General features: G+C 37.4%; 2 long non-coding RNA genes across 2 annotated transcripts; both read right to left on the minus strand.

Annotated features, from left to right (window-relative positions):
- Positions 1 to 21,704: 21,704 nt before the first annotated feature.
- Positions 21,705 to 24,600, minus strand: LOC119157911. The gene is made up of 3 exons (XR_005107697.1): positions 23,062 to 24,600; positions 22,455 to 22,678; positions 21,705 to 21,909 (listed from the first exon to the last, which is right to left on the minus strand). It is a non-coding gene; the product is annotated as an uncharacterized LOC119157911 (long non-coding RNA).
- Positions 24,601 to 24,770: 170 nt separating this feature from the next.
- Positions 24,771 to 48,652, minus strand: LOC119157615. The gene is made up of 5 exons (XR_005107601.1): positions 48,496 to 48,652; positions 43,461 to 43,575; positions 34,574 to 34,713; positions 33,860 to 33,977; positions 24,771 to 27,399 (listed from the first exon to the last, which is right to left on the minus strand). It is a non-coding gene; the product is annotated as an uncharacterized LOC119157615 (long non-coding RNA).
- Positions 48,653 to 72,089: the final 23,437 nt, after the last annotated feature.

Genomic DNA, 72,089 nt, shown 5'->3' on the forward strand with positions numbered 1-72,089 from the left:
CACCTCACACACTGACACCACCACAGCTGGGATAGCAGATTTAGGACCCATTGGATAACTGACCACCAGCTACCAGGAGAGCACAGTGAACTTGATGCTACAAGAACTAAATTTCAAGTGCTATCCAAAGTGAATAGCTGAAGTTAGCTGGATGACACCTATAGTAGTTATGATCACCCTTCTATTTTTCTGGAAAATAGAGCCTGAGCAGCACTTAAACCTGCTCTATCTTTAAAGTCTTGACCCAAGGAAAACACAGAATATCAGGGCATACAAATAATATCTAGAAGTACTCTGGATACAAACCTAGGTGCACAACGGGGTGTAGTTACCAACTCCCTAGGAAGATGCTCAATGAAGACAATTGCAGTTATCTCAATTGTATGTAGGCATTGAATGATTTTGTATACAAGAACTCTATACCTTACTGATAAAAAGGAAAAAAATACATCAAAACACAAAATTACAATACTCCTAGTTAGAGAACATACTGAACAATAACAAAAAACCCCCAAACAACTAAAAAAAAAAAACCCAACACAACCCTCAGAATGACATATGTGTACAGCAACTACTTACACAAACAAAAGTGTCTTGCACCAGCGAAGTCAGTCACACAAGCCCAGTTGTCTAGTCTGGCAACTTTTGCAGGACAGCCTTGATTATCATTATCTGTGTCAGCATGTCAATGGAAAGAACTTTCTATTTTCCAACCACTTTTTGAGATTAGCCTTTTTTCTTAGAGTGTTCCACTAATTGTTTTTTCTTCACTTGCATCAGCAGGAGACCCAATTATAGCTCTATCTTCAATTTGCAATAACCTCCTTTTTAAATAGCGTAAGTCACCTTTTCACCTTTTATTACAGAGATAGCATAAAGGTCTGATAGAGAAATAGTGCAAATCCTAAATTCCATTTTTCAGAAATAGGATTTTATAATTGTTGGTCACTTTCCTTGATTTAATTTAAATCACATTTACATCCTAATATGACCTAGAAGAAACTATTTCACAGTCACAGTTTTCTGTATGCAGTTTTAGATTTTAACATTGTAAAAACTCCCTACTATTTTTTCCAATTATTTTTTTTTTTTTCTCCAGAAGTCCCACGATCAGTGAATCTATTGCCACTCACTGAAATTTGTGGTGGTTTTGTTTTTTTTTAAATAAATAAGTAGGCCATTTATCCTTGGGCATGCAGACTGTTAACCTTGAAAGCTGCTGTATGAGTTTGACTGATACGTATTGGATGCACAGAGATGAAGAAACTGGGGCAGTATTTAGCTGGAGCAAACTCCCAAGACACTATTAGTTGTGATTTCAAAAAGACAGCTCTCACTTCCACCTGGCAAATGCAATTATGCAACAGAAGTGTAGTTCAACAAAATAAACAACAGTTCAGACCTACAATTTACAGAATGACGTGCACTATCTACTTTAAATGTACTTGAGAAACAATGACAATAAATCAAAGTGCTCATTCATTTTGGGAACCTGAATCACCAGAAAACCATTCAGTTTTCACTTTAAAAACAATCTTATAAGCAGTCAGTACCATAACAAACATTTTAAAATAGCTCATATAAGTTGACACTTTGAGAAACCTGCTAACAATAATTAATATTATTGAAAAAGAATTTTGTAAGCTTTGAAGAAAAATAAGCCTTACTGAACTCCACTCAGCAGAAACTCTTTCAACTCAAGATAAAAAATGCACTGTACTCACTAGAGGAAAGGAAGGTTAAAAAGGGATAGGACTAAGATCTTAAGATGCCAGAGGAACTACCAAGATAGTGCTGCTCTTGCTTTTCAGAGGGCAAATGCTTTGAAATAATGGTAAACACTAGAAGATGACTAGTAAGGTGGGCACTTCATTGAAGTAAACGAGTTTACACCTACAGATAATTTGCCTCTAAAATAGACTCATTTCTAAAAGTACTGTATTTTTTAAACTAGTGATGAAAAGTAGCATGACATTTCACAGCTAGGATTTAGATTTTCTTACAAAAGGTGAAAGTAGCCCTAATGCTTCTCCTTTCCTCCTTTGAGATTTTTGAGTCTGGCACTGAATAGTCTTGACTCTTTTGCTAGCAAGTCAAAGTCCAAGATCAAAGAACCGGCCAGAGACTGTTCATAGACCCAGAACTGTCATCCCAAGCTCTGCACACCCAGCTCTGATGGGTTAGGACCCTTTCTGCAATTCAGTCTTCTTGCCCTTCAGAAGTACAGAGCACTTTTGGCTGCCTCCCCTTCCTTTGGGCCGTCAGACAGCTAACCCTGTCTCTACCTGCTGCAGATCTTAGCAGCCTCTTTCGCAGAAAATTACAACACCTTCAAATTGTCACATGTTTATAGCGACTAGGAAGAGAAAGATAACAAGAAGAAGAAAAAAAAGTCTTAAAACACAGATTCTAGTATTTATCTTGATCTACTAGGAATCACAACTTAATTTCAGCATTAAAACAGTAGCTATGAATAAGTATTTAAATGCACTTTAGAAGAGGAAAGGTAGTAATTTAAACAAAAAAAACCCACAACAAACAAACAAAAAAAACCCAAACCAAAAGCTAAAATCCACAGTAGGAGCACAATGCACACTATCCAAGCCAAGGACTAAAGAACCCGCATGTTTCCTGGTTTACCTGGAAAGAAATTAAGCATCTGTCCTGCCACACCTTCTATTGCAGCCTTACACTCAAAACAGAGTGACAGATCTGTAGGTGGGAAAATAATCCTGGAGACTTTACCATCAAACTTCATCATCAGAGCTGCACTGGGAGTATAACCTATATACACTGAGACTGCTCTAAAAAAAATCAGTTTCACTCTAACTAGTTTAACATTCCATAAACAACTTAAAATATTTCAATTTTGTGAATTGTACCTGTAAGGGGGGGGGGGGGGGGGGGCGGGCGGGGAGATGTGTGTGTTTTCTAAGGCATCCTACTCTGTAACAATTACCTGGATTTCTTCTGTTCCAGGACAAATTAATACAAAATTCACCAAGGCAAGGTCTATAAACCACAGACTTCCCTGATCACTAGTGTGCAGCAGTCACCAGCAGTTTTAATGCAACTCAGGTTCATGGAAAAAAATGTTTCAGACTCCCTGCTGACTCAGGCAAGCACCAGGGCTCTGGGAACAACCCCTTCATTTTCCTCAGGGGCAGCCAGGGTACAGAAGAAGCTTTTTATTCAACTTTTGCATTGCACCTGTTTTCGTCTCTTTGAAGAGCTTTATTTGTGTATGTTACAAGAAGATAAGTTAAATATTATTGGAAATGCACTAACAGGAGTGTATATTTCTTGCAGCTGAACGGCCCGTACTGGCTATGGGATCTGAAAGCACTAAACAAGATCTGAGAGCACGGTATACGCACAATAAACTAAGGATAGATGTCATACTCCAACCTGACAAAGAAAAAAATCATTTTCACTGTCAGTATAATTAATAAGTAACACTTACCACATGGTGACATGAAGGCAGAGGGGGTCAGCGTGGGGAAAGCAGCGTGAGTGGCAGCAGCATGACAGAGTCTGCCCTCCTGCCCAGCGCGCACACGCCACCACCAAGCAGTGGAGAGCGGGAAAAGCCAGCTCCTGGGCTACGGTGCCAGGCTGATTGACTAGCACAGCACACGTGCAAGGAACCACGATAAACATTATAAACCAGACACAAATCCTGGCCTGCTCCATGCCCTCGGCTGTCCTCAAAGAACGATGGCTTCGCAGGCATCGCCCACCTGCCAGGGCTATTCCTGTGGCTCATCTACACGAACCCCTGAGTGGAGCAGGCCCGCAGCTACTGCTGACTGGAAGGCTTTGCTTCACAGGTTTCCACACCAGCTTCAGGCAAAAACAAAAACTGTTTTCACCGCCTCCGGGACACCAAAGTGCCGGCCAGCAGCCGTGTGCCAAGGGCCACCTCAGGGCAGCGGGCGGGCGCTCCCCAGGGCCTGTGCAGGGGCCCACCCCGCTCTCCTCAGGGGCGGGCAGCGGCTCTGCCACCCCCAGGCGACAGGCATTAGGCTCCCCGGCCCTTGGGAGGGCCCAGCCTGGCACAGGTGCAATCAGTGCTGAATTGGGTCTGGCCAAGCCCCACAGCAGCCCTCACAGCGCGGCGCTTGTACTGGTGGCCGGGAAGGGGGTGATAACACACCAGCGTTTTGGCTGCTGCTGAGCAGCACCCGCACGGCACCAAGGCCGTCTCGCCAGCCCCCCCTCACCTGCAGGCTGGGGGTGGGCACGATCTCAGGAGGGGACGCAGCCAGAGTGACCAAAGGCATATTCCATACCATATGATGTCTGCTCAGATATAAAAGGCAAGAGAAAGGAGGAGGAAGAAGGGGCATTTGTTATTTACGACGTTGGTCTTCCAGAGCAACCGCTACGCGTGCTGAAGCGCTGCTTCCCAGGAAGTGGCCGAACATCGCCGGCTGATGGGAACTGAAGAAAAACATTTTTTGTTTTCCTTCATTTCCCCATGCACGACTTTTGCTATTGCTCCATTAAACTGCCTTTAGCTTGACCCACAAGTTTGGGGTCTTCTTCCTCACTGTGCTGAGGAGCTGGGTGGGCACCTGGCGCCAAGCCTGGATCAGCCCCTGCAAGCGCACATGATTGCAACTGGAAATCAGGTGGGTGGGTGCGTGGGGTAAAGGGGATGTCAGAGCCCAGCTTTCCCACCACAGGGAACAAAAGCCAGAGGCATTCTAGGCGGCACAAAACAAGGTGTTTAATATGAAAAGCAACAGGTTTGGCATGACTGTCACACCCACACCAGCTGCGGCCCACAGTCCAACTGGGGTTGCATGGCAGCCTGGCACCCGCAATGGGGGGGGCCCACCATGCCCACAGACCCCAACACCCCTCCTCAGGTTCTGCCACCTGATGTCTCAGCTGTGACAAGCCGTAACAAGAAAAACATGTCCACAAGACGAGCTCCCAGGTTAAGCAGGTAACACAGCAAACCACCCCGATACCATGCAAATTACACCAGCCTATTCCTCTGCTCTTATTAAAAATGCAAACAAAACTAAAGCATTTGGGAAACCGCAAAATTTGGAGTATTTTGCCTTTTATTTTGTCGAAATTACCAGCCAAATCTGATAGAAATTGACAAATAACTTCTACCTTTAACCTGTAGTCTTTCAGTGAAATAATTGTGAGTTTCTAGTCAGTGAGATATGCTCCAGCTAACACGTTCTCCTCTCTTCAGCACGCTAGTCAAATAATAACCTAATAATAAGCTAGTGTATATGCATTTGGTTACTTACAGGAAGCACATTCCAAACAGCACACATGCATAAAATAGAAATCACGTTGCTGGTAGCCAGTAAAGACTCCCTCTTTGTCCAGAAGCCTATATTTATTTTATAGAGAAGACACATCCTCAGGCCATCCCTTTTGCCATAGTGTTGCAGTAAGGACAACAGTGAAATCCCAATGGCAACTTGTTCACAAAAGCTGTGACACAAGCTGTTCCAGACTAATGCTCAGTGCATCTAAAGCAAATAAACTTGGCCATTATGTAATCATAAATTACTGGTGACTTTCCTACGTTAGTGACAGCATTGCAGTATATGTAATAAATACATTAAAAGAGGTGGAAAATCTGCTGAGCCTAAGCAAAGTACTGCAATATGCTGTGGAATCACTGATAGCTGTAGATGAGCTATGGAGCCAGGTAAGCTTATGGGGTTTTAATGTGTGATTAACTTCTGACTTATATCAAAAGGAAATTTCTGTCCAAGGAATTTCATCCATGAATTTTCCACAGAACTGCCTCAGAACCAATGTATCTGTGTTGCATTATATTTCCAAAGCTCCCTGCACTGCTCCTGTAATTTCAGCTTCCCCTCAGGGGGGCATTTTCTCAGGAGATCTCCCCAGGAGATTTTGGGTTGCATAGCACTCCCATTTTTCCACTTGAGAAATCTGGAAAGAAATGTTTGAGCAAACGCGCAGTTTACCATGCACCATGAATAGCACCCTGGGATAGACTGCGTGACAGATTTAATTCACGTGGCTCAGTTCTTTAGCACACAGAGGTATGCTGCTATCCCTGCATCGCACAACACTGCACGTGCACACACAGCACTTGCTGAGGATGTCTGAAAAGCAGCATTCCAGAAAAAGGGACATGCTGAAAATCCAGAAACTACCAGCAGGCCAAGTTCTTCGCAATTTTTTCACTTCCTGGGTCAGTGGTGCTCCATTATGTGCCCAGGCCTTATTTATGAGTCTTCAAAACCCCTTTTCCAGGATGTCTGTGTCTTCCTTTAAACGGCCAGCACATCAGAAATGCCAGCAGGCAGTAGCTACAGAATGCTGCCAAACAATGTCTAAACAAAAAAACCAGGCCCATAAGGTGAAATCCTAACCATGATGCTGTCATTCTTGTATTCTTTATCTGAGATTTAGCAGGTGTGCAATCTTCTGTTGTTTTTTTTAACAGGTGGAAAATGTCATCTTGTCATGGGAGATTCAATGTAAAACACTCTAATGCTCTGTTGCAGTGGTTTATATATCTCAATGTTCATCACGTAACGATGACATAGAATAACTTTTTCTATTCTCTGAGCCATAATTTAGTTTGTCAGTTACTGGCAAATATATGTCAGTGTTGCACCCCACAAACATGTAAAAATATCACATGTATTGTATTGTTAATAATATGGTTGTAAGTCATTCATGGCAATTAAACTTGCATTACAATTAAATCTCTTCTGACCATGATGTTCCTGTTACGCCGTTTTATTATTGCACAGCGAAAAGTACAAATAAATGTATACCCTACAAGAAAATGTAATGAGATATACTCACTTGTTTTAACTGGTTTTAAACATTGTCCTTTGGAAAGACAAACTGGCATAAAAATACATGATACAAAGATTTCACACCAAAAAGAATTTGGGGGTTTTTGTTTGTTTGTTTATATTCCTCAACAAATATGCCCACTGAATTCCAGTTATATTCCAGTACTAGATATTTTATCTAATAGATATTTTGAGCTTTGGCAGGATATTTTTAACTGTCATTTCCCAGTTGAGAGAATCAATGAAATTATAGTACTATCAGAATAGCATATCTGAATTCACACCCTCAACTAGCATACCGCTTTCCAAGTATTATTTAATATTGTTAGTTTTGTCTTCTTAATTTACTTCTCATAATATATTATGTTGCCTACACTAGCAAAAAGCAGGAAATAATTAAATAACTTACCCAACAAGATTTTCAGACCAAAACTCCTTTTCAAGGGATAGAATAAAGAAAACTCTTCATTGCAATGGACCTAATAACAAACCTTTCCTTCCCATAGCTGTGGTACTATATGTGTAGAAATTTCTGGCTAACTTCCATTTGAGGAGGTGGAAAATATTCCTATTTTGAGGACCTAAAACTTTTTTTTTTTTTTTTTTTTTTTTTGGTACTGGAGTTCTAATATACTTTAACCCCACGTTCTGGGAAGATGAATTCAAACTACAATAAGCAAAGACAAGGAGCACTGGAATGATGGAGGAGCTATTGTAGAAAATAAAAGCTTTGTCATGCTTAGTCTCAGCAAATCAAAGGCTAGGAGTGTTATTTAGAGAGGGCAGTCATATCCTACCAGAAAAGTGAAACCAAACCCTCCAAATACTGTACTTGAAAGGTGGAGCTGGAGTCAGTTATGACAGGAGCTAAGATGTTGTGGCTGTTAGTTACTGAGAGCAAATAGATCTATTGCCCCACAAGGCTTCTTGCAGTTCAGTGTTTGTCCCTTGCCATGATAGTGGAGGGCTTGAGTTATGAAGTGGTCACAGTGGGTAACAGAGGGGACTGAGCCAGGGTGCCGTTTCAAGGTGAGCTACCTCTGCAGGACAACAGCCAGATGATGTCTTACCATTCAGGTGTAGACTTCAAACAAAATGTTCTTCTTTTTTTTTTCCTAAATTGCATTAATTACCCAGTCTTGCCTTGCAGGGAACATTAGTTAGTCATTAAAGCACAGTGGTAGGAATCATAAGGTTGGATTCTCTCTTAACTCTTTCAAAGCTTTATTGTGGCTTTTTTCCTAACCTTCTTCTGTACCACTGGAATCAGTATTTTGCTGTCGCTCACAAGGGAGCTAGCAAATAACTGACAGATTATTGAAATCACTTTCTGAAAGCTCTCCAGGCACCTATCTGCATCTGTAGATGTCTAAATGCATTTAAAATCTGGCCTTAAAGTCCTCCAGATTGGTAAAGCATGGCTAGATAAGTGCTACAGAAGTGTAAAATATTATCTCAGTTATTAAGCATACACGTTTCCTTGGTTACAAGTCAGGCTAAATAATGCCTTTTTTTTTTTTTTTTTTTGGTGCTACATGCTAATAGGCTTTTGCAAATTAATTAATGTAGAAATTTGGCGTACTAAGAGAATTACTTGAATGATTCCTGAAGGATTACTATTTTTTTAACTTCATTTGCTTGAAACATTGAAAGTAGGCAGGAAATGTCAGGTTGTGTGTCTGAGTCTTTATACTGTACAAAAAAATAAAGTAGAAAAAAAGCTTTTTTTGTTGTACAGAAACAAGGAGAGTCACCAGAGAGCATTTCAGTATTCCATGTTATTCCTGTTGCTAAGGAAACTTTCCTTCATCTGTGCTCAGTAAGAAGACATCCTCGATAATTCCTCCACGGAAGGATGGCATTACAGATCAGTGTCAGAAAAATCAGCTGACAATTAACCAGAAAACTAGCCACTATAAAGTTTTACCAGGAGAGTTCCCCATTTCTTTTACAAAGTCCAGAATGATCTGTAGCAGGGAAGAGCCTGGAGGAACTATAAAAGGTCTGCATGATTACTCTTATCCCAATAGAATTTCCTTCAAGAGGCAAACCAGAAAGAAACAGAATAAAACTAATCATATGGCCTGGGTTTTTTTGGCATTGTCCCATTAGCTAATATCCTGTAGACTCTCAACTGTACTTTCTAAAAGAAAGTAAAAACCTCCCTCACAAATAGACTAGTAAATGTTTACTATCACTACTTAAGCCACCCTAAAGAGAGCAGGAAGTAAAGAAATCATAACAATCTCAGTAGTCTGTAGTAGATTTCACTCTGTTTCATGTGTCCATTTTCAACCCATTACACATGCACCACCATGGCTTTCAGTACCATTGCTCACAAAAAAGGTATCACTTACCGTGAGAAAAAGAGCAGAGTTGTCTCTTATAGAAATAATAGGTGAGGAGTGTGCCATCTAATGTATGTTGCAAGATTTCTTATTCTTATCCAGCAAAGATTTACCTGCTTTCATTACATAAGTTTTGAAATGCAAGCTAGCAGCTAGCTTTATTATGCCCTTTAATACAAATCAAATACTCTAAAAATACTACATTTCCTGGGGGAGTTTGGAATCATCATTCTGCCACACTGCACAACACAGTAAGAAGGGGGGACTTTGCTGTATCTCTCTTCTTACATGCAAAAGGTCTGCTGCTCCAGGACTGCCTAGCTGACCTCCTTTCTCCAGCAGCATTTCACCACAGACACATCGAGAAAGAGTGCAAGAAATGCATTCCAGCATGACTCTGTTCTGACATACTTCCCAGAGAAGGCAGCTTCCAGCAATCACTAGGTTAGAGAGGATTAAACCTATTGCTTTACCCTGTCTGTTTTGTTTAATAGTCACTAATGACCTTATGCTTTGTGCTTTTGTCTAATTGCGTTTTAAAGCCATTTGCACCTTTGCCTAGTGTTAAAATATGCATATCATTGGTCCCAGTAGTGTTGCTCTCATAGCAAATGTGATACACAAGACAGTAGACCAAATTTTCATTTGGTATATGCTTATGCATGGTAAAAATGAGAAAAAGGAAAGAAAGACTATGATACCCTTTCTCTTTCCTGAAGGGAAGCAGTGACTGGCTTATGCTATGCCACTTGTAATATCCACTCAGAAAATATTACGCCTTCTGAAAAGGAGATTAACCTTGCAGGCTTTACCCTCCTTTTCCTACTCCATGTCATGACTCTGCTTTATCAGAATTTCAGATCACGATTCCACCACCTTTGGTAGAAAGTCTATTTCCAGAACAAATTTTTGTTTTCCTCTTTGAAGCCATTTGTTTTGGCATACAATTCCCACCTGTTCCAGAACTGAGATAAATGCAAGTTTCAGCAAAGATACAGTTCACTTCCCCCCTCTATAACCAAATGTAACTCTACAGTATCAATCCTAGGAGATACACAGGTCTAATGCATGCAGAACTAGTCTTTCATCTTTAGGTCTAGATGTGGACTCACCTGACACAACTTAGGAAAAAGCCATACCTTCCCAGCAGCATACTTCCTGAAGAGATTTTTCTCCCTTGATATAAGGGATTTCAATATTATTTTCCTGTTCAAACTCCTTTGTCTTCCAGGATCACAAGGTTTTCTATTGTATGATGTAGAGCTGCTGAGAATAGCTTCTCTTTTTTGTTAGGTATTAATGCATATTAGCCATTTGTAAATAAGGTGCTATTGAAATACGTGCATCTGGATAACGTATTAACATCAACATTTATACCTTGGCTTACAGTTACATCATGGACACAGATAACCAAATCCAGTCCATTCACAGGCCAGTTCCCTCTTCTGATTATTAAGTCTTCTCTGTTTTTCCTTAACAATGTGCATAGCCTTCAGTAGGAAGTCTGTGTATGCAATTTCAAGCCATGAAATGTTCTTTCTTGTTCCTTCTTCATCTCCTGGATGACAGCCCACAAAACAAGCTGAACACATCCAGCACCACTGCATGACCTTCTATACTGGCCTGTTGAACGTGACGACAGCGTTACTTCTCTGGAACCTGCCAAAACAAGTCTTACGCTGTGATGTATAAAACTGTAAGCAATTCCCTCTTTCCAACAAATTGAGAACCTCAAAGGGATACCATTTCTTTTCCGATGGCTTAGGTTTTGCTCATAAGACCCTAGCTTTCATCTTGGTTAGCAGTGAATCTGAAGGAATGGAAAACACTGAAGTATTGTGGTATGTCTGGAATATGAAAGATACATTCTGTTGCTTCTTTGATGTCTCATGAAAGAAAACTGAAAGAATACAAATGCAATATCATTAAAACACATTACTAATCCAGCAGGAATGGAGAGGCTTGCACATTACAAATTTTTGCTCAATGCTACTTCAAACTATGATTTGTAATCTATTGAGGAAACTGTCAGGAATAATGGCTTTCAATATGACAATTAATTTTAAACTTTATTGAGCGAAATATGGATCACAATTTTTTACCACCATTTTGAGATACCTTGAAGTGGCAGTTGCTGGTTAGAGAACAAAAAGCCAAATGGCATGGTTTAGATATACAGAAAATGGAAGATAATGATGCATGAAATAAACAGAGAAGAATTGAGGAAAATACTGGAAAGTGGAAGTGCAGAAAACAGTTTGACCCACCAGTGAGCCTAGTCCTATTTCTATGGAAATGAGCTCATTACTGCTAATTTTTTTTTTTTAAGCTCCTAGTTGATTCGTGAAGTGCTTTTTGAATTCTGATAAGGGCTTCATGAATCACTGAAAAAAAACATTTGAACAAAATATCTAGAGTCAAATGATTACCAACTCCCATAGATTAATCAGCTGTCTGAGTACTTTATATAACAGATCATGCACTAGGAGAGCCAGCTTTTTTCCCCTGGTATCATAAGTCTATAATGTTTCATTCTGCAAAGAAAAGGAATCATGCTTCTGAAACCTAATTCTGGATGGTTACTCCATCCAAAAGCCTATATTAAATAGGAAAGACATCTTTGATTTTTCTCCCCTGCTGTTTCCATGTTTGATCTGTTTTAAAAATCAGCATCACGAGAATTGGCCATAGAATTGCTCTCAGAAATAAGAGCATCTGTGGTATCCATACAAACAGTGCTTTCACATTTGTAACCAAGTCAGTATTGGCTGTAGGCACCCCTAAGCAGGCAAGGGAAATGCCCCAGGGCCCAACACTGGTTCTTCTTAAACCTTCAGGATGCTGAAATACAAATCAAATAAAGCAATGGATTTAAATAGCAAGTAAACTTTATTTCTTTTATAAATCCAGCAATTTTTTAAGACTGCCTATAGACAAGAGCAGAGTACATGTCTGCGACAGCCAGATTTTTAACTGAATGGTGAATGACTTTACATGTTATACATACAGCATCTACACTGAACATCTTTTATTAATTCTCTTAACACTTTAAAAAAAATGTCTGTGGCAAATTCTGTGACTGTCTGCTAATTCGCCTTGTACTAATTTTCAAGGTGTGTGTAGGTCACTAGCATTCTCCAGCATACATCTTGTAACAATGCACTTGTTAGTAATCACACAAAATAAATCTAACCCTGTTGCATGTAAGTGCGTTGTCTCTCTTTTCCAAAACACCTCACAATTAAAAACGACTGTATATCATACTTCAAAGGTGACAAATAGAACAGAAATAATCAGTCCTCATCAGAGATGCACAGGTCATGGTGTCCTGTGATGTGCATTCATTAAACAGTTATAGGACTCTGCACTGTTCATTTCAAACAATGGGTTAAGTGACATTTGAAGTGTGAGTAATTGGATTGTCTTTTAAAAACTTTAGAGATGGGTGGACATGCACACACACACATACACACACACACACCCGCCATTCTGCAGTTATGGCAGACCTTAGATGATTTTCATTTTAAGACCAACAGGAGGCTGAGAGATAAAGCTCATGATAATTTACATGAGGTATTACACTGGTGTAAATAAGAAATAATTCGTCATATATGACTCCACTGAACTGGCAGAGACTTAGACTGATTTAATTTTTATAGAATGCAGAATTAATTTTGGAAGAAGGTTATAAAATTATAAAGCATTATGCTATTCAGTTGATAGCATTATTAATAATGCAAAGACAGTACTTTCATTGTATATGCTCCTATACATTTGGGCAGGAGTTGTGAGACACCAAAGCTGCTTTGTTAAAGTACTTCCAAGGTTTTCTTTTTGCATCTCACATTTCTACACTTCTCAGGGCACCAGAAGCCTAAAGAAATCAGCATTTGAAGAAAAAACAGACAGAGGATTGATGTGGAAAAGGAAAATATCAAAAAGCTATTTCTCTTAGCCGTGAACTCTTATGACAAACTTGTAGAGGTGACTACAAGTCTGGAGTGAAAGTTTGTGTGCTCTGCTTATGAAGTGCAAACTGAAGGTCCAAAAGCACTCTGGTATTTCTGAGACCTTACACTCCCAGGCTTTTTAATTGCATCTTGATTTTTGACATTCTTGATATCTCATTTCCTAGTTCCCTAAGGGAAGACTATGTTGTAGGATGGAAGAACAATTCATTATTTTGGGTTATTGAGAAAAAGATAAACAATAACAAAGAGATTATTTTGTCTTTATTTATTTCCACTTATAGTTGGGAGTAATGATACTTTTTTTTCTATTCAGTTCTGAATTCAAGATGATGACACTCATTCAAACTAAATCAAAATACAATAATATAATTACAAATTAACAAAGAGCAGTATTCCCTTACGCGAGGTGCAATGCAGACATACACCATGTAGTTACCATTCCAAAATTTAAAGGACAGGTGAAGCAGAGGAAAATGGTAAAAACAGAAGTATCTTGTTTAGTGCTGCCAATCAGATATTGGGGAAGAAACCCCTTACTTTCTTCTGTATTTTAATTATTTCTATGGGGTTGTTATAACAGAGACAAAGATTTCAAAAAGTGAAAACTGAAATCACTGGGAAGAGAGAAGTGATCCTGGGAAGGAGATTAAGTTTGAGGTAGAAATACGCTAAGGAAGGCTGCTGGAAACAGTAGTGAGTCAGCACAAGGTAGAATGTTCAGAAGAAAAAAAAAAAAGTATTGCTCTTACATCTCAAATCATGCTATGCCCCCCCTGCTCTCTCTCACAGTTTTGGTTAGGCGAAACTACCCCCTTTCACAGCTGTACTTCCTAGCTCGAGACAGAAAACTCCACTTCAAGTCAGAGTCATCATGGAAGCCCACATTTTTTTTTAAAAAAAGTAGATGCAATACTGAATATTTACAGAGTTTGCAATTGTATTTAAGTATTAAAAAAAACTCTTGAGCAGATTGTGGCATATTCATACTGTAAAGATAAGGTACAATGTGCAAAGTTGAGTTAGAATTTGGATTTACAGACTTCATAAATGCTATTTGAATCACAAAGATTACCTGTCAAAACAATTTATAGTTCCTTTCCTCACTGAAGTCCTTTAAGTTCTTTTGCCTAATTTTGTTTTAAGGGTAAGAATTACATAATGCAGAAAATTACAGTTATGCAGCTTTGTATTACATACAAGGCTCAACTGATACTACAGAAAGCAAAATAGTCCACTTCTGCTGAAGAAATTTCACCAGCAGAAATCTACTTTGTGGAATTCCACCTGGCTTAATACAGTAACTGGAAGAACAGTATCCAAGCACTCTTTGCACAGCTATAGTCCTTTTTTCTCCAGATATTTAAGTAGCTGGACTTTATTCTTCTATTTGCCTGCACTTTTCTACTAGTATTTCATATTAGTTTGCCTTTTTCAACAGCCATTTGATTGGGTAGGCATCATACTTTTCCCATTTTGGTTTCAGTGTTTTAAGAATACTAAATCATAAAAAGTTATATTAAAAAGAAAATGCTTCTGTTTTCTCCTAGTTAAAAAAAAAAATAAATCATACAGAAATGTGAATGGGTCATAATTCTTTGTCCCTTTTTCTCTCCAGGTTAGAATATGGACAGGAGACAAGCTCATATGGGAACCCAAGTTTTGGCCAAACAAACCGTAAGGCTGGCTGTGCCACGGGCTGAGACTGACATTCTTGTTTAGCTCCCAACAGCAGCACTTAATTTCCTTAAAGGGGGAACACCGTTGCCATAACGCAGGTGTCCCAACCCACCATTTCTTGAGGGCTACAAGTATTCTCTAGCATAATGGTTTTTCAATAAACATTTAGCTAACCACACAGCACAGGTTTTGCTTATTTAGAGCTACTAGGTGACGTTAAGAGACTTGATGCACAAGAATAAATAGCTTCCCAATACCCCTTTTGCAGGTAAGCAAGTGCTTCATGGACACTCATGATTACAGTGCATACTGAGAGACGTGATGCCTGGATAAGGCAATCTTTGTGTTACAGCGTGGTTTGCTCTGTAACGTATTTGATAGTTCTGTCATTAAAGGTTTCAGTAAAGAAGCTTTGGTGGCTTCAAAGAGTCATTTAAAAACTTGTCCATGCTACATTAACATGCCACAAAAATAAAACAACAGAGCTACTTATTCCGAGTTTTAGCCAAGATAACACTACTTATGTGTCCACAAAGAGCAGCTGTAATGCTTCGCCCACCCAAAATATTCAGGTCTACTCGTGCTATACAATAAGCTAGAAACTCTTTATTAAAAAAATATTTACAGAGATGCCTCAGTTGTGTTTCCTTGCTGTGTGCACAGAACATATTATTCTTTCAGATTCCCTTTTTTCCCCCCAGGATAGACACATGCATGTTTACATTTTAAAAAATCCCCAACATATAACAATCCATGGTCAGTCAATATAAACCCACCAGAAAGATAATATCATTGATCCAAATACACAGTCCTGTTAAAGTTAGTGCCCTGAATGACTACATAAGACTAAGCAAGCCAGTACTCAAGCGTTTTTTTCCTTTTAATTGTATTGTGCCTTCTCTATCCTCCTTAGGAACATAATAAAATACTGCATTGTCAGTCTCTATGCCCTTTGCCTTTGCTCTGCTGTAGTATATTTACACCTCTTAAACAAGTAAGCTGAATTAAAAGCATTTACTCAAAACCTTTTTTTCTGTAATACTGATTACCAGTGTTTTCATCTAGAAAATTTTGAGTATGTTTCAGTTTTCATCATATTAATGTTGACAGACCTCCTTTATCATTACTTTAATTAACAGCAGGTAAGGGAGGCAAAGTGAGTATGATGCTATTCTACTTGATTTAAAGTCTGCTTGTGAGACTCTCTCTCAACTCGTAGTTGAAATTGTCTTATCTCATACATTCCCAGGATTACTGTTTCATGTAAATGTCATTTTTGCTGTCCAAAACATTAAAAAAAAACAACCCACACCAGTGTGATACAAGTACTGTCTCTTTCCGAGAGACATGAGGGAAGCTGTATGTAGGCTTTTGATCAAAGACAAGATCCTGACTTCAAAGTAACACCTCATCTGTAAATATATTACTCAGTACTCTTAGTAAAGAAAGGGAGACTCCTTGATTTCAAATAACCTAAGGCTAATACGGTGGGATTTGCCCGCATTCGCAGAGTTTAATCTTACTTCTCTGAATACTTATAGATAATTAGACACAAAGATTTTAAAGACTTTGGGTCGTAATCTCCTCTTATTTATGTAAGTCTGACAGACCGTAGTCCAGTATTTCACTGGAAGAACACCTGGCTTATTGTGGACTGAGAGAAGAATGTGGAAAATTTACAAATTTCAGAAGCATCTGAGAATTATTTTAAACCTAGGTCTTCCACATATAGCCACAGAAAGCAGTGGCTAGACACCTGCAGATGCTCTACCACTAATTTGGTTGGGGTCTTCTAATATTTTTTGTATCACTAATAGAGATGTCTTCATTATTTCTTTCATTGCTGCAGTCTAGAAAAGCACAACAAAATTCCAGATTATCTTCAATGGCTTTGAAGACACTGGCAAAGGACATTAAGTTATTTCATAGTATGCTAATCAGCATGGACCATGGTGGTAACAGATCATATAAACAATACTATTTAAGAGCCAGCTACAAGGCTGCTAATTGCACATGCAAAGAAGCAGTTTTGAGTGGGCACAGAGGGGGCAATTTTACCATCAACTGACAGTATAATCAATAGTGTGAGTGTGCAGATGCCACTCTCATCTGTATGTAGCCAACAGGAAACAGCCTAAGGCACTGAAATCAATGACACTTTTCTGCACAAAACCTTTTTTTCTCCAGAGGAAAAAAAAAAACAAACGTAATTCAGCGATCTAGGTATTGTTTATAAATCATATTAATTTCATTAAATTAAAAAAATAATAATCCAGCTATTGGAAAGAACCAAATTTTGGTTTTCAGGATTCTAAATGTTGAGGTTATTCTAAAACATCCTGTTGTTTTACTACAACTTCTTATGTCTCTCAAAAGTAGAAACAAAATTTTCCATGTACCTGAAGTGAATGTTCAATATGCTATAAAAAATGTAAAAGCTGTTACTTCTAATTAGGGATTAAAACCTCTTGAACATTCAAGACTGTTAATAAGATGAAACCAGCCTTTGTTTCTGCCATATTTACTCTCAAGGTGTGCTGCTTCTCATTTTCACTAAGTGTATTTGCTACAGTAAATGCATAGCAAAAATAGCTCAGAGTTCCTTGTCTGGATTTGAAAAAGATCATTTCCTCCTAGGTTTCTACACAATATTTTCACTATCAAAAAGTCAGAAATTTAGTATTTCACCCCATCTTCTCCTTCCTTCCCACACAGCTTACAAGTGTTATTATCATGACAGGCAAGAGCAAAGCTCTGTATGTTCTCCACGGTGTGCTACACTGCATGCATCCATAATGCAGTGCTCAGCTGTCTCTGCCTCCCATCACACCCTGCAGTGCCTCACAACCTGCTCTTTAGGAGAGACGGGAGCAACTTGCTTTCACTGTGTCAGCTACAGTAATATAATTGCCTTATGGACATCTGGGCCATACAGCAGAAGGTGTAGGCAGGAATGTACAGCCCCAGCATTTCCTAGCTCCTTCACATGACAAGAAAATGCCTGTTTGTGTTCTAAGTGTATCTGAGACTTGCGTCCAAACAACAGGCTTGTCCAAGGCAAGAGACTTATGGCAAATGTGACCCAAAGAAGGTGGTTCCCATCCTTTCTGTACCAGAAATCTAAAGTAAAACATTTCTCAATGTGAAAATGCAGATCGTGTGGCAGCTTTCTTGTTAGAGGTCTGCTCGAGACTTACAGCCATGGAACAAAACAAAACACGAGCCACTAAGTCCTACAACATTTATATAAAATTTGACCCTACAGAGATGTCCCCAATTTCCACAAAACCAGATCAGACACTTTCTGGACTTGTGCCGTAAAGACCTGACAGTCGCTGTTTGTGCCATTCGCACGGAGTACATATCCTTTAATATGCTTGGTTGCATTTTGCCATCTTTATACTACTGTCTTGCAGTGAAACTCCCACAACTTCTTGACGGGTGAAAAATTAAACGGTATAGCAGGCACAGAGGGAATTTGCAGTTTGTATAAGATTAGACTTAGCTGAAAAGCTAAAGGCATACCTGGAAACACTTTTAAAACATATAAAATTCATGAATACTTTTCAGTTTGCAGCTCAGACATAAATATGTGTAATGGGCATGTAACAGACATCTTACCTCTCCAGCATGGATATGTATCTGCTGCTTCAATCTCCCTTGGAAGCAAAGTGATTTAATGTGCTTTGCCTGGTAAGTCACCCTCCAGCAAAATAAATTTGATTTCTGCTGCAATCAAAAGGATTTAAACAAAATCACCTATCAGTTCTCCCTAGGTTTATTTATCCAAACGTCCATTTCAGTCTTTCTTTTCAATATAGAGAAATTATACAAGGTTTGTTTGAGGCAATCTTTACGATTCTTTAAGGATAGGTGTGAACTAGTCTTAGATGACTACATCATTCACATGCATCATATTTCCCGAGTCTGTGGTTACATGCAGCTCTCTGTAAGTCACTTACCCTGTTACGCTCATTTGCATCTCTCTGTCTCCTAAAAGCAAAGGTCTGGCAAGGAAAGGAGAGGGGACTCTGTGTTTCCTACCACTCTCCCACCATGCCCTGCACATACCATAGTCAGAAATTTCCAAGTGCATTAGTCTCCAAGTAAACAAGTAGAAAAAGCAGCCATGTGCTATGAAGCAATATCAGCTTTTAAAAGATATATTTCTAATTCTAAGCCTGTAGGTAAAGTTTTACATAATTGCTCCAGCAAATTTGTAGGCCCAGTCTTGGTGATCATTCAGTATCAGTGTGGAATTGCAGAGGTGCCAGACATACCTAATTTCTCTTTCCTTGTGTTATGACTAACTGCTTCAGGCATCACATATAGTGCATGAAAATCATTGCAAAACACCCTTTTGCTCAACAAAATACATTTTTAACCTTCCTGCTCTTTAACAATATTCAAACCATCAAAAGTAACCTCCTGCTAATTAGTTTTGACATATGATTTATTAAACAATGGAATCAGAGTATTTCCCATAAAAGAGAAACTGGCAGTAATATTTCTTAATTCAGACACGCAGGGTCTGCACGATTAATAAACCAGTGTAATAGTGTCCTGTGACCATGATTTTTTCACCTGTCGTTACTGAAGAAAATTGTCTAGCAACCACTGAATGCTCACACAGAATAGGTCATGATTATATTTTTCCATTAATTCTCCATGTCATAATGTTAAAATGCTCAAATCAAGGACATCTCAATGGATATTTAGACAAAGAGCAAGCTTCTTTTTTCTTCTACAGTATTAAACAAATTATTTATTCCACTCGATTCACACAGATAATTTTAAACAGTATTTCTAATAAACTTTAGGCTAATACGTTGAAAATCGTGTTTCCCATTTAAAACTGTACAATTTTCAAAACCGCCTAAACCTAGCAGCTCTTATTGTTATACTTGCTCACAAATCTTCATAAAAACTCACAAGGCGCTTCAGAAAATACTGATTCAGCAAATATTTCACAGCACTATCTTAATTTCAGCAAATTTACAACTTCAGGATGTACTATCACATATTTTAGCCCAGAATGAGGGAGGACTTACCTGTCCACAGAGATCACGTTGTGCAGGCAGCTGCAGGAGGTCAGAGCCCAGCTCTAAAGCAAGGAATTTGAACCTGAAATCTTGCACTGGGATTCTCAGGATCTGATGTCTGACAATTAATTTTTTTTAAAAAAGGTATAATCAAGTTCATCAAGGAAATGGGAGCTAAGGCTCTCAGACTTCCAGGATCCTCTATCCCACAGAACAAAATACTTACTGAAATCTGAGGAACTGTGTAGGATCTGCAGATACTGGAGGCTGAGAAGAAGTCTGTGAAAGCTGAAGTCAGTGAACTCTGTTTCAACTCAGAAAACTAAAGCTGAAGTGGGTAGTTTTGTTTCTATGATTGTTTGATTTGTTGGTTTAATACCTACGATTTGAAAAGTTCCTCCACAAAATTCTTAACAATTCCAGGTAACATTGTGAATCATAAAAAAAAAAAAAAACAACCAACTTTTCCTAAATTAATTTTCCCCAGAATATATCTACCAAAGTTTGGGATCTGTCCTTCAAAGTAGGACGCTGTACTGGAAAAATTAGGTCACTGACTTGTTTCCTCATTGAACATTTGAGAATCAGGCTTCCATTTGCCTAGGAATTCAATACCAGTCAAGTAACTTTCCCTACCGCTCAAGCATCTCATATTCCATCTCACTGGAATAAGAATGAAATAAGAATGTACCTGATATTTTCCACAAGTATTCTGCATCTGTTTTCATATAATATTTTACGCCCAATTTGGGTTACAATCGAGCTTAATTGTGCCAAATTATCAGCAGGCCATCTTTTGCTTGAAATCTTTTTCTTCTCTCTACTGTCATTTTTACAGGCAGCTCAGCAGATAATTTTATGCTACTGCAGTCACACAAGGCAGATTCTAATATTGATCTGAATTTTCCCCTTGAATATGATTTGCATTCTTAGCCTGATCTATTTTTTTTTCTTCCCATAGAACATGATTTACATTCTTATGTCTGGCTGCTTCATTCTAAAGCCATCTTGAAAAAGTCTCTTTCTAATCATCCTTCTATATTCATATGGGAATAACTCTTCCTACCGATGCTTAGGAGAGGAAAATCTCAAATAAATTGACGCTATTCTTGCAGACTATAATGACTGGAAACTGTATTTGTTGATGGAAATTAGAAACTTTTTTATAGCTTACTAATAATCTAGCTTTGGGACAGCTAATTACTAGGGATTGTTAGGTCTGAATACCGAGGAAGTGCATTCAATCTTCCGGCTGGTCTAAACAGGAAAAAAACAGCAAGATCAGCCAAAGACCATCCTTGTAGCACAGTAGTCTCCAGTACAAAAACCTTGTTTTACATGAAGCAGGAGAGATACATTTTCCTTGGATTAAACATAAGTAGGTTGGGGAAAAATTAATTTCCCTGTAACCATGGCCTATTTCTGCCTGCGCTCCCTACCCATTGCACATGTGTTAGAGGGGGCATCTTCATTCAGATCTATGAGCATGGCCTCGCTCCTTTTGGCCTGTTGGACACCCTGCAGAGGACACCCTCCTTCCTTCCAAGGCTAGCTCCTCTTTCCTGAGACACAGAATTGCACCCTTCAGGGACACAATCCATTATATCTGACTATCAAAATGAAGGGGGAACTAATAAAATCAAAATGTTTAAGTCTCATGAATTTTGCCCGAATTTAAAAGAACACCTGGGACAATGATCAGCGATGCTTCTCAGCTGATCTTCCTAAGTTCATTTCCTTTGTGATCTCAGTTTCTAAAAGCACCTAATTTTTAATTTATTTTTCTTTTAATATGAAAAGAAAGATGCCTTCTCAAAATTCTTTCTGTGAGGTCTGAATGACAAAACCTAATTTAACTTTCTACTTCATTGCAATCCCCTTACCATTCTTACATTCATCTTTTTCCACTTAATCGTTATTCACTAGCAGTAGTAAATATTATACTTACAGTTCTTGAACACAGCTGACATATGACAGTTGTTCAAAAACACTGGAAGAGGAGGAATAGGAAGCCACGTTTCCCTAGCATTCTTTGTAGTAGAAGTATTGTATCACACTAGAAAGACAATAAAGAGGTTTTGTACTTCACTAGTCTAGTTGGTTTTGAGTTTATTATTGCAGTGCATCGTATGGAAAAAGGAAATGGTCAGATTTTAGGAAACTCCAGAGAGGACTGACTCGGGCATACAAGCATGTTGAGTGCCTCACCCAACATAAACATCTGACTGGAACTTGATTACTTAAAATTTCCCCTAAGATGCCAGCATAAGAGTTTTAAATATATACTAAAACATTGCATTTTGCACCATATGCAACAGTTTCCCGCAGCTTAAAGCAAAATACAGTACTAAGGACAAAGGTTCATGTAGCTTAGAGTATTACTTGCCAATACACATTTAAGTGACAGGTAAAAACAGGAAAATCTGTGGTGGATTTCCTGCTTATATTAACTGAGTACTACTTTTTTTCAATTTATTTGAAGTTCAATTCATCTTTAAATAACCAAACAAAAGATATTAGTAAATTTTAGTAAGCTCCGCAACTGATTTGAATCATGAACACCCACAGATGCTCGCACCGAGTTCAATTCCCCATTCATACCTGCCTTTACCCACCAGCAGAAAAGACGGGTGAGCCAGAGAGGAGCTGTGACTCTATACTTTGCAAAGGGAGGGAAATCTGCCCTGGCATAGTGATTTTGTGGGACTGGCAGAATATCTTTCACATCATCAGAAACTGCATCTCAGTGGTGCTCCTTTCAGTTGTAACCCCTGTCAGGCCTCTCATCCATCAGCATGTTGAGTGGTACCATTTGGCAGAGGGACCTGCAAATCCAGAGTGTTTACCTAAATAAGCCACTTTCACTGCAGAACATGCCCTTAACCAGACCACAAGATCGCAGCACATGCATTTTTATACAGTGCAAAGTATTCAGAATTCAGTCCATCACTGGAATTAATGAGGTGATCTTACACAGCATTGCAATCTACAAATTACACATTTAACTAAATCACATTCGCCTGTGCTATAATTTATCAGGCTTTGTAACTTCCTAGGTCTTGTATTTGCCCAAACAGAGCTGAAGCCTGAAGTTAATAGCTTAGTGACCTTACACTCCATATACAGTAAGTTAAGAGATGTAGAAAACATTAGAGGTTGATTCGGATCTATGATGAGGCAAATCACTCTCCAGAGAGGCCTAAATTACCTTCTGGAAATGTCTGTCTCTTCGTTGATTATATAGCGAGTGGAGGATGATTAGGCTCCTAACCTGTGCAGTTAGAAGGAACGAATCTCTCCTGAGCATCCTTGGTCCTTTCTCAAACTGGGCCTTTTAGTCTGTAACATATTTTACGTCACCACTTTATTAATGATCATGTCAATACGCTCAGAGTTTTACTGAGATGAGAAACCAATGCACAATGTCAGACTATGTTCAATGGAGTTTAGCTTTTTCTTTTTAAAAGCACAAAAAAGAAACATGCAAGTATGTGGCTACAACTACAATACATAGCATTTCTGACTGTTTCATGCACGGAACTTCTTATTGCTGTTTTTCTGATTATTAATTTATTTCTTTGTTGCTGTTATCTTTTTGACCTGTATTCTCGATTCTGTTCTTCCAGAGCAGTTTCTTGGTGTTCTTCAAGCTGTGGTAGGCCATTAGTCTGTGCTTTTCTTTCCTGGTTCTATACTACCTCTTAGAGAATAGAGGTCATATAGATTTTTTAATATTATTTTATATTTGGAGATGCTTGCTTTCCTCATTATTTTAAGGTGTTAAGTAATTGCTCTCGACTTCTACCTATCATAACACAGTTAATGGGCTGGTTTCTTACAAAGGTCAGCCCTTTGAACGGCGTAGTACAGTCAGTCACGGGAATAGAAATGCAGCAAGTTAGTTACCCTGATTTCTCAGCCTAAAGATACTACATATTTCTAAAACAGCCTCTGACCTGTTAATCAGATTAGTGGAAAGACCTAATCCTCTGAAATACTGATTGCTCCTCAATAGTTTTTTTGTACTCCATACTGCCTGTAGTGTCTTTTACATTCAGCATCCTCTTTTGACCAGTAACACCCTCAAGTAATTGATTCTTTCCTATGTCCTGTATTCTATCAATGAAAATATTACAAACAACGCACAAAAGGAACCTAAATATGCACTATTAAAACAGAAATCCTATAATGAACAGATAACTTTTGGAATGAATTTGTTATGAATATAAATTTAATATCACCCAAGCTGCATTTTTATTTATGCCTGTATCTTGTAAGTATTTCTTACTTGGCACTGGTGTAAAGACTAATTTATTAACAAGTTTTAGCAGCTATTTCAGTTCCTTTAAGCAGCTTTGGAAGGTGCCTGTGCTTTCTACAGCCAAGTGTTTTTGTTCATGACTAAATTCATGTGTCATTTCATACATTATTTTTATGTATTTTATATATCTATATATAAAGATAAATAGAAAATACTAAAAGTCCAGCAGCTACTTACTTTAACCTGGCAACGTAAAGTTGCCATCTGTATTGTGTGCACCAGTTTGTTAGGAAATCCAGGGACTCTGGAAGAGTTTTAATCCATGCAGTTGGTACTCTCAAGTGTCAAAACATCTCCATTAGTGGCACACCAACACTTTGCCAAGAAATAAAATGTCAAAAGCCTTACGGCACTTCTGAAACCATCACCAACACCAAAGCAACAAATCTGACACTTGAGATTATCATTGTAGAGGGGAAAAAAACATAACCCTTTTCAAGACCAGCACAACACATGAATCATTTCAGAAACAACTCAATGTTATATGATGCATGCATGATATGCTTATGGATGGAAGACAGGAAGACAGGCTCCAGTAACTAAATATTCATTTTCAAGATCTTGAAAATGCTTTCAAGTGCTCAGAAGCCTGCTGCCGTTCACCTTGTAGGCTGTATGTGTCTATGTATTATACAACATGACTATATTAGCAGCCCAAGGGCAGACTTGAAACTGTCAGTTGAAGGAGTGAATTCCCATCTTAAGGCAAATACACAACTGCTGCTAATATCAGGATTCTCACAAATACACCACAAGAAAAAGGGGTCAACTGGAGAAGTGAGGTGTGAGAGACAAGGCATAGAGTTATCTGAATAAGATATGCAGTGATAGTTTTGCTCTTGCAAAAAGAGAGAAGAGAGAAGAGTTAGGAATAACCTTCAAAGTAGGAAAGAAGAGAGTATGTAGAGGATGCCTTCAGTATGAAAAATAAATTAGGTTTGACAAATGGAGCGGTTAAGACACTGAAAGATAAGCTATCTTAATTTGGAAAAAGTTACGAATACTGGGTATATTCTCTAAAAATCATTTCACTCTGCTCCATTAGTAGCAAACATACTTCTGGAAGGTACAGTTAGATTTGTCACAGCTTCAAAGAGTTACACTCTAGCTTGGGCTCCTCCTTTTTTTACCTTCTCAATGCAGAACTTTCTTGTTTGCATACATCACCGTGCAACTTGTTCTGGTTTTGTTCCTAAATTTCATCCATATGAACACAGCCTAAGAATGAGAGGATATTTATTAAGCAAGAATATCAGCTCAACTGATAGTCTAGCACATGAGGTCAAGCAAGGACTCCATATGGGCTTCTATGGCCAGAGAAGGAGAAAGGAAAAGAAACACCTGGTTTCTGATCTGAAGGAGACTTTCTAAATTCTCAGAGTTGAGAGGAGGTTGGGGGAGCTTATAGCTGAACCACAACACTGTACTAATGAATGCCTTAAAAAATACACAACACAAGGCAGAGGCAGGCACAGACAGTCTGCAATGAAATGTTAAAATGTTCTCTAAACAAGCCCCATAATCATGAATACAGAGCAACAGAGAATTTCATATTTAGACTTATTCAAGTTTTCTGAGTCACAAATTAGCACTTTTAACAGCTTATCTTTTTCCCAATTGACTTTAATCAAGTGTTTCAGAAGCTGGAAAATGTTTTAAGTGAATAGAGCTCTTAAGCAGAGAGCCCAGGGAACAGAACAGCAGCTATTTTGTACTCTTTCAATGTTTTTGATATGCTTTTTTTTTCTTTGGTGTTGCATTTTTATGGTTTTCAATATAAGTGAAGCACCACAGCTGTAGGTTTCACAAATAAAGAAAGAGGTACAGGCAGAAAGAGACCCTTGTGGTGACAAGTTCAAGCAAAAATTTAAAATAATTTTCTTGACAGTGTCAAGTTCATGATCTTTGAAGTGTTCACTTTGCTATGATCTCTAATGCAGTTCACGTAGACAAGAGACTGATATTCTTCAAATGACAGAATCCCTTTGTTTTCCAATATACTGTATGAAAATACAGTGACTTTTACTTTTTAAATAATACCTCAGGACAAAAAAAATCAACACACTTCATAATACATGTCTTTAAAGTGTTTTAGCCAAATGGACTCAGGCAACCCTAGTTACGTTTTAAGGCAGACGGTCTTGGAAAATTTTATTAAAGCCTGCCATGAAACAAACATACGCTGTCTATAATCTGCATGACAATGACAGAAGCAAATCGTGGAGAACATTGCATCATAGCAGGCTCATGAAGTATTTGTTCTTATTACCAAATATATTCAGTTCTATCTAAATACGATCTCCTTGACATACTGTCATTAGATCTTTCCCACTGCCTTACAGTGCCTATTTATCATCTCGCACATCCATCTACTGTCCATGCATCACCCACTGTAAAACACTGCTGCCCTCCTCTCCTTCGTTCTGAGCCATAGGCTATATGAAGCCAAAGCCATACGAACCGTCTTTCCCACTTTTGCCTCTAAATGTCTGTACTTCTAACATAAAGTTTCAACAAATGTAATTAATATCAGCAAATAATGGGAAATCAGTGCTTGCTACTGACACATAATGTGAGAGCTCTCAGCCTACTGTTTGCTCGGTATGATGCTATGTAAAGATCCCTCAAACTGAACTAAGCTGATGGGAGCTCTCAGCCTAGGTGCCAATGGGCTGGATCCAAGAAATTGCTCACAGGCTTCTCCATGCACGTTGCTGGCAGTGTCATGACGGCCTGTGCCCTCACTCTCTTTCAAACATGATTCCTCAGAACAGCTGCAAGTGGCAGCACTGGCTGTGCAGGTGGGTGCAGCCAGCTCAGCTGCTGAATGGAGACCTGGGTCTTGCTGCTGTGCTGCTGCTCGCTCTTCCTCCAGCTGCCTCGTGTCAGAAAGAGCAATGCCCATGGGCATCCCGCTCCGACAGCAGAGCTACAGGAAGCCAGTTTACCCAGAGATGCAGGGTTCATCAATGGTGCTCCACATTTTTTTTTCAGAGGCTCTCAGAAGTGGAGTCTGCCACTCAACCTAATACAGATCATCAAAATTTAGGATGAGATGTGACAGTTTTCCAGGTGTGTCTGCATGCTCCTCTGAGTGTGCAATCTCTTTCAGTATTTAACAGGGCAGATCAAGCTCTCCTTGATCCAACGCACCAGCCAAACTCCGTTTGCTCAGATGGTATTTTCCCCAACCAAATTATTCAGGGTTTGGCCTCAGTCTGTCTCCTACAAAAGTAAGAAAATTTAGAAGTCAGGTGACACCACGTTTCCACTCACTTGTTATGCTGCTTGAGCATTACCAGAAAACAACTCCTAAAACTAAGGAACTAATACTGAAAAATCATTATTATTACAAAATAACTGTGTCTTCTAAAACCTTACCTATAAAACTACTTTTGAAAAGGTTACTTTCTCAAAAAATACAATGTCTTTCATTAACTTCTGGGAATAAAAGTAGCTACAGAGCTGACAAGACTAATGACAAGGCAGTTCAATGGAGTGCCCAATGGAGATTAGGTTATCAGAGCTCCAACACTGACTTGAGAAATCCTTTTGAAGTCATTATGATTTAACAATTAATAGAAAGATTTGTTTGATAGCTAGATGCAGTCAGATGAAAAAGACATTCAGTTCCAATTACCCATTATTTTGACTGTAACAGATTAACAGCATACTTTGAAGCATTTTTATATCCAAACCAGTATAATTGAAAGTGAAAAAATTCAATTCACCAACTTCACTACGTTTAAAAAAGAATACTGAGTTCTCTTTTAATAACAAATGTGCAAATAATCCTGACTTTGAACTGAAAGGATGAAAGATACAAGTCAAAACCTCCAAATCAGTGATGATCATTTTCTATTTTATCAATTTTAATGCTTACACAATATTACTGTGATGGTTTTCAAATATTTTGTATTACCTGCACTGGTATATATTGAACTAGATAGTAAATGTTCATCCTACTGAAGTCAATGGCAAAAATCTCTTTTCTTTTTGAGGGTTATTCTTTATTAATTGGGTCTCTTGATCCTGACCCTGTTAATTGTTAACAGCAAAGGGATCGAGAGACCCGGGACTGTGCCTGATCTGAGTTACAGCTATTGAATGTGCTCTGAATATTTCATTATAAGACTTAATTTTGCACCAAGAGACAACTTGAAATAGCTATTATTTTTTCTTACCTGTACTTCGTATTGAATGTTTAATGCTTCTCTCACTCCTCCAAAAATGCTTCAAATACACTCCAACTTGTTTTTGAAACTTTTCTTATTTCAGAAAATTTAGAATGGACTGGATATTTCTGTTGCACTTTTCTCTTAAAGTGCCACATTATTAGCTGAGTATTGAACTATGGAGCTTTTAATATTACAATAATTGATGCATTTGAGTCTTCTGCTACGTGCTTTGTATATTTCATTATATTTATTTTTTGGTTTACTGATTTAATTTTCCAAGTGCTTCCCTAGTAAGACTTTTTTTTTTATTAAAAAAGTAGTTTTGTTGATATGTACTTTGATTGGCTGATTATCAAGCAAGTCTTAATTAACTTTTATCCGAGTTCAACTACTAAAAGCTAATTTTCCATGGCCTTCAACAGAAGCTGCAACTTCATTTTTTCCCCATACAGACCTTGAGAATTACTTTGGTGAATGAGTATGTGCTTTCAAGGAGAAAGAATATGATCTGTATATTTGTAGTGGACAGTTTTTCAGAAACATCATAAGTATCTGGTAATACAAAGCTGTATAAAAATCAGTGTAGGCTGAAAATAATGTCCTATTTGGCAAGATGTAGAAGATGTGGAGTTAAAACCACAAATTTTCAGATTTTGGAATTGGTTTCCATTAATTGAAATACATTTTTGATTACTTTGTTATTTGTCAACTTAATTATTTTTATATTTTTCTGAGTCAGTCACAACAGCTAACCAATTCCCTTGAAAGGTAAAAGTTGGTCTTTTTTCATAAATTTGTTTGCCTCAGCTTTCAAATCTTATAGAAACATTAAATATTTCAACACACGACAATAAAATCAGAAGTGGCAGTTTGAAATATTTATTCTAAAATAATCAAAAGAATTCTTTGATGCATACCTCAATAATTATTTAGTACATTTTACTCTTATAAATACATTTCTTTGCCTTACAGATGCAATGAAAAGCTCTTAAAAGATATTTCAAATGAATAATTCAAACAATGACTGACAATATAATTGTTTATATTTTTTCATGTTGGCACATTCACTTTATTCCTTCAGTTTATAAACCAAGTTATCACTCTCTGTGATATTTATAAAAATTGAATAAATAAAAGAAACTTTGTAAAGATGTCTTGTCAGTTTTTTTACAATGTATTTGCTAATCTGCTCCCATTATTTTTAGTTCTTTAGTTGAGAGTTTCTGGTACCACTTGTATACCGCCTTTGGTGGGATTTTAGCTATACTAAGAAAATGCATAAGCACTGGCAATTAAATTCCTTATCAATTTTCTGCAGCTTATTAAGTTGTTTTATTGTAAAGGAAGATTAGTGTCTTCAGTAGAAGCAGGAAAATACCTAAGCAGGAGTCCATGGATTAAAGCTGTGATATCTTGTACAAACCCATCTTCTGAATGAATTCTTAAAGAGATAGAATCAAATTGAAGTGGGAATGTAAGGAAATTAAATAAAAGTATATATAAAAAAACCACAATCTGAACAAGAATTAAAATACTAACAGGGAATTGGAAAATTTTTCATATGCATGGAAGAATCTCTTAAGGAATGAACTAGGTATCTTGTGAAGGAAAACCATCTTGTAAAAAAAATCTTAATAAATCCATAAAAAGCAGGACAGTGATAAAGCTCCAAAGAGAGGTTACAAACTCACTAAGAATAATAATCTGCTTGGGGCAAACCAAAAAGATATAGGCAGATATAAGAACAAAACAAACAGCAATAGCAAAGGAGCAGCTAGGAAATGGAGACCAAGACACAGAATTATGGCTCTAGAAGGACAGAAAGGACTTTGAAGTTACGAGCTTGGCAGCAGCAGCACCAGCTCATATAAAAAAGGAAATATGGGTGGAGGTGCTTTCATGTGAGCAAAAGTAGCCTCTCCTTTTATCCTTATTTCCCTGTATTGTATTAATGGCTACGGACCGCATTCCGTTCAGACTGAAGCGTGTTTCCCAAGCTGGGGATGCAGCACACAGCTCCCTTAATGTACTTCTCACAAAGCTCAGCCTACCAGTGCTATTCCTGACATTATATCTGAAATTACATTTTTACTTTCTAAGTACTCGAGCTTCCCACAGCTATCCCACAGCACAACATCGGATTTGAGAAAAATGAAGGCTAGCTTAGCTAGTATGTGTGTGAAGCAGTGCAGGCATCCAACACAAAAGATGTGAAGTTATGTACTCATGTTACTCAGAACCTAAAATTAAGATTCAGATTTGACCACTGTAATCACTAAGTGGAAGTTTGAATTAGATAATATCTGAGAGAGGATATTGAGAGAGGCATTTAACAGTTATTGAGTCAACTGTCAGAACGTTGCCACTTGCCTAAAAAAATTCAACAAGTATTTCTGAGGGTACATTTTGTAAACAAAAGCATCAACTTGGAAAAACAGAGCCTAAGAAATGCTTAACTCATTAACTATTGGGAGACAATGTCATACATTATGGCTGTGAGGAAGCTGAACGAACAGTTGAATTTCAGAAAATCAATTATGATTAAAGCAGGATGAAGTTTTAAAGCGCGGGGGAAAAAAAACAACCAAAAATATTCTCCTGGGATCAATGCCACCTTCTCAATTTTCTGCCAGACAGTTATGTTTAAAAATATTTTGTTCAGAATTCAGACATCTGCTTTACTATGTGTTTGTTTTCCGGTTTTGTGGTAGAGGGGCTGGCAAGGGAAGAGGTCTGCTGTTTAAAATTCTGGGCTGCCTCCGTCTTCTTTGTTTTCAATTTATTAACTTATTTAACTGATTGAGAAATATATTTAAAAATTTGCTAAGGTCTCACTGTAATTCCAAATAAAATTAAGTATGTGCTTAAGTACTTAATGGAATGAAAGGAACAGTCACTTTACTATTTGGTTTTTTGTTTACTATAGACTTGTACCAAACAGAGTTCATTGCTTTTCAAAAGAAATACATAGAAAACTTTGTTAATTCAATTAAGGAGCTGAAAGCACACAATAAGGCAAGGCAAAAAACATCATCCACAAAATATGTGATTTTTTTCTTTTCATTGCAGCAGCACTCCAAGGCAAAAGGACACATGGGCAAAGGGTGGCTACCATTTATAGTACCGCTGCATTCTGGAGGAAAGCCTTTTAGACTGTCTTGAGTTCTGAGAGAAAGTAAGTTCAAAGGGCAGAAGGTTGCTTAAATTGATCTCTAACAACTAACACAGGAAAGGAGGAATGTACTGGAGAAAGGGAGAAGTCAAAACAAATCTAAATCAGAGGGATTTATATGTTGGTAGCAAACAAAGCTGCCATAAAACCTTGCCTAGTAAGGGTATTAATATAAGTGCATATTGCTCTGTTGGGGAGGAACATGTTCCTCTCTTAAAAGCTAAGAACTTCACAGCATTTTTATGTTCTCCTGCTCTCATAAATGATGCTTTGTAGCATCGATTCTGTCAACACTGTTGCTAATCCTGAAATTTTCTGACATTTTCCATTTTGTAAAATAAAAAAGAGTTTAAAATTTTTAGCTTTGACCTTGACATAATGAACTGATGGATCACAGCAGGAAAATGGAGATAGTATGATCATATTTGTTCCAATCTTTCCTTCTAGTGCTATCAAACCTGCAGATTAAATTATGGGTTTTATCAGAGATGTCTGGAAAATGGATATTCTTTTTTTTTTTTTTTTTTTTTGGGGGGGGGGGGGCGGAATCTCACGTACAAATGTTTCACATTATATGGGGGCAAAAGTCCAAATATACAATAATCCAGGAAGAGTTTCCAGAAGAAAATGCATTTAGGCACAAACAACTGGGTGCATTTTTGTTCAGCTTGCCCAATTTAACCACCTCCCCACAATCTAAGTGAATATCCAATTTAAGATCCAGAGAATGTTCTCTGCTGTTATGAAAAAAGCAAGTTGTTATGCTGTCTTCTGGATAGGCAAGAGCTTGGTACATTTAATACTTAGAACTTGTTTCCTACTATTGCTAAGCCAAGTCTCGTATTAGCTTTGATGCACTAGAGCAAGTCCTGCATTGCCAGAAATCTGGGTGACCCAGGAGTGCTTAGGTAGATAACACTTCTCACCAAAAAAATAATAATCCAGGTAGAAAAAATTTAGAATAAAATATTGAGATATTAAAATGCATACAGTACTAAGAATCGTCTACTTTGTGTGATTCAGGGACCAATCAAGTCTGATGATAGTCAAAAGGCAGAGGCGAAATAGTTTATTTTCTCTTCTTTAATCCCTCTCCTACTAGTAAAAGCACATCATAAAAAGAGCAATGACATATAAAAACTTTAACTGAAATCATAAAATGCACAGATGTGATACAGACACTCTTGCTTCTGCCTTATATTAGTTAAAACAAATGTTGTGGCTGGTATTGTAAGACCTATGATCAATCAATCAACTTGGCTGACAGCATCACTTCATATAATGGGATCAGTTAGTTACGTTATATATGTCTCTTCTTTGGACAATTTCAATAAAAAGGTGTAAGAATTGAGGACTGGAAACAAGTTTCTTAATTTGCATATAATATTGTTTTATCATCATCTTACTACACATTCTCTTCTTGTTCTGTCTTTACTCCCTACTCCTTAGAAGAACATCTCAGAAGGGGTTTATGGGCTGAAATTTAAACTTCTATTACTCTTTAACATATACCATACTGCCTTCACACTTTATACAGACTGAGAACAGTCATGGCCAACACTTCGACAGAGCAACCAGGCAGCCAGTCTGCCTCATCCAGGCTTAAAAGAAGGTGAGGAACCTAACCTGTGTCTGGGTTAGCATCCTTTCTAACAGTATGACAAGCAGTTAGTAACTGACAGCATAATTTATTCTTTCAAGGCAAGATCAGGAACCATAGCAATGGCAAATGAAAACCCATTATCTTGTGGGATCTCTACTGCATCTGGTAGCATAGCTCACATGTAAATTGGTCATGACCCAAGTGCTGTTAGAGTAATTGAAAAAGGTTTTGCAGGGATGTTGATGGACTCGTATTTCACTTATAAAAAGGCCTTCCCAAATCACTCTGGCCATGAATATCTATTCCCAGTGGGTTTCCACAGGAAAGAAAAAGGGAATGCTGAAGGTAAAAGGGACTGAATGACAAGAAACAGAGTGGGGAAGGACAAGAGCTGAGCAACTGCAAGGTAGAAAAAAAGGAGGTACTACAGGCTAAAAAGGTAGGAAGGAGCTAAGAAAAGTAGCATTTAGCAGAGACAGCTGGCTAGTAAGGATGTAACTGGAAATGAGATGGTTGAAAAGGTTTGAAGATTCGTATTGTCATTTTAGCCATTTCAAGTTCTTCCATGGGTTTCTTGATACCAAAACCTAATCTGAAGGATTAAATCTTGACTTGTTAACATAGACCTTCTGTCTTTGTTTCTGCATGAGACGACTTGGCTCTTTCAAATCATATTAGATAGGTAGATGTTTATAGATCCTGCATGTGTGAAAAGAAATACATGTGACTTACCCATTTTAGGTCAGGCATCCTATCTCAGTCCATCACCTGCTCCCTCTAGCAAGGTGAAAGGAATGCCCTTCAATTCAGTAGGAAGCTCGGCACACAGAGCTGAAGGTTGGCAAAAAGTCTGAACAGATGAAAGAGGTATCAGCATTACAAGTAAAACCCTCCAGAGATGTCTTCCACAAAAATGATCATAACCTTCTGACACATTATCAAGGCTGAGGTTATATGTAAGTTCCTTTCATGAAGAAATCTATAGAATCAGAAAACTGAAACAAAGCAAGGATCTTAAAGACATTTGTCCACTCTCCCACCTCTTCAGACAAGCCCAAGGGCAAGACTGCAAAAGGCTGACAGTGGTGGTTTCAATGTTGCTTATCTTCAGCATGATCCATATTGACAGTTTTAACTTAAATCTACTGCTTTGTCTTCCAAAGAGGGACAAGTGCTTTTAATAAATCTCTTCCTGCACCCTGTGTTAGCACTTCATTTTCTCTAAACTGAGTAAAGCATCCATCCTGATTTAACAGACATCTGGGAGAGACAGGGGCAACAACATTGGTCCTAAAATCTTCAGGACTGCTCCAGAATACCTTGTAGCAAATGTCTTGGGTCAGTAGTTTACATTCAGAACAAAGATAGTTTTTTTCATGTTGCATACTAGCTTCTTTGTGTCTAAGTCAAATGTTATTGGAGTCAAAGAAAATGACCCAGACTGACCTTTTCCCTGTCAAAGGTGGCTGCTTTCCCACACTTCACAAGCTTCATATTTCTTTCTGGTTGCTAGATGCCAACTAGTAAGTGAAGCTTGAGGAAGAGAATTCAAAACAGGTATGTCCACCTGCATTTTCTCAATGAGACTGGATGGGAAAAACAATTGTTTAGAGTCGTCATATTCCATTTGTTAAAAAATAGTATCCAGTGTAATGAAAATCCTTGAGAACTATTTACCTTTAAAATATATTCTAAGTAAATTCAATGTCCCACAAAAGGAAATTGTGCAACTACATCATGAACATGAGGTAGACAACCACATTGTGTTGTAAACAGCCATGTCAGTGGAAAAAGGCTGTTTGCTTATTTTTATTTTCCCTCTAAAATTGTAACTGTCATGTAAACCCTTTAGTGAGAAGATCAGAGCTAGTCACTAAAGTGCTAGTCAGAAATGCCAGGCACTGCAGAAACCAGAATTTTAATTTGAGTTTTGAATAGAATGAAGCCTTAACATAGCTCTCAAGCTATTTAAATGTGGAAAAAATTAACTGAATGAATGAAAGAAAATAACACAGCTGTTGACTATTTAAAAAGGAAGAGCGAGACTGAGTTTTTGTAAGTTCAAACAGGGATGTTCAGAAATAAGTTCTTATAAACTATGCAAAATCATATGTTTTACAAATATACAACTGTATATCTATTTATCTCTCCAGAACAAGGCTTTGACAGTAATTAATCATGATAAAGGTTCCTCCAAGATAACTCAAAAATATTTAACTCTGAAGGAGCCTGCAAATGTTTGGTTATGTTCATATATATATATATATTTATTTATTTATTTACACACACACATTTGAAAGTAATTGACTGCAAAGTTCATTTAGAAGCATCTCTTCTTTCCATACAGTATTTATCTTCACCAAATTATTCTGTAGCATCTGGGATGACTAATTTAGGCAAAGAAAATTTCCAGCTAAAATCAACATCCAACTTTTTTATAGCTTTTGGACTCCAACAACATAATAGCTACTCAGAGAGTATACACAGACTGCTCCACCCTCATGCCGGGCTGACTTGCAGCAGCTGTCCAACATATGTCTCTAAGTTCTTGAGTAGTTTATTTTGCCATCAGAGCATTACAAAATGTAAAGGTTTTCCTTTGCAGGCAAAAGATTTAAGTGGGTCAGGATCAGCATGTTAACCTGAGCTTCCTAGCATCCTGCACACTTACAATTCTACCTCCCTGAAGAAATATTTCCCTTTTTGTACAGAACCCCAGCATTGCTCTGCAGAATTCATCTGACATCTAATTTTTTAAAAGAGAGAGAAAAAAAGTAAAAAAGGGCTTATAATAAACTCAGAAGCCATTCAGGCACTGATAAAACTGAAAGGCCAACTGACAGTTATGCATCTGTCCCTACATTCCTACTAGCTGTCCCTTTTCCCACTACTGCCAAAAGTATTGGATAATGCAGCACCTTTCATTCTAATAATATGCGTAATAGATCTCTTTGCTTCATATTTTCAGAGCTTGTATAGGTCTGCTTATCTTCTGTAAGCCAAATAATTTCTTTTCATGATAAACCCTCCAGGGCTTTGCTTGGGATTTTTTGATTAAAAGAACTTACTTTTGATAGGTTTGTAAAAGTATTTTCATTTCTTGAATGTTCCACTTACTCCCTTACAGGAGTGGCCCCACAAGATTCTTTAGTGGTAAACAGCTGGGCTAAGTCCACACTAGATCAGCTAAAAGATGAGGAATGAAGAAGAAACTAAACTGCTAAAGTTAAGTCTCTGCTGCTGCCCCAAGACCGAAGTGCAACCAGTCCCTTTCCGGGCACAGGTTCTTGCTAGTCCATTGTCCAGGAACGAAATCAGGACCACATTTGCTGCCTGTCAGCCCAGGACTGCACTTTCTTTTCCTGTGGCTGGAGCCCACATTAACTCACCTTGAAGATGTTAACTCGTCTCTTCTCCAACAAAGCAGGGGAGCATTACTTAGGAACCTCCCAAACTAAATGAGACATCTACCCCTTCTTCCATTCACCTTCCACAGCTACGACTATTTAATGCACAGTTCTTTTTATTAAAACCTGAGCACATTTTGAATTCCACCCCGAATGTATTTATCCTTGCCAGTGTTTTTAAACCTATTCAACTTGTAGAATGCTCCAAGATATCACAGCTTGAAGAGCCCAGGTTCCTGTTTTAGACTCTCATTCCTACAGTATTAAGTCTAATCATTTCCAGTACCACCAACTTAATAGGCTGCAAAAACTTGATAAGACAATGTAATTGCCAGGTTTTATGTATATTCTTAAAATAGCTATGTTTCTCATAGAGGTTGTACAGGATATAAATGTTAGCAGAAACAATTAAAGAACTGAAACAATAGAAGCAGATTAGAGAATTATAGCATGCAAAACCTGTGAAAAATCCCAAACAAAATGTCCTTATTCCTTGTCTTGCATAAACAATAATTTCAGATACTGGAACAATTTACTCAAAACCAGAAAATCTCATTCACTATGAATTATGAAGATAATATTTACTAGTGCTACAAGAAAAATATGTATAAAGAATCTTGTTCAGGTAATTGAAGCTCCTGAAAGGAATGAACCTTATCTTAAACATTTCAGGTATTCAAGCCAGTGGAAAAATACAGTCATTTACTTATTCCAAATATTGGTGTTCAACACATCACCAGTTAAAAGGCACAATCTTTATTGTAAGTTATTTCCATCCCCGGTGTTAACACCTCACACAAGACAAGACACCGCCTGCTTGTGTTAAAGCCCCAGCCTTCTAAATCTAGTGCTGTGATTCTGTCTGTAGCAGGTCAAACAGCAACTTATTATTTCAAGTATATCAGAATTAGCCTCAAAGAAAATGCATGGTAGCACTCTCTCATCTACTATTCAAATATCTTTAGGCCTCACTTGCAGACACCTTTTGGCAGATGTTCCCCTATTTTATCCAAAGCCAAAAAAGGTCAGCTCCCTTTAGTAACACAACTGTAAAAACACAAATAGGATTACAGAACAGTAATCCTCTAACCTTGACTGCTAAAGTGTATTTTCTTCTACATATCTCTTGATCGCATTTTAACATATGCTTTGTAACAATATCGTCAGGAAGTATTGTAGTTAACTGTTCTATTATGCATCACATTAAAAAGACAGCAAGGTTTTCTCAGGGAAACAAAGGGTGAAAAAAAAAGGATTTGTAGCAAAGTGGTTTGGAAGACACTAGATTAATCTTACACTCTAATCAATCTGCAAGTGAAAAGATACTTGGCTCAATCTGTCAGCAAAATCAGACAGATATCTGATCAACTCTATGGAAATCCTTTTATGAACTCAAGCTATGATGAATACTATAACCTTACTTGAAGAAATGGCATGCCTTGTACTCATATGCATGGTAATAGGGATGAAATTTGAAGTCTGAATACCTGATCAAGGCACTTCTTTGTTTCATGAAAGGAATCACTCCATTAAATGTTTAGGCAAAGGATGGGAGGATGAGACCTCTGAAATAATGATCCTGGGAACTCCTCATAACAGAAAATTTCTACATTACATGACTAGACAAATTCAAAATATCTGCTCAGTGCAATAAATCTGAATGAGAAGAAAAATTACCAAATTAGAAGGAGATTTCTGACCAATATTCTTGCAGATTTCCTGCAATATAAATTTATGCTGTTGGGATAATCAACATAAAATATTATGCATGTAAGTGCAGCAAAGGACAAAGCAAATGGAACTACTTTATAGCTCTCTATGCTCACCTGAAAGTCCAGGTCAACATTAAATTTTTCTAGTACATTTGATAATCAGACCCTTCATTACCTTATGCCTCCAACTGCTATATTATAGGGTACTATAATAGGGTAACCTGATACATTAAGGATGTTAAGCTTTTATTCCAATCACATCCAGAGGTTGCAAACCAGCTGCTTCTTAAAAAAACTCAAGCTGTACGTGGAATGACAATACTGCAGCCAAAGCTAGGGTTCAGTTCTATCCCTGTTAACTTTTACTATCAAGTTTGGATACTGTTGAAATCTATTAAAAAGCATCATGAAAAGCAGCAGTCTAGCTGCATGTCTCATTCAAATCCCAAATGGGCTTTCCAGTCTATGCTTTGCTCAGTGGTCCTGCAGTTACTATGGTACCGAATCCCAAGCATTCTCATTTCAAGCTGTCTCAGGTTAGTCCCTCCTGTAGCTGCACTACAAAGTGGGGCAGTGTAACAACAGGGAGCTTCACCGGTTTTCTCTTTGAATAATGACATTCCTTCTCTGTAGGAGGGGAAAGCTGGCCCTGAGCCACCACAGAGGGGTGTGAGGACTCCTGTGGATGCTGCCCTGCCTCGCTCCTCTGAGCGCCCACCTCTTGCAGAAGTGGCAGCCTAACCGAGCACAAAGGCACGACAATGAGGTTGTTTCCTCCACTTCAACCACAGCCTAGATGTGCTGCGTTCTGGCAAAGTAGTCATTCACTTTGCATTTGACAATTCTGCTTTTAGCTGGAAGCTAAAAGTTCAAAAGACTGCACACAAGCAGAAAGCAGAGGGAGGAAAAGCAGAAGGATATTTAAAAAGCCACGGCAATAGAGTTTAAGATAAAGGCTGAGGACATTCTTTCGCATGAAGAACAAGGACATAGTTTTCCACACTAAATCCATATGCTAAACATACAAGTCATTTGGGAATTAAACCTCACAGAGTGCTCGGGTACTTTAGTGGAGAATGCTCATTGACTCCAGGGCAAGGTTTTGTCTTAGTTTTGTTGAACGACAATGTTAAAAGCCCGACACGAAGAATATTTCGTCAGATGATGTCAATCCCTTGGCTTAGTTTATATTGGAAACTGGGCAAAGAGGGTATTCTAGGGAAATACCACGTTCTTTGAATATTAGGAGGTTCTGGAAGCTCACTGAGACACACAAGAGCGCAAGCACCTGCTGTGCTTTTCCTGAAAACTTGTCATTTCCCACATGGAAAAAGGAGACAGACAGAGGGAGGGGAGGTGTTGAGTCCTAGTGTGGGTAGTTGTATTGCTGACATTCAGCAACAGTAGGCTGACTTTCAATGCTGAAAATGAGCCAGAAAGTCTCAGAAGGAAGTTTGCGGTATCTGAGAAACACTGCAAAGAGAGAAGCTAAAATATTAAGCAGAGCAACACAGCAATTGCTATTTAATTGACAAGCAGATACTGAGTTTGGAACAAGGTAACTATGGGAACTTCCATTTCTAAGAGACATTTGCAAGTCAAGGCCATGGCCCACTGTTCAGTACTTTCATGAAAATTTGTAGACCAGATGCTCAGCTTATGTGCTGACTTGGTTCTAAGTGAATCTGTCTTGATTTACACCATCCAAGAGTGTAGCCTTAGCACATTATTAGATTTGCAGAGATAAAAGATATATGCCACAGTGTTAGAAATAAGTCAGTTTATAAAAGTTAAAATGAATAAATAAATCCAATTTCAGCGCAGCTCCTGATCTCTGAAGAATATTACAGCTACAGTGATTATGATGGCAAGTAATGATAAAACATGCCAGCAAACACAACAGACATATCTAAGACTACAAAACAAAAATTCTGTCATTAAAGTTCCCCCGTTCCATTTTGATGCTATCTATTCATGTCTAAACAAGTGCTCTGGGAAACAATGATACCCAAAAGGCCTCTCCATCTAGGAACGTGTGACACAAAATGAGCCAAAATCTTCATGACCAATTTTTCAGTTCCAGTACTGAAATTTCTATTCCCAGTGCCAGAGAGACATGCTTACTACAGCTAAGCAGTCTGTTGTCCATCACTTCAAATACAGCTTCACAGGTATTAAAAATCCACTACTGTTGTTTAGTTTCAAGGCATAATTGACAAAGATTTGTATTTGGGTACAGCCCAAATGAGTGGCATTTCTCTTAGTTCGATCTAGACTGACTTATTGTAACAACTTTCTTTTCTTTGTTTCAGTTATGTGCAGGCTGTTCTATCCATTGTTCACTGTAGACCCTATTCCTGATGCGCGAGCAAAGGTTTCTGAAAAATATCAGTGGAGAACTGAACAGAAAAACCTGACAGAATGTAAGATTTTGAAAGCCACATCTTCCTTGACTCTAAGGATGCTGCTAGATAAAAACTAGAAAGGGAAAAGTATCTTTTTTTCTAGCTAGATAAAAACTAGAAAGGAAAGAGTTCTTTTTTTCTAATCTAGCTGGTAAGAAAACACATACGCATCTGGTGATTGTAGACATTACAACAGTAACATGGGGTTCCACTGAATTTAACAAGAGAGAGAGAAATAAATCTTTTACTCATTTAAAGAAAGGCACACATAAAGCTGTATCTTATTGAAGTCTATCACCTACAGCTTATGGCTTCCCTCCTCCCCCAAATAAATTTTGGGCTCTTTCTTGCCGAACAGTGGCCATTGTCACAAGAACTCTGCATTAATATTCTTACTGTAAAGGCACAACTGTTCTAACAGAGAGCTTGAAGCAGAATAACTCTTATCTGCAAAAGAGAATATCATTATGGGCTCCAATAAGAATGAATTAGATGGAAGGATATTGAAGAAAGAACAGAAAACAGCTGCAAAAAGATAAATAATTTACACAGAATTCCATCTAGGAGCACAAAAATCTTTTTTAAAGTCACATTCTTTTAAGCCATTGATTTCTGAAAAGAAACAAAGAGGTGCTGAAAGATAAATGACAGTCTAAAACTACACACAGTGCACTTAGCAAAATAAGGGAAGAGTAAGGAATATAAACAGTACACAAAAGATGCTAAAACCAACAGACTCATCTAAGCCATATTTATTGGCATTAGTTTTTCTTCAAAAAATGTACAATTGCTCTTTTATCATAAGCACTTCACATTAATCCAAGCTGTATTTTGGGAGTTTGTTGTGTATGTGCCAACTTTCATGTAAGTGAGACATGATTATTAGGCTTTTAAATAAAATATGTGAAACTCAAAAGATGGTCGAGATCATTTGTGCATTTTAATTGAATGACTACTAGGAAAAAAAAGGTATTTTTATCACATCACATCTTAATAGAGCCTCTGGATTAAATACTAATTAATTTGCCACCAAAGTTTGCTGTTAATCAGTTGCATGTCAGCATACATTTTGAGTGACATTTAAATTATAAAGTATAGTGGAATTATCTCCAGTCTTGCAAATTACCTCTTTATAAAAGTCAAAGTAAACACCATGCGCTCACTAGAGGTATCATTAGTGTCCTATTTACTCTCTGCATATTTCTTTGGATTATAGGTTGTCTCAGTCCATACATATAACACTTAGATTGCCTTAGAAAAAAGGAGTTGCAAGTTTTAAGGCTGACCTTTGAATATCCAACCTCCAATGCCCAACCTCATTAACAAATGTCCCATTAGGTTTGTGTAGCCGTGTTTCTCCACAGCAGAGACTAAACTGAGCCTCCCATAGAGCCCTGAAAAAGCTGATGATCATCAGTACACTGGCCTTGACTCAAGCTCTTAGAAATTGTCTAAAAACTACAGGAAATTACCATCTCCAGTTGGGAGATGTATGAGTTGAGTAGAAGCTCACTTTCTATCTTACACCTGTATGAAACATGTCCATCAATAGTAGAACAATTGTCATCAACTGTAGAACAATATATGAAAACAGATGGACTGCTGGGTGGATGAAGCAATTAAAAGAAATAATTGACGTAGTATCTGTAACAGTATCACTGTAACTGTGGTTTTATATTAAAAAAAAGTAACAAAAACAATTCAGTAAATGAGGAAACCGCTGTCTTGAAAGAGGAATAACTGGGACAAGGAATCAGAGAATTAGTTTTTAGCTTTCCTCATTTGTGAACAGTCTATTAGCATTTTATAAAAATTATAATTGAAGTGTCAGCTCCTTTATGTAATGTAAACTAAGGAAGAAGGTTGTATAAGGGGATTGAATTATCAGGCTGATTAAAAAGCTATTGAGACTCAGTGTGTATCATATATATAACCATATATGACAAATGCATCCATTAAAACAGAACTTCACAGAACTTCAACATAAGAGATAAAGAAGGTCTTCAGAGCAAAATTTAAAATTTGTCACAGCACAGGAGAAATAAAATCATAATTTCTAGTGAGATGCACAGATTCCAATGGCCTCAAATTTGTCTAAAATCCAAAGCCAAAATGTGGAAAAATCTTGATGAATGACTCTCAAAGCCTTGACAAATCCTTATTTTTTAGTACAATTAAGAAGAAAGCAATGATGTAATATTAGTTCTAAATTATAATTTTGGTCTCATAGTCACATTTTCCAAGGATCTTGAACTTGGCCACTGATCTCAAACCAACAACTGATTCTAGGTACAGATTTAGGGGTTAGTCAAGTGCAATCACAGGGGAAAGGAAAATGTCTCAAGAAGACAAAAAAACCCCCAACCTCCTGAGCATCCACATATGTATGAGATATTTTTCATTTACCATTGCAACTCTTTATATGTAAAACTTCACCATGATGGAGCAAAAATATCAGTTCTGGAGGAAAGCATGTTGTATGCAGTGTCTTTTTCCTTCTTCTTACCTAATTCATGTAACCTTTACAGAACCCACAGACACCCAACCACTTGGAATTTGTGCAGAGGGTTCTTGTGCAGTAGACTCACCTTATTCCTTCTCTTTTGTCTCCACCATCACGGCTCAGCAGAAAGAATTGTTCTTATACATAGGTGGGAGAGTGAGATAGTTACCAAGGAAACAGGCTTAGTTTGACAGAGATTTGGAAACCCAAACCCAGCTGGAGATGGGAAATCTGAGTATCCTCCCCCAGAAAGCACTTGAAAACTAGATGCAATCTGGTACTAATTAAAACCCAGTTAACTCTTACCTTTCTTCCCATTGTGAATCCACCTTTCATTTTACTTATCTACTTTGTCGTAATTCTTTTCTTTGGCTAAGTGGATTCTAAGAGAACAGTAACGAACACTCCTGACAGCCAGCATCTAAAAAGAACACACAGATATATCTTTCTATTTAGAAGGACGATTACTCTTCTGTATTCAGGTGAGGAAAGTCTGAGTTGTGCCCTTAGGTACACATGTGGGACTCTTACTTTAAATGAAATTCAATCAACATAACCAAGACCAGAATTCCTCCTAAGGCTGGAACTCAGTCCACAGTTCAGTACAGTACAGACATGCCATTGATTACTTGGAGAGGCGCTATAAAAATGATTCAAAGCACCAGGACAGATCCTGAGCTGGTGTAAATCAGTGGCAGTCCCACTGATTTACTCCTAGCCAGAGGAGAGCTAATCTAATTTACACAAGCTAAGGATCTGAGGCCATCACATTTGAAGAAGTGAGTAGTGGAAAATGATATTGAACAGAGGAGATATATCAGTGGAATGTAAATATAACAACAAAACAAGGATAGTGAGGAACTGTTTGAGGTGGTTAGAGGTGAAAAGTCCTAGAGTCCAAGAATAATGGCCATGAGCTAGACACGAGAAGATCCACAGCTGAGTAAAGATGTATTTTAAAGAATGGACTTAAAAGAATCTTTTCCTCAGAGAAAGCACAAATTAATAGTATCTCCAGATGCTTTCCCTAGAAAGTTACAATTGAATCTGAATTTTACCTTAACTTGAATTACTCAAGTTTAAAAGTGGTCATAGCTGTGTTTCATGTGGAAATCCACGACTAGAATTCCGCCTTTACAGAGGGACAGCAGAAAAAAACCCAGCATTATGTACTTGGAAATATACACCAGAAAATTAAGGATGGGTTTTTTTCAGGCCAAGATTCTGTGATTTTTTTATCATACTGAGATACAAGAAAGACTGTGGAAGTTCCAAGAAAATTCACTGTTGCAAATGAATAACCAGCACATTTCATGGTTTAATAATTTTTTGCCATATTTCAGGAAAAAGAGGTGGTGTAATGAGAGAAGAACGGAGCCATAGCTTTGGTGCAGTGAAACTTTCCCAGATGAATTCACAAACAGCCTTTCTAAAATAATTTTGAGCATCACAATTCTACATTTCAGATAATAGCAGATGAAATCTATAAAGGCTTCTAAGCTAAAACCTCAAGGAAAACAAACAACAAATTGGTATCATGGCAAAGCAAATTAAATTTAATTATTTAAACAGCTGCAATTGTCTTGAAAAGGAACTCTGGCTAAACCTTCTGGGATTTTGGTAACATATTATCAAGGTTGTTGAAAATGAAGGTTGTTGTTAGTAACTGTAGTTAACTGACGAATGAATTATGCATAATGCCTCCAAGGGATGCCCAAGCCTTGGGCAGAGTAAGCTTGTCCTCTCACACACCCCTGACCCACCCTCCCCATTGCAGGAGGAGTTCAGCTTGAGCCAGTGTGGGCAGGCTTCATGAGCTACCAGCTGATGATGCTCAAAGATCCAAAGGAAGATTTTTCCAACAGTCAGATCACAGCACCACACGCTCCCTGCCACAGGGAATGTACCACATGAAGCACATATACTTTGTTAATCCCCTTTTCACTAGTGAGCAACTTCAGCAGTCACCCTGGACGTGAGGTCTAGCAAGCACTTTTTTGAACCTGCAAGGGGACTATGTTCTGTGGAGCTGCCCTGTTTCAGCCACAAGATATCGTTCCCCTTGAGAAATAACGATAACATCAAATCTGAATTTTCTATGATGCACAATTTAAACCATCTAGGTGATGACTTAGAGGATGCTTTTTGTACCACTGAGTTCTGAGTCTAAACTCTCTAGATTTATCTAGTCTCCAGCTATCCAAGACAAATCATTTTCTTCTTTAGAAGCCTGGGATTTAGAAAAAATAATAATCAGATTACTAATAATCATTCTTAATAATTATAATAACTATAGATATACATAGTATTTTTCTATTATTTCTCCCCTAGCATTCTGGCAATTCTACGAACATTACTTAAAAGTGTGAAGAAGCCAAGTATTATGCAGAGTGTGGTTCTTTGGTTCCTCTGAAACTCTTTATTTAGACTGTTGAGTGGTAAAGGGAGATGGAAGAACAGATCTGCATTCCCAACGCCCATCTGACATTTAGCTCATCAGCTACCCATTGCTGGTGGATTCCAGGAATGAGAAGGAACTTAAGACAGGGAGACCAGAAGCTCTACTGGTATATATAGCAGCAAAGCCTAAACTACAACTTTCTACTTGATCCTCTTGTTTTTAATTACTGACTTCCTATGACAATGTTTGTATTTTATCTTTTCTCTGTTCAAACACTTGCAGGTCACTTGCAGCTGGTTAGAGGAGACTATTAAAATAAAAGGCCTATTTAAGTTGAATAGCATACTATATTTTTTTACAGTGTCAGATGCTGTTTCTCCTATTTCTGGATTTCCTTTCTTGTCAGTTATTAGTCTGAGTCATATAATAGTGATATTTTCACATATCTATAAAGCTATCTATTAATGTATACTCTTATATTATTATTACAGTTCTACAGGTTGGTTTGATAAATATAGAAGACATTATCTTCAGTTTTTTTCCAAAAGAGTGGCTTGGGTTATTTCTAGTCAAATTTTGTATTTTGTTTATGGCTTTATGAGCAGGAAGATAATTTTAAGAGGGGTAACTCTCAACAACTGGAACAGAGGACTGGAAAAATACGGGGTTTATTTTTTAAAAAAAAACAACCTTTCTCTAGAAGCCCAGGCCCAGCAGGCTGTACTTCAGTAAACTGAGGCCTGCTTCCATGTATAGCTCAGTAAGTGAATCACATAGAAATAACCCCCTTGGCCCTGTTCCTAAAAGTCAGAGCAACAGCTGACCTATCCATCTTTCTAGTTCTGCACATGACTTTCACAGAGAGGTCATTATTACTGCTTAACAATTTCTTCCCCTTGGAGGTGTTTTTTGACTGAATTGAAAAGGTGCAAGGAATTTGGTTTGTGATCGACCCAAAAGGCTTATTTTCCTCTTCCTGAAAACCAGTGAGGAGGTCTAGAGGTACTATAGAAAAAGTCTTCTACGAGGCGTCAATAGGAAGCTTTCAGGGTATGACACCAACTGGAACTTGCTAAATATCCAAGGTACTGCTTCCATTTCACTCTCCTTATTTAGCTGTGTCTTCTGCCAAGGATGTAACTTGAAGCTGGAATCTGAGCTATAACTTGATACATCAACTGTAAATTTTCTTGGGTTTCCCTAAGCCAGCCAGTTAATACTATTTACAGTAACACCATTGTCTGGCATCAATATACAATCATAATACACCATGTCATGTAGTTTGACACATTTTAAATTAAAATTGAGCAGATAGTCCTTTCCCATATCAAGTTCCACTATCATTAATGAGCCACATATTGTTCCTGAAATTTAATTGTTTTAAAACCATGATGTTAATTCAGAGATTTGCAGGCGGAGACTGCCAGCTGGCAAGCACTAGATGAGAAATGACATTGACCTTCAAACGTGTATCCACTCAACCCTCCGAGAGATCACCTTTTTCAGATGGAAAAACAAAAACCCCAACGCTTTACTGGGAACAGCAAAAAACCTTGGGAGTTGGTCTGGTCCAGAAACCTTTATGAAAAAATCAAACACACTCTTCATATTTCAAGATGATTCTGACTCCATATAACAGAATAAGAATTCTTTGGCTGTTTCCCATATCTAGGCTAAAATGCTTCAGGCTACCCTTTGTCTTAAAAGGCCACGGCATTGCTTCTTGCCTTGACAAATCTGAAACTCTTCCTGGGTACAGGCTATCTACACATAGAAATGGATCACTGCTGACCCAGACACCATGATTAACATTGGCCATCTCTTAAGCAATGACAGAAATTTTTCGAAGTGGAGGAGGAATCTCAGATCAAATTAGCTGCTGGACACTAAAAGTTTCAAAAACTGGAAGCTCTGGGGTACAGACTTACAAAGAATCCATGAAAGCCAACCTTTCTTACTTATCTTTGAGGTTTGGAGGTAGAGACTCCAAACTCTATTTGATTCTAGTTTTCTGAGAGCAACTAGATTCAACTAACATCCAAGAAAAAGAAAAGTGTCTTCCTCAGATCAGGTGAAAACTACAGGGACTATCATATCAAAATAAATTTAATAAATCCGCTAAGACCTGAAATTATGTGCTGCTATTGTCAAACTGGAAAGACCCTGCTTAAATGAATAAATTCATTTATTGAAGTTGGAAACGTGCCTACCACTGGAGTATTAAGTGGGAAATAATTTGTACTGTGACAGTAGCTTCTAGAGTTTACCCACATCTAGAGTCAGCAACTAGCTTTCAGATTTCCATTCGGTTCCTGTTACTGTACAGTCTTAAGAAAAATATTAATCTTTGGTTTAAATATTTGTTATTATATCATATATCATGTTGGAAGTTTAACATTCTTGAAACAGAGAGATGAAATTAGAAACATCTTGAGAAGAGCATCCTTGTTATCAATCATGTCATCTTGAACATGTTTAGAAGCTTGCTGCTGGTGCCAGGAACGGATGTTTTATTCAGAAGAATGTATTTAAAGAAAATGACAGCACTTTTCAATTCAACTTTTCTAAAACAAGAAATCTTTCAAGTCTTCCAAGCCATGTGGATTTCAACATTCCAGTGATTAAGACTATTTTCAATTATACATACTTTTTCCATTATTTTTTCATAGCTTTAGGGTAGATTTTCAATACTCTGCATGAAGAATTAGACACACAAATCACTCACAACTATTAATGGGAATTGCACAGACGGTGGAAGAACTGGTACAGAACAAGAAAAAACAACTCAAACCATCAAAAACGTGAGAAAAACCTGTCATGAACTTTGCAGCGTGGATAGATCTGTCTTTTCTCATCTTGCCAAACTGCACACTTCCAACTTCCAGCCCAGGAAGTGATAATGTCAGAGCGCCATAAGAAAATTAGAAACGGTGAGCGTACCTCTGCAGTTGTATGTCTTCAGGATTTTCAGAAAGCAATCTTTTGGTCTAGATAAACACAGAGATGGATGACCTTGTGTGGTCTACACATGCTGGAGCTTCTGGGTAAGCAATGGTGGGCTCTGCACTTGGAAGAAGAGACAAATATGATGTTCCCATGTTTCTCTGTTTCCATTTGAAAGAACTACAAGTGAATGTGAAGAGAATATAGAACATACTTATCTGTTTTCATTGAAGTGTTCATTAGAAAAAGAACTGCGATAGTTAAACAACATTTGTATATTTAATTTTTTTAGATCAAGGGAACTGTTAATGAAATCACAGAAACTCACTTCATTACTCTCCTCTGTTGCCTCAGCAATCCACTTTTCTCCAAGAAATGATCTCTCTAATCTAATTTCATCAATATAACTTCAAAACCAACTTAATTAAAACATTCATTAAACCAAACATTTCAGTCTCAAATTTGTTAGACTTTAATAGTGTGAAGAAAGGTGCCATTTTCTTTTAGGTTTTTATGACAGCTATAGACAGACAGATTCCAAGAGTAGAAAGGCTTGAGACTATGATATGGAGAATGGCTGAAATAAGCCCAACTCACTACTGCACCTCCCCTGTCCCTCATTTATTTTTAAGCGCAACAAATGGCATTTGATTTTGTGCACCATTCATTTTCTCATGGCATTGTAAATGGAGTTTGAGGAATGCTAACCATGTTTGTATGCATTCAGATTCATCAATCATGCAATAAGCACCTAGGCCAGCAATTATGCACCAAGATATTTTGAAATATGATACCGCATTGTGAACCTCTTACTCCCGACATAAACTCTTTACTGTTGTTTGTAGTATGCAGTTTCAAAACTAAGCTCAAGTAATTTCAGTTTTGCCCTCAAGGATGTGTGTAGTTGAGAAAATACAAGCTGGAGTTTGTGACAAAAATTATTCTCCTTTTTGTATATTCTCAGCCAGGAAACTGTAAAATACAATTGTTCAGTTTAAGCTGAAGAAATGTATCATTAAGTAATGTACAAACAGTGTTCTTCATTATGCTGTCAGAATTTCCTTGAAAGGAATTTCATCACAGTATGATGTGAAGTATCTAGCAGAAAAATATTAAAGCAAGAAACTATATAAAAGAGTATAGAAGTGCATAAAAGTATACACTTGATAGATAAGTTGGACATACTGAAAAGTTATTGCTGTGTTCTCCACTTAGTAGCACAATACCTAACTGCAACTTGTAACATTAACTGTTCTGTTGTTTAGTCATTTTTATGGCTTACTGGAAAAATAAAGCTGTCTGCTGTCATTTCAGATGTTTCTGGATGGTAGTCTGTTACACAGACAAAGACTAAAATATGTAACTTTATATATACGTAATACCATCACTTTTACAACCCAGAGACTTTTAAAGTTAAATTAAGATTCTTGCTCAAGAGCTGGTTTCTGAATCAAAACTAGGACAGCAAAATGGTGAACAAATGGAAAGTGCAGCTAGAAATTATGAATCACATTTTCTCAAAACTGGGTGCATATGTTTCACAATAAACTCTGAAGTTTTCTGTTCTCTGGAATTTTCTCAATTTCTGCAGTGTTACTTACTGGCATGTTTTATTCTGCAACCACAAAACCACAATACTTAAAAATGGTGAGAAAGCTGTGTACTTTGCAACACACTTTCCTAGACAAAAGGCGTTTGGAAAATACTGACCTTTGCCTCTTAAAACATGTTACCTTCCTGGCACATTGGGATTCCCAGGTTCTGCTGGGAGAAAGAGTGTGCCTACTTGCTGCTGAGATACCCACCTTCTTAGCCCACCCTCTTGTGGGAAACATATCTGGAAAAAGCAAGGAGCAAGCAGCAGGGACACGCGGAGCCTTAACAGCAATCAAAGCTGGAGGACAGGCTTGACCTAAATTTGATTATTTCAGGGATGACTCGGGGAAGTGAAGACAGTTTGTGATTTCACAAAATGAAATTTGTCTAACAGCTATCTATGAAAGGTAAATTTAAGACAGGTGTCAAAGACAGTATTCCTTGCCAAGGAGAAGATTTAGTCAACTCAGGTCATATGAGAGACACATCAAAAAAAAAACCATCAAACCCAAACAACAAAAAAAATAAAACCACTTTAAAGAAGCCTGTTTTCATACTAGGTGTTCTAAATAGCTGACCAGTGTTCACTTGGCAGCATTTCTTGGCATATAAAGATATTTACATGAATCACAAATAATTTATGGCTTTAAGTACAGAAAACTCACTAATGCTAAGCATTCACCTGCCTTGCTAGAACCGTAAATGTTTATAAAAACTGGAAGGAAGACATCTGCTAAGCCTAACACATTGGTAGTTTAGTGAAACAGTTTAAAAATTTATACTTCCTGGAATTTTTAGTTGATGTTTTTAGTATGATCTTTGCAGGGTTGATTTGTGTTCTCATTTGCGATTTTTATGACATAAGGTCTACTACATAAGAAAATCTTGATCGTCACTAAAAAAGAATCTAAATAATATCCTAGCACACACATCTGCTCTTTCCCTTGACACCTCTTGGAATAAGGCTGGCAAAGTAGGTAACTGCAACGTTCTCGTCATTGTAACTCTTCTGGAGTATAAGGTATAGTTACACTGGAAGTGAACTCTTATTGCATCATATAGTCTCAAAACGAACAGCAATCTCTATTTTTACTTAGAAGAAAACAGACTGTATCTCATCTGTTCAGCTATATTTTATTCCCAGCTGCTTTTTATGTCCTTGTTTCAGATAAAAAGATACTGGAATCTTTCAAGTGCCTCAGAGAGCCCATTTTGTCAACTCTTCTGAAAAGGCTTTCAAACCTCTGCGCTAAAGGGCTAACCTCCATTATGAAGGACACACAACAGCTCTTAGGTCTGTGCACTAGCTCCACACTGACATCTTTCTTCTTGAAAAAGTAAAAATTATAACCATAGATCATGCCTACAGATCTTTTAATATATGACATTATGTTAATTAAAACTAAACATCGATCAATAAAAGTTGGGCCAATAAGCACATACTGGTTTGAACATATAAGATGACCTCAAACAAGATGAGCTAACAGCTTCTTAGAAGTATACCTAAAGCAAGTTGTCAGCTCTAAGACAGCTGGTAATGATCAGTTTTGGCACAGGTTTATAAAAGCAGCCTAACATGACAGAGGTCTTTTGAGAAAGTACAGATTGCCACCTTCTCAACATTTTCCTTTAGTATCACAAAAAACTTCAGTGTTGTAATGTTATAATATGCAGCACTAAAAGCTACTCCTATTATTATTAGTCTGTATTTTGAAATCAAATGTACAAGAACAGATTTTTAAAATCCATTCAGATGCTAAATAAGCAGCCACATTTTTAGAAGTTCAGCTCCCATTCAGCTATGAAGAAAACAGGTTTTGAGCTTCCAGCTCCTTTTCTCAATTGAAGTTTAGAAATCTGCATTTGCCTGCCTAAGTGGGAGCTAGAAACTATCCAGTTATCCAAATAGCCAGTTCAAGTAGGTGCCTACTCATACATGATTAAACTCCTTCATTCACTCTTATCAATTTCAGCCCTCCCTACCATAACACATTTCTCTACCAAATCACTAGCAATTGAGAAGAACTAACAACCTTTTCTTTACAAGAATTATCCACAGCAAACACTATTTTACCTTGACACTGGGGAGCTGGGATTTGCCAGACAGAAAAGGTAGTTGTTATGCTGTGCCGCACAGTATCATACTGCACCTACACAGTACTGTGAAACACTGAACATTTTAAGTAACGTTGCAGATCAGCATTACAAAGGAGATGCTCTTATTTTCTCAGAAGTTTGTAGCTTTACTAAAAAGCTACCATAAGCATATTACTTCTAATATGCAAATGTTTTACCTAGGAACCCTTCAGCAAAGATGAACAGTGCTTCTGAGTGGAAATGGACAGTATTAAAGAGAAGGATGTGGGGTAACCAAAGTGCAGCTCCTGAAGCTCACACCCTCCCGCTCCCACCCCACTTGGAAGATTTTAATGTAGACAGTATGTGCAGGCACAATCTCTATAGGCACTTAAAGTGCTGCTTTACGTAAAAGCTCTCAGATTCAGTAGAATAAACAGGAAATAAAGATTTGACAGTAGGTTTGCTTTTCAGTACACACAAAAATTCAACATAGAGGTTGGGAAAAAAGCCCTGTACATAGCGTAGAAACAACAGGGTCAGAGGTGTCACCTTTCGCTGCAGAGTATCTGTACCAGTTAAAAGAAAGCCACCTCCTTTTCTTTTTTTGCTTTTGTTTTCCTTTTTTTTTTTTTTTTTTAAAAAAAGATTAAAAGGGAACATTGGCCAAATTGCAGCATGGATATTAACAGAACCAGGATGTGCAGAATATGGTTAGTCATCAGTCTGCCACTCAGGAACAAAACCAATCTTATTAGGAAAATTCAATATCAGAAGAATAAAAGAGAAGAAAAATTGTATTTTTCATATTTCTGAAAAACCTACTTTTCGTCAATGAAAGGTGTCTTATTAAAACAAAAACAACAATAAAAACAAGACTAATGAAATAAAGATTCCTAGCACATCCCATGTGTAAAAAGACTCACACACTGTGACATACAATATAATCTTTCATTTAGGTCTAGAGTATCATAACAGGTAGGGTCCCAGAAGTCAAAAATAAGCACGTTATGATCATTGGCAGCTATTAAACTTATTCTAATAAATTAAATTATGAAGCAAGATATTATTCCTAACATTTTACAAGTTCATTATGATAGTTTACAAGGAAAAAAATATTGAAAAATTGTCTTTTGAGGAACACCGAGAAGGAACAGGATGATGTGACATGCAGGAAAAAGAAATCCCATGCTCTTTTTAAAATCAGAAAGTTACTATTTGCACTTACTTCAACGATTCTGGATAAGTCAAATAGCCCTTTTCTTAATATCTTAACGAGCAACCACCATTCTATATTCATGTGCAACAAGTGCATTAAGACAAAACATGGCAGTTATCTTAAAAATAAAACAACTATAAATCAGACAAACCCAGGACAGTTAACTTGATTTTCTGTCTTCAATTACTTACTAAACTTGTTGTCTCCTTTATCTAATACCAACTGTAGGTCTGCTGACTCACAAATAAATTCAAGCTGAGCATGCCAGGTGATAGTAGTTTCAGGTTTGCTTATTTGGCTTGGCCCTTATATTCAAGCACACACGTGGTTGGAGGTAAGCAATCTGTTTAGCATGATTCAAGCTTTATCAAGCATTTTTGAGGTTTTTCTTCCCTACCTTTAGTAATCATCTCAAATAAATATTTATGCTTTTCTAAATAGCTGAGCATCAGTACTTATAAACGTGTGGTTCAAGTGTTCATACAATATTTCTGTATGGTTTTGTTATTATTTTTGTTCTTAATCATTTAATGTGAAGGTTGGTTTGGTTTTACTATGCATTTTGTGTTTTGTGCTTTACCAAAGAGTGATGCAAGTACACTAAAATGAGCAAAATCACCAAGACTTATTTACAAACACCACACAAACTATGGAAGGCACACAACCTTTTCTGTTGTCAGCCCAGTTCTTGCTGTCCCTCTGCTTCCTCATGCTCAGTGATGCCTTCAGGACCATCCAAGATCCGTTGGTCAGACTGAACTCTGCCAGAAGACATAGGACATGAACAAGATAGGGCATTTCCTATATTATGCAATCAAATCCTATGGGTTGCATAAAAAGATGCAACTTTATTTTGATTTGAATCAAAATTTTATTTTGATTTTGAAACCAATTCTCCAGATTCTGACCACTCCTGGCTGAGAAATATGTTGAAATAAAACTTGAAGTGAAGGTCCATGACTCATGCATTGAGTCTCTGGCAGTGCAGAGGCACTGATCAGCACTGTGTGCAGGGTCTCCAAAATGCTTAGGACAGGTCCATAATCAGCTGAGCATACTCCTTTAGTAAAATACTACTCACAAGAGTTTAGGAAAGCTGTTGTTACAGCAAGTGCTTATCATCATGGGAGTCATTTAATGACTACTGAAGTCAATAGAAATACAGGCCAAGGGCAAGGGACGTTGACTTCATTAAGACTCACAGTCAATCTTAAAAGATACTCCAAAGGTTCTTCTGCAGTCTCTTATAGCCCTTGTTCAAATAGGTATTTAGTCAATAAATTAGGCTATGAACTTGTAATCCTTTAGAGCAACCCCTTCCTTTTCAAACAAATGATAGCAATTTCCTAAAGGCAATTCATACTTGCTTTTATCTCTTGCTACAAGAAGACAAGCCATGAATAAAATTAGTTAACTGGAATAATGGAAGGTTGCCATCATTTTTCAATATTTCTCTAAGGAAAACACCTTGTAAAAACCGGTATCCCATATCTTCCTTTTCCTTCCCATTGCAGCAACTTAGCAAAGATTATAATTAATAAACTGGAAATATAATAAACCCAAACAGCATGATGAATGATCACACACCCATTTCAAAGTTTGGTACTATCTAAACTGCACTGCATCAAATGGGATCATCTAGAAATTATGGAATAAATCCCTGAGGTTCTAGATAATGGTTGAAATTCTGTTTGCAATATCAATACAATATTTTAGACTATGTCACGAAACAAACAAAAACACATACAAAAATCCCAAACACATCTACAATTGCATTCTTATTATTCTCGGTTATTCAAAGAAAAGCAACACAACAAAGAAATATATTTATCCTTAAATAAAGCTTTTTACTTCTGAGTGATCCATAATCTTGGACAATATCACTGTATGACATATTCAACACTGCAAGTAACAGGGAAGGATGTTGGCTGATGAGGTTTAATGATCAAAACATCAAAAATGAAGTAAATCTTTTGCAGCAAGACAAAATGAAAGCAAGCTAACAACTGGAAATATTGCAGTGTAAGTCTTGAAATCCAAAAGTGAGCCCAAGCAGTATTAGACAACCTTATAGGAATACAGGATATTAAACCCCAAACCATCTATAGGCTGAATCAGGACCTGATTTACGTCTATGCTAAATCCGTTGTTTTCTATAAAATGTTACAGGATTAACTTCAGATGGTATTTTTCCTGGTGAGGTATTTCTTGGCATTATATGAGCACAGATAATACTTTTTAATATAAAAAGACCTTTTCTTCGGTCTACATGCCCACTTATAAATTTGATCTCTTTTATGTTTCTCACGAAAGTGTGCCTCTTTTCAGGGCAGCCTAGCTGATTTCCAGCTTACAAATGTATTTATTGAAAGAAATACAGCAATAACAACTGTTCTTTTGTCTCTGTGAGCAAAGGCTGCCTAAAGCCAATTATCATTTATCATTCCAGATCCACATGTTATGATCACTGTGTTAAAAAAGAAAGTTTAAGAATAAGGAGCCAATTTAATATTTTCAAGTCCAATCTCATCAGAAAGGATTCCTTACTTGTATTTTATGTTGCTTAGCTTAATTGTCAGGTTTTATTAATTTTGTATGCTAAGCTGGAAACATTAGACACAGGTTTCTCCTTGGGAGAGCAGCAAAGCTAAAAACAGCACAAGCACCAGAGGAAACTGTGTTTATAATTGCTCTGTTTCTTAGTTGGACTTTGTCAGCTCAACTTGGGTGGCAGAATGACATGGAGAGAAAAAGCTCTCTTTGATTTGGAAAAGGTTGTTTGCAGGTGTCAAAACAAAGTCTACTAGAAACCAAGGGAAAAATTAAATGCTGTGAGCCATTATTGCAGGTGTGCTCCAGTGAAAATTATCATCCTATTGTTTTTGTCTCAGTAAATACACTGTGCAGTTGAGGCCAAATGTAGCTTGGAAGGAATTTAAAAGACTATAAACTTACAGTGAAGCTCAAATTTAAACTTCTTGGTCCGAACACACAGATTAGAAATTATTCATCCATCTAACTGAAGACGGGAATACAATGCACACTGATAATGAACAAGCTGACGACTAAATATGCAAAAAGAGGCATTTCTGACACTGCACGGATCTAACTTACAGCATTTAATAAAGAGCCACCTTAGAGGCTGTCTGCAAGTAATTAGTGTGCATTGGCAATACACCTCCCTGTGCAGAAAAAAGCACTTACGCCATGGTCCAAAGGGGCACGTCAGTGGCTGCACCTGCTGAAGCTGCCCCACGGCAAGCAACTGCCAGGCTCACACTGCCAGCCCTGCCCCGGTGCTGCCTGACCACTCAGCCATGCTCTGAAATGGATGGAGACCATCACCAGCTTCATGGAGGTGGTCTCTCTGCTTCCCAATTCAAGTCTGGCCTTAGGTTTAGGACAGAATGACTGTTTGATCTAGGACCCAAGTTGACTTGAACGTGGAAAGCAGCTGTCTGCAGGTTTTTTTCAGGGCACTGACTGGAAGAGTAGTTGCTCCTACCATCCCACAGCTAGGCTTTGGTTTAGGACAGAGACTGCCTTTTCCTGATAGCTCATTCTTGTATGTATACACTTGACGACAACACAGATGTTATTGGGGGATCAAAAAAGATCTTCTGAAGCACTTCAAGATGTACAATCCAGCCTGAAGTAGTATCCCCTGCAATATCCTGGAACTAGGATTTGGAGTCTTCCATGCAGTCAGTTTCACACTGATTCAAAAATTATTTAGTGATGAATGATGAATTTTCTCCTCTGTTCCCTCAGAGCCTGACTTTTTGATACAACGTCCTCACCTAGTAGGTTCACTTTGGGGTTACTGAGTGAGGTGGGTGGATTCTCAACAATCTAGGTGACAATGTGAGAAGTCCATAAAGAGAATAAGGTAACACTGTCAGTCAAATGGACACTAGGTTACCAGTCTGGGGGCAAATAAAACCAATCCAACCACCACTGGAATTCTCCTTAGGGAAGAATATCAGCAGAAATAAGAAAGACAGTGTATTAGGACCAAGGGACATGGCATGAGCATCCTTAGTATGAGTAACTATCAATGTTGATGTTCCGGCAAGAGTGATACACTGTAAATGGGTCTGAATGCTAAATGGGGCACTCTCAAAAGAAGAGAGGTTTACTAGTCCCTGTGCTGTTGGAACCTATTAATTCTAAAGGGCGCATCCATGACTTTAAGAAGAGAAATGTCCAAGTCCTTTGCAATGCCTAAGCTTTAAGAAGTGCCTTTTGAAACTGGAGGAAAAGATGAACTCTACAAAAGAAGGCTGACGAAGAAAAAAATACTTCTCTCATGGCCAGTTCAAGGAAATTGAGCCTATTTATTTACACTGATATAAAGGGAAGGCAACAGGCTCATAGGAGCTGAATGTGCAAATGAAACATCCTTATGGTGAAAAAGTTTCCAGTTTCAAATGTGTATGCCTATAACCCAAAGTCAGTAAGGGCATGTGTATGCTCTCAAAGACAAAAGTTATTGATTCCTCTAGAGTGTTATACCTTGGTTTTACATGTTAAAAAGTGGTCCAAATGTCATAATATTAAAAATCATTCATTTCACTTTTTTCCATGGTTGAAGGCTGGCTCTGCTGCACTTATAACACCCTTTGCCTCAGTAAAGCTCAGACATCACAAGAATGACTTTAGGTTGAGCTGGCTTCCATAACATCTAGCTGTGGATTATAATTTAAAAATACACACGGGCTTCTACGCATAAAAAAGAGAAGAAAGATACACTGAATACACTGATTAATCATTCCCAAAAAAGGTTAAATACAAATATACTTCAGAAAAATGAAGCTGATCTGAATCCACAGGTTCAGAGTTCAATTAAGTTTTAGGTTAGGGTTGTCTTTCTGTGTTTGCTTAGCTCAAGATATTTAATTCAGTGCAACACACATTGACTCTCCAGAGGTATTCATAACAGCAAATTACTTTAGTTGTCTATAATGCTGAAAATGGAGGAGTTGATATATCACAGATGTCCCTAAACTCCCTTCCCTAAAGTACTCAAAAACTGCAAATCCACTGTCAGCTTCCTTATCTGTACCACAGCCATTGGTACCAGCCCAATTCCATTAAGTCTAAACTGATAGTTTTAATTCAAAGGATCTTATTTATAATAAGAATAAAAGAAAATGGTCAGAAAATTAGAAAACTTCATGTCTGCAACCCACCCTTTCCTTAAACTACAAAGAAAATCAGAGCAATCAAAGCATATTGAACAGGTTCATGTCTTTTCTGAACCAGAAAACACATGCCAGTGACCAGCAGCCTGTGTACCAAACCAGGACAAAACCCTACAACAGCATTTGAAAGGCACAGAGTAATTTCTGCATATTTTGATTAAAAGTTTTAATTACTTTCGATGTAACAGGGCAAAAATCAAGGTAAATCCCATCATAGCCAGGGCCATTTACTTCAAAAAGCTACCAATTTGTAACTATATTATTCCCTTACACTAACTGGCAATTTTACATCACATTTTCTACATATCCAGTGATCACTAGGACAGCTGTGAAAGAATTCTCATTTATCTGTTGGCAACTAACATGTGATCCCTAGTTCAGAAAACACCTGAAACTGTTAGTATTGTAGCTGAAAACTCATATGGTACCACCTCAATTTTGCATTATGGTAGCCACCATAAGCACCACAGCTTATTATTGATGTTACATCTTCAAACACTTTCACTGATATATCAGAAATCAATATTCTCAATTAAAAATCTCACAATATTTCTCAGATTACACTGATTCTTTATCATTTCACTATTAAAATCTTTTGCTTGTGCCTGTACTAGAAACATGCATTTTGCCCCTATAGAGACAGCTTGAGATGCCATTCACTTGCAAAGGATTTTTCTGCCATGTTAATAGCTTTTTGTCATGCAGCACATCAAAAAAAATGATCTATGACAATCGAACAACAGTTACGACAGGTGGAAAACCTGTGGCATATTAAAAGGTGTAGTCAAAATAGCTTTAAAATTTATAGCTCAATTATAAAAACACAATTTAAAGCTCATAAGAGGGAAGCAGAGGTAGACCCTTGGAAGTTACTTTCAGTTCAGAAAAATTTACTGCAATTAAGATTCCAGAAATGAGCTATAAAGAAAGTTCAGTAGTACGTTGAGGTCTACATTTATGTCCACTACCTTTATGTATATTTTTACTCATGGCAACTGCCATGAAACTGGAACAGCTCTCTACAGCCTTCTAGGGAGCTGAGTAGTCATTGCCTGTGTATAACAGCAGGGAGATGGCATTCAGCAGCATTCACTGGTACCCCAGTCACACAGTGGAGTCGTGGCTGTGTCATGATCCAGCTTAGCAGCAGACTCAGAACAAAAACACTTAACCATTATGCCTTAAGTTTTTATACCAAATTCTGCAGTAAACACTACAAAAAAAGTCATTGTTTATGCAGTATTCATGCAACTGCACAGTATAAACAAGAAAGCAGCCAACGTCCCATTGCAAGACCTAGTTCCCACTAGAGCCTCTATTGTTATCAGAAAACATTTCTGAAAATAGACAAAGCCTTTTATTTTGGGCATCATCCATGACAGCATACTCCTATCTTCCCATAATGCTCAGGCAAATTATACACTGCAAAAAAACAGTAGGTTTCAAACACCCTCAAAAATAGAAAATGTTAGAAGTGAAATACCAATAACATATTCCAAAAAGCAACTGAGCATCTTGGTTTATGGAGTAGAACCTCATCATTAGTTAGATAATCTTCTCATCACTGAGCATGGAACTTTATGGAGTTTAGATGAAATTCAAGATATTCTCCATTGTTTTGTTTCTCAGACATCACAGTTGCTACCACCAGTACCATTTCAGGACACCTGAAATCAGGTATTTTATTTGAAAGGGGATCTTCTTGGTCAATAGTAAATATGACAGGGAGATGCAGAGTGCAGGAATTAATGCCGGTAAGTTTTGAGGGCAGGGCTGTATAGAGGACAGGACACTGCTTGCAGGGAAGAAGAAAGAGGAAAACAGCTACTTATTATGTTATCTGGTTGTTTCTTTTTTGTTAAGTTTTTATTTGGCTGCAATTTCAGAAATATAATTAACAGTCCCCAGGCAAAACTGAAGAGGTGGAATACTAATGGAAATTTTAATCTTCAGCATAAGAAATCAAAAACATTTGAATAGCCTACATACACACATATCCATTATTTAACGCTTGAGACCAATTCAAATGTAATATTTTCTTACCACCTAGGTCTACATTTCTTTCTGCAGTAAAATCATTTTAGCAGTTCCATTTCTATGCCCACCTGTCCCTCTGAGAGACATTATATCAGTAAGTGTCATGTTTGTAGAGGCAAGAATAGTACTTTTAAACCTCTGGGGTGGGTTTGTAAGCATGGGGCAGGTGGGATATTTCTGTACTAAATTTATTTATTTAGGTTATGGTTCTTACAAGCAAAGTAAAATAAGCCTGGAATCCTTGTACAAAGGTTCATGCTGCCTCAAAAAGCTATTTTACTTGATTGCTTGCTTGCTTGCTTGCTTTCTGAGGACTGCTCCAAGATCACTACAACACATCAATGTATTTCTGCTATGTTTTATCTTGTCTAGCACAGATATTCTCAAAAACAGTCTTAAATGTTCTGTGATCTGATGATTCTGTGAATGAATCAGTGAGTCACACATAAGGATGAGTTCATGCTATTGCCCCTCACTGGACTCCAGTCATATGCCATATTTTGGAGGATACTATGATACCACATAACAGGTTGTGTATAAGAAGGGAGCTCTCCTCTTAAATTTCACAACTTGTGATGTGATTTGCATCTAAGCTATATATACATGAATATATATATATATATATGCATGTGTATATATACTTCATATATTAGGCGGATACATTTAAACCGATTGCTCAACGTAGAAGTCAATTACAGCTAGGGTAATGCTCATTTGATAGCTGAGAAAGTACCACTGACCGTTTATCCTTCATTTCAGGTTTAAGGAAAGTGTCAAGGGTGACACTGACACCCATCATAGAAGTGAGGGGAAGAGAGGCAGAGAAGATTAAAAAAAAAAAAAAGAAACAGGAAAAATGAAGAAGGATAAAAATAGAATAAAGAAAAGAAATGGGAAGTATAACAACTTCACTGCAGGTGTGAATTGCTGTTTCTTGGTGTTACATCTCAGTAAACAGAATAAATGCTTGGTGGTGTGTGACTGCTTTCCAATCAGTGAGAGCAACGTGCTGTGACTAGTAATGGATCATCTTTCAGCCTTCCTTTCTATGGGGAAAAAACCAATGACAGTGATTATGGTAGACCTAGACTGAAAAAAGGATTACTGGTCCATGCACTAAGTCAGGAAACTCTCTAATTTCATGAGTTAAAATCATCATTACAGTTTAAACTGGGTTTCACAATCAGTGTGACTTGTTTGTAAAAAATACTATGGATAATCATTAACCCTTTGCCCACATACTTCGCATTCCTCTGACAGTTTTGCTCAGATTGCCATTTATGCCATAATAAAATCTTAGCAGAAACAGTGTGTTTCCTGACAAAGATATGCTAGAGGATCACTATTAATGATGTCTGCAGGTGTTCTATATACTCAGTAACCATGCAATTTTGCAAGAAAGGCATTTAAATTGATGAAATTGGCACAAGCATTTACATGCTTAAAAACATGTAACATGCACTAACAGTATAAACCATCAACTACAATAACAAACATACGCAAAGGAGCTGATTCTATGGTCCTTGTCCACCACAGATGAGTTTCATAAGATGAGGGGTTTATTTCTGGTAACAGAGTATTTACATTTCCTAGTGGAAGGCCACTTCTTTTACCATGGAGAGCTGCATCATTGCCTAGAATAGTTAATGCCAGCTCAGGTTGCCAACAGGTGACAGGAATTTACAAAAAAGAAAATCAGTTTGTGTATTTGATTCCTCAATGAGCCAGCCCTGAGGATTCAGAAACTTGGAACTGGGATTAAAGGAGGCAGATGTAAGTTTTATCTGAATATTGAACAGTTACAAGCTACGCTATCACTAGCCATTTCTGATATGCTCAGTGTCCCCACCCCCATTTTTAAACTACTTAAGGTAGCAGTTTAATTTCTTTTCTTACAAAAAGATATTCCAGTTACCACAGAGCTCTGAATGATATCGAATCAATGTCAAGTGCTCAAGTTCTTTTTCATATATCAGCGTGACAATCGAAAGAAATGGAAATTACCTTCTTGTGATCTCACCAAATCCTGATTTTTTTGAGGGCTGTTGAGCTTTAAGTCGTTCCTATAGATGATATAGCATAGCCATTCCTCAAAGCCTAGAGAAACCTTGGCAATCACTAGTCTGCTGGGGTATTAGGGTACTTCTTATCTTACTGACCAATATTGTCTTACTATCGCTCTCCATTTATGTTTGCTTGGTTTGTTTCTCCATATCTCTAAAGGTAGACACAGAATTATGTGAAACCAAATGCTTTTTCCATCATCATGGCAACTTACTGCCTCAGGTTGCCACCTTAGAGGGGGAAATTGGATGTAAATAATGTCACTTAATGTACCAAATAACATTTATATGCAGTAAAATCCTCCCTTCAAATACTAACTGCCTAGTCTTTTTTATAGGCTAACACTTAGCAATTAAGCCACTGAACATCTGGGCTTCCGATCGCTCAGTAATCATTTAAATCAAAAAGAAGATCCACTGAATGCCTCTATGGGTCATAGTGTGGAAGATAAGCCCAAAGCAAAATATCTGTGGCACATACAGAAGAGCACATTCTGAGAACAGCTGATGCCTCTTATTCAAAATTTACTAAAGCAGTGTAGGAAGCTGAGCATCCTGATGATTTATATGGATAAATAACTTGGTGAGATGCAAAGGTTTGCACATCTTTATTACAATAAAACAACACCTGGTGCCCTTTTGTTACCATCTGCATGTTCAAAATAATTTGGTCAGCATTATTGGCTTGGAAGATATCCAGAGAGTCAAATTATTCACTAAACGCTACGTATGAACTGAGGAATTACAAGCAGGTTTTTGAAGTATGCGAACAACAAAACTTTACCACATGTTGCCCTAGCTGACAGCTTAATGGCAGAAGGAACAGAAGGCCTCCTTTTATTTATGAAGCTTACTCAAAAACTGCTCCTTGATGTACCTCACCTACCCAGATTTCCCACAGGAGGAAGAGGACATTGCAGACACTTGTCCCTTACAACTGTATCATCTGTTTGTGAAGCATGTCTATCCTGAGAAGATCTGCATGTCTGCACTTAATATTACTAGTCATTTCAGAAATAATAAAAAAAAATAATAATTTTCAAAATGTAATAATTAAAGCAACATTTTTTGATCTGTTTTGCTACAGTCAAAACCTGTTAGCAGACCTTGGAAAGGAGGTTAAGGAAATGGCAGTACATTGACTGGAGGACAAGCACAACTTCAAATTTTCATGGAAACTTCTCCAATACTTCTATGTTACAAAGAAGCTGGTTAGAACTGAGAGAACATCACACCAAGGAGCTACTCATACTAAACAATTTTTCATCAGAAATTGTGAAAGACATACTTCCTTCTTATAAATGCATTTCAATCACTTGTTCATTCAGTCACTGCTCTTAATCCAATAAGGAACCTCTTTAGCACCTGGAATTCCACCTATTTGGACTGGACAGATGGAATTCAGGCATTTCTGTTTCCTGGCTATTGTCAGTGTCAGAAGTTGCGAGCATTCCAAAGTGCAACTTCAGAAACCACCACGCAAGGGCAGTGGTACCGTTCTTCACCTCTCCCTTATTATGATTGCCATTTCATTAAGTGCATCTTTCAGCAATTTACCAGATTTTCACAGAAATCAAATGCAAACGGTGGAAAGAGTCCATGAAATGTCACTAAAACCAAAATACTTCATTGACTCTATAAATATTTTATCAATTAGACTGAGGAAAAATCAGGAAATGTACAGAGCATCGGACTCACTACGGTCGTATTCTCCCTTTTCCCTACAAGTAGCTGTGGAGCAACTCTGATCCTTTCACAATCCAGCCACAGTCAAGTCAGATTATAGACATTACAGTATCTGTAAAATTGACCTACCTTTTATTTTCTAAACACTATTTTTTATGAATTACTGCCTCATCTGCTTCAAAATGCATTGACCCGAAACATGGAATACAGGCTAGTAGTCTAGAAGCAATGTTTCATGTTCGTATAAAAATAAGTGTAGTGAGGCTATTTTAGAGTACAGAAAACCAAAAAAATCATAATTTGGGTTTCCTTCAAGTGCTCTTCTAGCAATCACTTCATAATAAGAGGTGCATTTTTATATTCAAAATCTAGTCCTGTAGTTCAAAACTTAGTGTTGGCTTATCCCCTGAAGTATTTGAACATGAAAGATATCTAATATGAAAATTAGCCTCTGTGAATAAAATATAACCAACACCAGATTATTTTTTTCCTATTGAAAAGGAAAGAATGTTGCAGTATCTGCCTTTCCTAACAAGATGTAATTCTAGAAATTTGACAGAATCAGAAATTAGCTCATAGTGAATGTTTCCCATAACTATGAGCCTTCCTTTATTAATGCAAAAAGGTTATTTACAGTAAATGTAAATAGTAACAGAAGACATAACAGAATTCTTGGATATCCTGGGGATAGTTTGCTTACACAGAACTAGTTTAATACTCTAACAGGAAAAGAAAAGGGAAGGAAAAAAAAGATAAATGCTTTTTTATTATTAAAGCGTGGCTCCACTGCCCAGATGGAGGATGTAATTGAGCAAATCCACAGTTAGCATCATTGTAAGTGGGCTTATTTATACCAGCTCAGGACTGGTATAATAAATAATACATATAAAATTTGGATACTGTTGGACTATTCAAATTTCATTGAACTTTTTTTCTTTAGTTTTCTAAAAAATACAGACTGGGAACAAAAGAGCCACAGTCTTTGTTGCCATGATGTCCTGCATAGGAAACTTGTCTCTCTTCCAGTTGCTCCACAGGAATTATATGAAAAATGCTCAAGTCTCTGATCTTCCTTGTTCATTTTCATAAGAACAGACAATGTTGGGGAAATTTGCCAAAGACGGAGTTAGCATTTCCTCTTTTTTGTTGTTTTGTTTTGTTTTACCCTTTGAAACAAGGTGCAATCTCAGACAGTGTTCTCTGTCCAGCGCTGTGAAATCACACTGCTAAATATGGTTTGTGCAAGTTTCCAGCACTGCACTGATCCTGCCGTGCACAGTGCCCACAGGCACTTGCTCTGCTGGGAAATTAAATTCTCTAAACCAGATTAAGGTAAATTTACAATCTGGAATTCACACAACATCAAAGCATATGATTTAGACAACACCAGTCTCTAAACAATTATAAACCCTAATGTGAAATATATATGCTGAGGAAGAATTCTCAACCCTAAGCAGTCTCAAAATTGCCCAGAAAACATTGCTACATATACAAGTAACATTCAGTAGCTGTAACTTGGTCATCTAGGTACAGAATAGAGCCCATATGGGTTCACTTGAGGTTAAGTGGAAAGTCTGGACTCCAGCTTTAGATTAGCAACAGAATGTGAGATCTACATTGAAACTGGAAAGGATCTATTGTAATTCTATTTCAAAACCCCCCTCCTCCCCACTAATTTGTCACATAGAAGTTTTCTGTTCACATCATAGATACTGTTCTAAGACATTTAAAGTAGGTTTGTTTTTTATTTGCTCATGTACTTGCCTTTGGAACATCAAAATGGTTTTAAGTTTTCATACCAACAGTAAAATTTGCTGGTATTTTTTTCTTCCTATGGTCACTGACATCTGAAGGTTAACTTCACCAAATTTTGTCACTTGGTTTATTGACAGGTCTGGCATGACAGAATTAAAAGCTTGAGTGATTCAGTGATGTTTAACATTATCAGAACCAGTCCTGTGTAAAAGTAGGGAGTGCTTTTTATTCCCATAACAATGATCATGACAACAGCCTGTAGGATGAAGATGAGCTGAGAATGTGAATGAACACTTAAAAAAAAAATTATATGAAAAAGTGTTTGTGTCTTGAAAGCATACAGTATGTCAAATCTCATAGCAAGCACTTCTCAAAACTGACTGCACCTAATATTGGCTTCCACCTTACTCTAAAAAAACAAATTGACATTTTTATACTAAGATTGTACCTGATAATTCTAAGCAGTGCTAGCACTTCATTGCTATCTGGGTTTCTGGCTTCCAGAAGGATCATTTACAGAGATCTTGATAAAATAGGCCCAGGACTCATAAGATACCTACTTACTCATGAAAGTAAAGACAATACTATATTCACTAGCATAGATTTACCTGTGCGAGGTGCGAGTAGAAGACGAAGATAAAGATGTTACAGGATCAAAATCCATAAGCACCTACCACCTACCCACAAACAGTAAAACTGCTGTGGTTTTTTCCTATTGTAAAATGATAATACGATTCATAAACATATGACTTACATTATAGAACAATGAATCTCTGGTGTCACACTAATTAAAAAGCTAGTATTACATTACTTCCTCAAGGGCTCATTTTATAATTTTTAGGATTATAGCACATTGATTAATTTATACAAGTTTTTAATCCCCTAGTATTTAATGAAGACTAGGAACTTGGGAACGTGTGTATAATTTAGATTTGTATAATTTTATTACATAGGAGAAAAGTTAAACTGGTCATGTACTACTTCATGTAGAAAAGTGTCTGAGCACACCAGTTCAACCATCAGCCTATTAACCATTTGCAATGAAAATTTGAGTCTAAATTAATTCTAGGGTTATTAGATTATTTTTCAGCTTGCTAAGGACTCCAACAAGCATTGCTTGTCTTATGTGCTTGTCAACTGCCTTTTAATTAGCTACTGTGTAACAACTGAGCACAGTGGGAAACTAATATCTGTTCAAGTTATCTTCCATATCATTTAGAGCGCCTTGAAAACGACATTGTCATTATCCTGTACAGCCTCAGATTTACCCATTCTGGCACATCAAGTTAAAATAGCATGCTGCAAATAGAGGTTCATAAATGCATTGCAACTAAACACAATAGGAGCTAGCAAAATAAATTGCCGAAGACAAAATCTTCTACAAAGATAAAATGCTGAATTGTGTTTTAGACCAATATCTGGCTCCTTTTTCACAGCCTCAAAAATGCAGTTTGATCACCTAATTGTCAAACTGTTAGACCTACCCACAAATCATAGGCTCACAAACAAAAGAAATTTAAGTCTTCTGTATATAATGTAAAAATTCTCAAAAGCTAAAATTTCAGGAAACATAATCCTGAATCCAAACCCAAGCCTCATATATATACTTCATGGAAGGAAACAAACCAATCAAACCAACCAAAAAAACCTAGGCACTGAATCTTGAAGACACATTTACCCAGACCTTATAATAGGTCAGGGACATACTTCAACTCTGGGCAATTAAACAAGAGAAACAGAAAAATTCTGGATGCTTAGAGTATATTTTCTGCTCAAATGATGGCTACAGAGAATTCAGATTACAGAATCTCCAGCTCTCTACAAAGTGTAGATACAAAGGAAGAAGAATGATTATTTAAAGCACTGAAATAACTTTTTTACGGAGGTGGAGGGGGGCACACGGTTCTATTTACAATGGCACTTCCAGACTCTGCAATCTTTTCACTCAGGATGCTGTAAGTTGTTAGAAATAAGGAGCAGAAGTAAAAGAAAAAAAAAAAAAAAAGGGAAATAAAGAAGTAAACTTGCACGGTCACAAGTACAAGTTGACCTGACCAGTGAATCTCTTTAAAGACAGATTTACAAACAATCCCTTAATGACATGTTGCACAAATTTTTTTCTTGTTTTTGTCATTTGTAGGTTTTACAGAACAGCCTTTTCAATTTTCTCCTTCCCCTTAATTTGGATTTACTAGATTTAGATGATAATAAGGAATTAAAAAAAGACACATGAATGTTGGTTAAGTAATAATTAGCATTGATAAGCACGCTGGTCTGCACTCTGAGAATTTGGGATTTGCATTCTGCTTCACATAACTTTTCTGTTTGGCAGCATCTCAACACTCCCTTCACACAGATGTAATCAACTAAACATGGTATCTGTCTGGATGGGTATTGACAAAGACATTTACTCTTGTATTTATGTTTTCCAAACAAGCGAGCTAGCATGATATAAACCACTACTTAACACCTTGCACAGATACAACTTAACAATGCTGTTACTCAGAATACCTACAGTAAGATAGGAACAGCTACTGTGTTGGTAAAGGTGGTAAGTTGTCTCTACTATGTGATAAAAGATGTTCCAAAGCCTAATAATTAACTTGAGTCAGCAGACTATTTAAAGAAAATTCCTTTTTGTTCTTATTTTAGAAAGATCTAACACTGACAGCAATGCTAAAAATTAGACTTTGGTGCTGAAAAGTACTCAGCCATAAAACATTTATCACTTCTTGCAAAGGAAACACCTTTAGATTATTAAATATATAGGTTTATTTCAATGTACAGTGTAGTGCTAGGCAGAGAGGTAATTACACAGCAGGGAGAAATGTCTCTGTAAAGGCAGCGGGAAGAAGAGGCCTTGTTTATTTCAACTCCCCACAATTACATTCATTTTCTAAATGTTCTTGAAAATCTTACTGGCCTGTCACGTTTCCACCTCAGATAGCAGAAAATGATTAGGGGTATGAGCAGGAGTCATGTTTTTCTTTGACAGTGAGTGTAGAAACAATGATAATTTTGGTCTCAGTGTCTTGGGGAGCTTAGATACAGCACATCTAACAAGGTTTCCCTGTAACAGCTTTTAATTGCTTTTCAGTGCTTTTAACTTGCAATATTCATATAGATTAAAAATTAAATTCTCCAGATACTACTTCTCTTGTTTTTCATTTTTCAAATGCAAAATTAAATGCAAACAATTATTTTTCAAAATAATGTAAGACAGAATATGCAGAAATTATACTTGAGCAATACCATAGTCTTTCATCACCTACACACATTCACAGGAAGGAATCTGTTTCTGTGATGTAATCTGGCAAATCAAACAGACGGAGTGTCTCCTTGTAGACCGCATAAGCTCTCTCTGATTAAAACACAATTTGGTATTATTATTTAGGTTTCCATTAAAAATTCCATACATTCTTTTGTAGTGCTATTACCATGACACTTCCAGCATCACCATAACTCACTGTTCTCACTAGGTGTCTACCCTTTTGCTAACTCTCATTGTCCAGCCACTCTTATTGTCCAATGTTGTTCATCCCGCATACACAGCACAGTATCTGTTACACATCCTGTCCTAACAAGCTGTGCAACAGTGTGCTTCATTCCACATCTGCAATCATCGTGGGATCATTTATGGAACTGAGTGGCTCTAAGTCCATACTGCGGTAATAGCAATAACTAATTCCACGTTCATCAGTTTGAACTAGGTAACCATTTCCCTAAGTGTATGGGACATTACAGTAGCTGACAATTTCTTTGCTTTAGGATGTGTTACTTAGAATATAAGACCTATATAAAGCTAAGTGATACTGGCTCTGATGTTCAGCCAAGACTGCCTAGATCCTTTCTGTCATAAGATTCTGCTTTAGTTGCTTACAGGTTTCTACACTTTAATTGCTCTGACTGACATTTTCCATTACAGGCTGATGACTGCCTCATCTGCCTCAGGCTTTTTTTTTTTTTTTTTAAGTTTCAGCAAAAATGATTCAGCTTTTTTAGAGAACAATTTTTTGTTGAGAATACATTGTTCCATTGTTCCTACCATGGTATATTTTGCCATTTTATTGAGAATTCTAGCACTCTCTGTTTCACAATAGTGGCCTGATGTTTTACATCAAGTAAATGTATGAAGAAGCTGGAAAATTCATCCAAATCTAGACAACTTACAAGTTTGGGGAGAACTGCAGACAGCATGTTTCAAAAAGCGTGAATTGCTAATGCTGCAAATTGAAGCATTCAGAAGTCAGGAGCAGCAGAACTAAGTAATAAGCAGCAGCTTCCCCCTGCATGTAGGTGTTGTGATTTCATATCATATAGCCTTGTATTTCATAATTCAGAAGCACAGGTGACTGAATTAAGGTTGCATATCTTGATTTTCCCAAGTTCTGAGTGTTTTGTGTTGGTTGGTTTTTGGTTTTGTTTTTTTGCAGACTATCTTATTCCTTTAAACATTACTTGATTTTGTTTGGTATTTCCAATAAAATAGAGCTGAATGCAACATATGCTTACTTCAAAATACAAATCTAGGATTCTCTACCTAAACTCTGTTGAAAACACATAAAGGTTTCATGCTAAAAAAAAAAATCTGAAGTAGACACTTGATCAAACAAGCTATTGTTGGGGTGGATTGCCTGGGAGGGCTTGTATAACTCAGTTTAGTAACATCAGGGATCCTGTCTGAAAAATGTGTTCAGCAGGAGGATCTCTAAATGATTTATGAACAACTGAATCAATAAGCAACCACTGGTGTTGAAAATGTCTTTTGAAGTATGGTATCCCAGTCTGCTTTTACAGTGTCTGCCTAGAGTCCAAAATAAGGAAGCAGGTTGAAGATTAACATCTCAACAGGCTCTTGAGGAGTAGGATTTCCTAAGGAAATCTTTCTTAGTCATTTAACTGCTATTGCCCCTCAGACAAAGGTTCTGTTAGAAGAAAATTGAAGAAAGTGTCATGATGGAAGCACTGGTGATACAGGAGTTTCCACTCTGCAGGTGAGAAGTGCCCGTTATTGCTTGTACAGATGCAAACAGGATTATTTTCAAGAGGGAAATGTCAACATCTTGAAATGTTCAGATTGTGCATCATGCATAATTTTTTGCTGAGAATCTGAATAAAGAATGTTCAATTAAAAAAAACAACAACAACAACAAAAACAAAAACCACTAAAAATATTAGAATACCAGAAAAAATCCTTTTCTGTTTCCCAGTTAGAAATGCTACAGCCATTGGCTGTGTTCTTTGCCTGTCCCTGAGATACAGGAGCAAGCTGGGAGCACTATTTCCAGAGCCAAGGACTCCACACACAGATAATGGTGCAAGAAGCTCTGGGCAAACTGGTGGAAATCCAAGGGCTTGCTGCTGTGGAGAAGAAAATCTGATGCTCCTAATTTGAGTTAGGGGTCCAAAAGCTTCTGGGTTTACTGTCACAAAGCAGTAAACTCAACACGAAGATGAGCTCTTCAGCATACAGGATTACTTATGTAAAACCAGGATCAGGCTCCCAGGCTTCTAGGCTACCAACCTTAGGACTAAGAGCCTGGGGCAACCATTACTACAATCTTATCCTTCAGCTGTAAGTTCTGAGAAAGAGGACAACAAGATCTATCAATGCACATTTCCATCCAGAACAAGGAACTGAAGTCAGAAAAACTGAGTCTTGATGTTCTTCTGCTAAGAATACCTACAAAATCTGCTAGCAGAAGTTGTATCACTCCACTAACAAAAGTGACAGAATAGCAACCTTACAATGCCAGCAAATGTGTCATATATTCATGGTTTCAACCAATAAACTGTGACAGATATCCTTCTAATCATTGTCTAAGAAAAAAATTGCTGAGTAAAAACTCCTGAGCCACCATAATAATTATGTTCAAAGCCATGAGAAGATGAGAAGTGCCAGGTACCTGAATGGACTTTAAAGGTACTGAACTTCACTGACTATCAACTTCACAG

The sequence above is a fragment of the Falco rusticolus genome, chromosome 15 (genome assembly GCF_015220075.1).
Source record: "Falco rusticolus isolate bFalRus1 chromosome 15, bFalRus1.pri, whole genome shotgun sequence".
Classification (NCBI taxonomy): Eukaryota; Metazoa; Chordata; class Aves; order Falconiformes; family Falconidae; genus Falco; species Falco rusticolus.